Source organism: Onychostoma macrolepis, chromosome 25, assembly GCF_012432095.1.
Source record: "Onychostoma macrolepis isolate SWU-2019 chromosome 25, ASM1243209v1, whole genome shotgun sequence".
Taxonomy (NCBI): Eukaryota; Metazoa; Chordata; class Actinopteri; order Cypriniformes; family Cyprinidae; genus Onychostoma; species Onychostoma macrolepis.
The window spans coordinates 2,950,379-3,022,467 of NC_081179.1; the positions used below are offsets into that span (position 1 = coordinate 2,950,379).

At 35.9% G+C, this 72,089-nt stretch overlaps 1 protein-coding gene across 2 annotated transcripts; it reads right to left on the bottom strand.

The window, feature by feature from the left end:
* Positions 1–1,801: 1,801 nt before the first annotated feature.
* On the bottom strand, positions 1,802–50,338 carry wnt7bb (wingless-type MMTV integration site family, member 7Bb). Of its 2 annotated transcripts, none has more exons than XM_058767487.1 (4): positions 49,901–50,338; positions 38,537–38,763; positions 8,108–8,379; positions 1,802–3,114 (listed from the first exon to the last, which is right to left on the bottom strand). In XM_058767487.1, exons 1-4 carry the CDS (start codon positions 49,969–49,971, stop codon positions 2,635–2,637), a joined length of 1,050 nt encoding a protein of 349 aa, XP_058623470.1. In that variant the 5' UTR covers positions 49,972–50,338; the 3' UTR covers positions 1,802–2,634. The 2 variants fall into 2 exon arrangements, with proteins under 2 accessions (XP_058623470.1, XP_058623469.1); XM_058767486.1 differs by lacking the exon at positions 49,901–50,338 and adding an exon at positions 46,756–47,492.
* Positions 50,339–72,089: the final 21,751 nt, after the last annotated feature.

Consider the following 72,089-nt stretch of genomic DNA (forward strand, 5'->3'; position numbering starts at 1 on the left):
TTTTTTTTCCCCCAAAATTTTTATTGACTATTTAATTTAATATTGATTTTATTGATTTTTTAAAATTGTATAATTATACAATTCTGAGAACCGATTTTTCTCTGCAGTAACCCCAAATTTACCTAAAAAGTGGATTGTTTTCAGATTTTCCAGATAGTAATGTGTGTATATATGAGTGAAAAAGAAAAAAAAAAAATCATAAATGAAATCTATTTAATATCTCAAATGTTTTGCCTAGACAGTAATGACACAATATAGAGAACAAATGGAGACGTTTCTCCTCTAGTTTCAGAAGACTTCTCAACATTGTCTCAAACTGTGCTCCAATTTGCTTATATATATATATATATATATATATTTTTTTTTTTTTTGGTAATATTTTATTGCAATATATTTTAAATATATAGAATTTTTGTTTAATTCTTGTACAATTTTCTCTGTAAAAACATCCCAAATGTCAGTCTTAAATCCCAAAGTCTGCAATCAAACAGATCTCAATCATTTCTCATCAAATCCATATTCATTTTATAGCTCTAAGCTCTATACTTTTTCATTTTTCCTAAGGAATTTTAGTTAAAACATCTGAGACAAAGTCCCATGCACTGAAGCGCTATGAAAGAGCATAATATCTACCGCAGTACAAGAGCAAATCAACCTAAACCCTCTTGTTTTTTTCCCTTTAATTCCAAAGATAACTCCACACATGCCACAATCAAGCGAACGGACCACAAGATATTATAAACATGTGTTTTCCTCACAAACGTAAAGAAAGGCTGGATGGGCGAGCTGCTCGCTTGATTTAACTATGATATCTAATGATGTATGTTTCCTCCTCATGCCCTATTAAGATTAAGAGTGACTGGAACTGCGCAATACGGGCACAATTTCCGGCCTTTGGAAGCGCGGCCTCAAATATGAGTCACAGCGAATATCACTGCCTCGTTTTAGGCAACTTTCCCAAATGGGCTTCGAAGACATGGAAGTGGAAAGCTGTCCCTGACACGGCCAGGAAACAAGCATAAAAAGCCACCAGCACAATTCTTCTTGTCATTTATAATGGGGAAATGGCGACGAGTCTATTCTTTTCGGGTTTAACGATCATTATGTTGAGAGGTGATGTGTGTTTAATGGGTTTTCAGGCTTCTGAAATACAGGAAACGAGTTGGGATTCATACTGATGTCATGTGCGCTTGAAAACACCAATGTTTGGGATCAAACATAGTTTAAACCTTTTCATAAATGGACTTTTGCATAAAAAAACCCCCATTAATTTAGAAAGCAATCAACCAGCAGGAACAAAACAATGCTATAGTAAATGCAAAAAATAAAAAGCAATTCATCATATAACTGCATAATTAGGACAGAAAAGTCAATAGATTTGTTAACTTTTAAAATTGAGAAGAGAAACTACTTCCCAGATGTTTTGTATTTGATGTCCAAACTCTGTTATTGTAATGCAAATTACAGTTGTCTTACTTGTTAATACTAATATAAAACATTATGCAATATAATATATTTTATGTAATATTTATTATATATAAAAGGTTACATATTAAGAAATACTAATAAAATATTTTATATATATATATATATATATATATATATATATATATATATATATATAAAACATCAAATATATTAAATTATATAGATCAAAAATATATATAACATAATAAATACTGATATAAAATATTCTATAAATTTAAATCTAAAATATTACATATTGTCTTATATAACATGTTATGTAAAAGTTTTTATATAGTATACAATATATTATATAACATATGCGACCCAGATTCCCAAAGAGTTATTTTTCCCCTGCAAAAACATCCCAGATGTCAGTCAACTTGATATTTATTTTACTTTTAATTGCATCGTATCTGAATAGAAAAAATATCAGTGCAGCACTCTGTAACATATCCAGAAATATACTCGTTCCACATTTCATGAACTGAGGAAGGATCTTTGAATCGTAGAGACTGGTTTAGCAAAGTCGGAAAAAGAAAAGTGGCCCGAACGTCTATCGCATACCTTACTGAGAACTACAGCTAGATTACAGCAAAGATGAACCCATGTTTACATACGTTAGCTGACCAAAAAAAAAAAAAAAATCGACAGTGGTTTCGGAAGTCAACACATCATTAGCCATCAAACGTTCCTGTTGGAAAACACGGGCCTTTTTCCTTCCCTCTATAAGACGTTTTCAGTCACGAGCTTCTACAAAGTCTTTCTCTCGGTTTACACTTAGTACAAAAGAACACATTTCTACCCGTTAGCGCTTCGGTTCCTTAGGAGACTATGACATATAATATATAATAATTTATTTTCAGTGTTCAAACAGACAGATCCAGTGTGACTGGATAACTAACATACTCTACCAGGTTCCAGTTGGCATTTATACATCCTCGATTTGCACTGAGCTCCTTAAACACAACTCAACGAGTTCCTCCGTGGCGTTTTGAGACGATGCCGAGTCCCACACTACGAATCCCAGCATGCACGGCTGGCATCCTGCAGTCCTTTAGCGCGAGTCAGTGCACGTACCTCCGGGCTCGTACCTACCGATAGAGTTTAGTATTTTAACTCTGTGTTAAAGCAAATATACATTCTGCTGTGCAAAACGAGCCGAGCGATTCATTTGCAGGTGAACACCTCCGTCCTCTCGCTACAGGTGTTGCATTTCACAAAACAGCACCACTGGAATTTACAGTTGCATTGCCACACTTTGGTGTACTGATGCGTGTTGTAGCCCCGCCCACAGCACATGAGGTCACAACCGTCCGTGTGCGGCGATGTCCGGTTGCACAGCCGCCCCTGCGTCCCCACGCTGCCCGTTTTGGCGTCCTCTTCGCAGTAGTTGGGCGAGCGCTCGATGTAGACCAGGTCCGTTTCTAAGGGCTTCTGGTAACCGTGCGCCTTCTTCACCTTGAGGAAAGTGGGCTGCCGCAGGCGTGAGGCGCGGACCACCTCCACGTGCACCGCTTTGTTGTACTTGTCCTTCAGGACGTAGCCGATCTCGCGGAACTTGGGGAGCGTGGTCCAGCAGGTTTTGGTGGTGCAGGAGCCCGACACGCCGTGACACTTGCATTCCAGCTTCATCCGCTCCTCCAGAACCTGCGGGAAACAGTACGAGTCTCGTTAGAGTGCCATTTACATAAACTATATGTGACAATGGACCACAAAACCAGTCATAAGGGTCAGTTTCATTTTTTCATCATTCATAAGCTTTCCGTTGATGTATGGTTTGTTAGGATCGGACAATATTTGGCCGAGATACAACTATTTGAAAATCTGGAATCTGAGGGTGCAAAAAATATTGAGAAAATCGCCTTTAAAGTTGACCAAATGAAGTTCTTAGCAATGCATATTACTAATCAAAAATTAAGTTTTGATATATTTATGGTAGGAGATTTACAAAATATCTTCATGGAACATGATCTTTACTGAATATCCTAATGATTTTTGGCTATTGCTACAAATATACCTGTGCTGCTTATGACTGCTTTTGTGCTCCAGGGTCACACATGATTCAACTTCACATGTCACATAGCTTGCAGTCTGTAGTTACTACTTACTGTATAATGTTTCAAAAATTATATATCATAATATAAATAATTATAAGTAATTTATAGTGTAAGTAATATTTTATTATAAAATATATTTCATAGTATAATATTTATTACATCATATTAAATAATATAATATAATATAATGTAATATAATTGGATAAAAATTTCAGGCGTTTCATCAATGTCTTGTTCAATTTTATTTAGTTTAGTTTTTAATAACAAAATAGATATTAATATGTTAATATATTATATTAATTAATATAGCATATTAATTAAATTATTAATAGTTATTAAATAATTTAATACATATTTTATACAATACTAGCTTACTGCATGCTGCATTTTTAAGGTTCTATATACAGTAATATAATGTTTATTTATTACTTGTATATAGTATTTCATATATTAGCATACTAAATATTTATAATTAACGGAATATTTTATATATTTAAGTAATATCTTTAAATAAATACTTTTATATAATATTTTATATAATGTATAATACATTAAATATTTAGATTTAATATATTTGATCTATATCTGATAGTATAAAATATAATCCCCCGGTTTCACAGACAAGGCTTAAGCCTAGTCCCAGACTAAAATGTTAGTCTGAGCAGTTTCAACTGAAAGAAACTTGCACTGATTGATCTTAAAATATATCAGTGCCTTTGTTTTGTCTCGAGATGCACACCAGTAATGTTTTTTTCTAAGGCACGTTTATAAAAATGACTTAAATGGCCTAATTGAACTATGGCCTAATCCTGGTTTAGTCTAAGCCCTGTCTGTGAAACCGGGCCAATATGTATTATATGATCTCTGTTAATCAGTGTCATGTTATTTATTTGTGTTCGTTTTCTACAATTACAGTCCTATTGTACAATTATACAACTCTGGTGTGCTGTGTTGGTCACCACTTGATATCCAATATAAAGTACTAGCGTACAGTTTTTTGTTATTCTGTCTAATGTTTTAAAAATAGTATATTGCATAATGCATAATGTAATGGTAAATGTAGTAGTTCATTGTTGTCATATCTCTACGCAGAGTCACAGGACCTCATCACATTCCATGACAGGCACATCTCGAAAATAAACAATTCTTTTGCATTTTCAAATGCAAAACATCTCTACGGTCGACAGACAAATAATGCAACGTCAAAAATCACAGGTTAAATGATTATTAGTAACTCATCACACTGAAAAAGGACAAATAAGGTGGCCACATTGCTTTGCAGGACACAGTATCTGTCACAAACGATGCACGGTCAACATACTTCAGAAAGAGTACGCTATTCTGAACACTAAAACACAGCACATTCTAACGGCTTTCGGAAATCAGCCTTTTTATGGTTTGCACTGGGCTGTTTGGAAGACAAGCAACGTACATGCAGTGGAAAAACCATATGCTGGCGTAGAGACGATCTAATGTGCTACATTAATACTGCCGGAGACTTCAGACGCTCGCTGCTGATCCGCACCAGCAGCTCTCTGCCAGTTACCCATCAAACCTACTCTGTAATTCTCTCTACCTTCCTGCACACCACATCTATGAGCAGGAAAAATAAATATAAATCTCCTATAACCAAACACCATGATACTCCCAGTTAGAAGTGGATTATTGAGCTATTTAATGCATTGCAGATCTTTCACAGCAGTGAAGCTACCAAACGTCATCAAATGGAAAGAAAGCGGAAGAAACCTGCATTACAGATGAAGAAAGGGTTCAAATCATCAAGCACACATCTAGAGTGTACTGCAAAGAAAAGGAGATGCTTTATTTTTAGATTAACATTGGATATCAATACTGTATGAAATGCTGAAAGAATTTTTCCAGACCTTTTTCTCTGTCTGGCACAACTCCTCACCAAAAGCAATTATCATTTCCCTGGAAAACACATGTAAACTAATTGATCAATCCCACAAAACCGTCTTGACCCACGCGAGGCCATTGACAGTAAAAGTCGGTTGGGAGATCTCGATTTCAACAGGGTCTGTGCAATAACAAAAGAGGTCGGAAGGATTGTTCTGGCAAGACATTTATAAAAGTCTACAGTGAAGTTTTGTACTTCCTGGCCTTTTCCTATGACTCATATGAAGGCTGCCAGTTTTCCATTTTAATAAAAAAAAAAAAAAAAAAGGTTCCTAATTGGCCTCTAATTGAATTATGCTAAAAATGAACAGAATAAATATATTATTGCATTATAATTTTACATTTTAAAAATGTACTTGTTTTAAAACCTATTGAGCTGGCCAAATAAATGGCATTGTAAGATTGTAAGGCATCACACACACACACACACACACACACACAGAGAGAGACTGCATGCATTACAAGGCATAATACTTTTTTTAAAGACTGCATTGAGAGGCATAATGTCTATAAAAGTTTATGAAAAGTCCATGAAAAACATGCATTTGTAATATACATTTTTGCGTTGCATACATATATAGATGGTGTGTGTGTGTGTATAGTTTTATATTTTACATAAAATAAAATATTAATATTATTTTAAAATAAAGTAATAAAATAAAATAATTATATACTTCTTTTTCATATTACTTTATTTATATTTAGTATTATTTTTATTTTACTTTTAACATTATTTATTTAAAACATGCATTGTCAAAATAAAAAAATAAAAAACATTACATAGTATCTAAAGCTAGGCAGCTCACTAGGTTTTGAAACCATTAATGAAAAAAGACCTCTAACACTTCTTTTTATATTCAATCTAGCTGTTTTTTAATCTATTATATAATTAACAAAAACAAAAAAAAAACCTTGCTGCATGTACTGTGTTAGGCTAACTGAGACTTGTCATAGCTCTTGCTTATTATTGCTCTTTTGTTGATTCTGGTCGCTTTGGATAAAAGCGTCTGCTATATGACTAAATATAAATGTAATAACAAGTAGAATGTTTTAATTCTGCCATGCAGTAATCATATTTCATAAAATGTAAACTGGATTTTCAGCCATTACTTAACCAATTAACAAATTGTTCCCTTGTAAAACACTGATTATCTGAACACCCGTACGATGTTGAAATCAGTTCCACATGGCTTCAATGCATCAATGTTGATTTTGCAGAGAAATACATTCATGACTACCGTTGATTCAACATACAACGAGCTAGCGTATGCCCGCAGGCAATGGCGTTTCAAAATGAACGATGTGTTACTTCACAAGCCGTCCGAAGGCCCGCAGCGCTGTTTACATTTGCCTGGATACGCTTACATCCACAGCGCTAATGTGGACCAGTTTTGGCCCTCGGCTCGCTCCAACCACATACACGTATGATAGCAATTGAAATTCCAGAGCGGCAACTTCCATCTTCCCCCATCCAGAGTCATATGGTACGTCCCGTCCCCCCTTACCCTATGATGCTATGGCTCCACGAGTGCCATTGTGGGTCCTCTATAAAAGACAAGAAAAAAGCCTGACTCAATGGAGCGAGGGCTGTGTTTTCAGTGCTGCAGAAAGACTCGCAATAATATCCTGTTACAGGCTTTAGACTTGATGATTCCATGCAGCGGCCCGCGATGGGATTGGCCAGGCTCCAACTGGCAACCGCGATCCTGGGGCTCAGTCCCGACTCGGCTCAGGCTCGCTCACACCATAAAGCCCTGTGTTATTAATTAGATCCATTTGTCACCGGAGTGCATGCGGTTCTGCTGTTTCAGTGCATGTTGTTTTGTGTTCTTGGATGACTAACAGCTATCAAACAAACAAACATGGCCAGAGCGGCGAGCGGCCAAACCGAGCTTGAACCGGGATCAAGGCGGGAACCGAGAAAACACGCAGTAATTGGCTGAAGCGAAACGAGTTGCTGAAAACGACTGACTGTTGCGGAGTGATGAAGCTCGCTTTGGGTTGCTCGGTGGGGGAATCGTTTTAGATGCCACCTGAAACACCTGTTTTACATAGGAAGAACGAACTGTGCCACCCACAATATGGCAAACTGTTTTGGAGGACCATCAAGATGAGCCACACCGCACATCTTCGCAGTGCCAAACTCTGAAACGCTCTTTAAGCTGAAAAAAATGACATCGAAGTCTAAATGCATTTGTCTTTTCAGCATGAATTAATGGATACATTTCTGAAGAATTCGTTATTTGTTTCTTCAACTAAACGGCGGCCAAAAGGCGCTTCCAAGCTTCAACGTTTTAAAGCCTCTGACATCTAAAACAGATTAAGTAGCATTGTCTGGAAGATTTTCCCAACCGTGCAGTCAAACAAAATGGATAAATGTTTCTGCAAGATTGTCAAATTAAAATGCTCTTGAGAAATAACAAATGAATGCATAAGAACTTTTCCCCGAAGATTTTATTTGTTTCTTCAAGGCAAAAACTCTTCCAAGCTCCAAAGTTCTTCAAACAGCTTCTGAAGCCTAAACAGATTAAGAAGCATTGTCTGGATGCTTCTCCCAGCCGTGCAGTCAAACAAAACTTTTGGATGAATGGTCTGGCAGTCTTGCAGAAACAACGTTGCTAAATGTCGAATCTAAATTTTTTAGCTTGTGCAGAAAAAAGCCTCACCTTTCGGCCAGCTTCGTTGTTATGAAGATTCATCAGCCGTCGGGCATTTTTTTTAATCTCCCGGGCGTCCACGAACTTCCGGGAGAACTCGATGCCGTATTTGATGTCCGCGGAGCATCCGCCCCATTTCCAGCCCTCCTCCTGGTTGTAGTAGCCCTGTTTCTCCCTGTCGCAGCCGCAGTGGCTCATGTTGCCCTGGCTGCATGCGGCCGTCACGGCGTGGGCGACCCCAGCGGCGGTGATGGCGTAGGTGAATGCCGCCTCCCTGCTGCCTGGGGGGAAGAGGGAACAGGCTGTGACATCTGCTCAACAGAACTCGATCACCAACAAATTTGCATGCACAAACTAGCAAAATCAACATTTTGTGGTTGTGCTGTGTAGTAACTGATTACATGTAATCTGGAATCAGTAATCAGAATTAAAGGGTTAGTTCACCAAAAAATTAAAATTAGCCCATGTTTTACTCACCCTCAAAGCATCCTAGGTGTATATGACTTTCTTCTTTCAGACGAATCCAATCAGAGTTATATTAAAAATTACCCTGGCTCTTCTAAGTGTTAGAATGGGAGTAGGAGGGTGTTTTTGGTGTTTTTTTAAACAAACTCACGAGACTAGCATATCTCAGAGGCGCGCGCACGATGCATACGTCCTATGTCATCCGCCAGAATGGCTTCCGCGTACAGAAGTCAGCAGAAGTGAGAAAAAGTATTTATAACATTTTAAATATGGATATTTTTCTTACAAAAAGACATGGATTCGCTACAGGAGGCCTTTATTCACTCCCCGGGGCCGTCTGAGGCATGTTTTATTATGGATGCGCGCACTTTATTTGATTACTTTTGGACTGTTAAACAAAAACACCCGCCTACTCACATTCTAACACTTGGAAGAGCCAGAATAATTTTTAACATAACTCCCATTGGATTGATCTGAAAGAAGAAAGTAATGTACACCTAGGATGCTTTGAGGGTGAGTAAAACATGGGCTAATTATAATTTTTGGGTAAACTAACCCTTTAAGTACTTGTAATTAGATGATTATATTATGTTTTAAATGCTCATAATCAGATTACAGTTACTTGGATGGATTACATATTTACAGATTATTCACACAATGGTAGTAAATTATTCATAATTTATTGATTCTCTCTAATTCTTTTTTCTCTTTTTACATTTTTTATTCATGTGATGCAGAGATTCAAGTCAAGTCAAGTCACTATTATTTGTATAGCACTTTTAACAATGCAAATTGTGTCAAAGCAGCTTTACATCACCTTGATATAAAACTGGGTGGATTTCCAGAAATGCGATTTGAATAGGATTCCAAACCACATACGAATTTAGCTTCAAATGGATTTGCACAAATCGGATTTCATGTAGTTCGTTGCCGTTCAGACTATTTAAACATGATCGGATTTCAATCGGATTTGCACAAAAATCAGATTTGGGCTGACAGTCTGAACGAGGCTTTAGAAACTGCATAGCAACCAGCCAGAACACTCTAGCAAACACGCTGTGCTAAAAACAAATTAGTACGCCTTAACAACCAGCCAGAACACCCTGGAAACCACATAACAGCAACACCCTAGCAAGGACATTGTGCTAAAACAAATGAAGATATCTTAGCATCCAGCCAGAACACCCTGGCAAACACATCACATTGTGTTAAAAGAAAAATCACAACAACTTAGGAACTGCATAGCAACACTCTTACATAACATTATGCTAAAAACAAATTAGTACAACTTAGCAACTGCATGGTAACACCCTGGCAACCAGCCAGAACACCTAATATAATGGCAGCGACATTTGCATGTGCAAACAACACTGATGTTTTATTTTAAAAAAGAAGCAAAATTTGCTATCTACACTGTTAGACACTCATAAATAATATGAGCAACAAAATCAGTTGAGGTGTTCAGATACTCAATATCTTCAGGGAAAACATGATTTGGAATCTTTATATAATCATTAAAAATGAAAATGGAGTGGTATGGAATAATAGATATATTTTTTCTTTTTATTTTCTTTTTATTAGATTTTCAAAAGAACCACACACACACAAGTAAACCAGAGCCGAACGAAACAGAGATAATAAACAAATACTGTCAGCACTACCTACATATAAGTTGAATACTTCCATGATATAGTAATATAATAGTAATATTTTAATAAGCAATTTCAAATGAGAATGTATGATTAGTACAGATTTCTGTGAAGCTTCCGAAGATGAAAAATGTGCAATAAGCTGGTTTCATCCCAGCTGCTGAATAGTGTTTCTGTACACCTTTGGGGAAAAGGCTGCAGCTGTTAACCAGCGGCCGCAGATGTTTCTCAGAGTGTGAGAAAGAAAAGCCAAGGTGCTGTCCAAAGTGCTGAATTCTCCTGCCAGAGCACCTTACAAACCCACCACAAGAAACACAGTGAGGTACATCTGGCCCTCCGCTGCTGCTGCTGGAACGGCTAGCAGGTTCCGCTCACACACACATCTGGAGTTTTATTTAACGTGACACATGGAGCAAACGTAGGAGGACATTCACAGTACATCAGCTCAACAATCACGAGAAATAAACAAACTGATAACAGTGATCTCTGATGATCTCAGAAGAGCCAAACTCTCTTATCAAAAGCTGTCTTTCTAAAGAGGTGTGCTGTTACTTAAAGTGATCAAAACATTAGGCAAACCTAGAGATGCACTAATTGCAATTTTCTTGGCCGATTCCGATTTCTGATTTTTTTGTAAGTGTGACCTGCCGATACTGATTTTTGCAGATTCAGATTTTCATTTTAAATACTATAATTGACAGCATTTACAAAGAAAAATCTATACTTTTTTTTTAATGAAAAAATAAAATGATTTAAAATGATTAAACATTACAATTCCCCCAATATGGACAAAGTTACAGATGTTCTCTCACTTAAACAACTCTCAAAATAAAGTGCTCTGTGACTAGAAATAACAATTTCTATAACAAAACTGCAAGGAGTTGCTGTACACAACAAAACAGATGTCATTTCCCACTATGTTTCTTACATTGTAATTTTTTCACTAACCTTATTAAATGTGTCATCTTTCACATCAAATTCTTACATTGTTTCAATTAAGTCAGTTAGAATAATAAGAAACTATAGAGCTGTTACCATTCAAATAAAATCAGTATCAACAAACTCCTTTGCACTGCAGGAAACACAGAAGCTGCATCTGAAGTGGCATTAGCTGTATTTACACAGACTGTTTGATAAAGTTGAGATGCCATAAATGCATTTACAATGTAAAATTTTGAGTGCATGAAGAATTTTATAAGATTAATGTTTTAAATATTTTTTAAACATACAAATAAGAAATGTTGGGATGATAGTTTTAAATATGAAACCAAACCAGTAGGTGGCGGCAAATGATGTTTGAATGAGTGAGTCATTTAGTCCTTCATTCAACAGATTCGTTCAAACGGCTAATTCATTCAGAAGCGAGGCAAGTGACTACTGTCTTTATGAATGGGTTAATGAATCATTGACTCACTTGATTCGTTCAAAAACGTGGATTCATTCAGTAACGAAACACTGACATGTGTTGCGACACACAACGGTTCTGCTGTGGCTTTGATTGGAACTATTTTCATCTGCAAAATATTGTCAATATTGTGTCTAAAATGTAAGTAACTTAATTTTAACTTCTTGTTAATTGAAATACTATTGTAGGGCTGCAACTAACGATTATTTTAATAATCGATTAATCTGTCGATTATTTTTTCGATTAATCGATGAATCGGATAAAAAAAAAAAAAGCATTCATTTCCAACCCTTTATTCAAAAACAGAACTAAAATCTTTAGAAAGTGCACAAACATGTTGCTCCTTGAACATCCCTGAGCTGTTATAATAATAATAAAATAAAATAAAATGGACTAACACAAAAACATACACATGTATGCTTTACATCTGCCAAATATATAGACTTTGGGGAGTGCAAAAATTAAATAATTTAACAACACTGCGTCGTTAGCGTTGGTATTGTATCAGACACTTGCATTTAACATTATATGAAAATCAAGCTCAAATGGAGTTAATAATGTTTTTGACCAGAGAATGACGGAGATGGAGTGTTTTGTCTGTCATTAGAACGGCTGTAACTGTTATCTGAAGCAGCAAGTGCATTATGCTTTCATCAACTTTACAGGTTATATAACTTTGATTGTAGCTATATGAGCGCTTAGTTTTTTCTTGTTGTTTAATACACTTGGCCAAAATCTCAAATTAAGCGCTTATGCACATAATGCACAGGATATTTAAAACGTATATAGACGGCAAATAACTAATTCTTCTCCACTCTTCGAACACACAAAACATTATCCTTTACTGACATAGTGTTTGAGTAAAGAAAACGCTGTACTATTCAAACACCAATTATTTATTCACCCTTGCATTGCGAAAAAGCAGAGATCTCATCTTCTCCAGGCTGTGCGCGGCGCGTCAATCTGAACGGAGGCGGGGTGAAGGTACGAGGTCTCGCTGAGAGCTCGATGATCCAATGGCGTTACGAAGTTTTACTGACAAGTTATTTTAATGCTTATCATTGATTTACTACTTTTAAAACTCTCTGATTTAAAATAATAAAAACGAATTATAAGCGACTTGGATAATTTTTCACAGCACCTGACTGGGCTAGGGTATGGCAACTGCATACTCTGCCATACGCAAACGCCGCCCCTGCTCCCACACCTTGGATGACTTGGGTCGCACGGATTTCTCTGCCTCCGCCATATCTTTCCTCTACCTCCGCTCGTTTTTTTTTTATTTATGAGGCGCCAAACTCTGCTAGCATCCGTGCGCGAGAGAGACCGAGTGTGTTCACTCCGCTCCGCGCTCAACTAAAGTTTTTTTTTTTTTAAATAATCAAACGTCTCCGCGTCGCGCGACACAACGAATCGATTATGAAATTCGTTGCCAACGCTTTTAGTAATCGATTTTTATCGATTTAATCGATTCGTTGTTGCAGCCCTATACTATTGTATAAAATCGTGTTGAAACATTGTGGTCATTTTCTTTACTACCACAGTATGCATCTATAACTTTCTGTGTGCTGTTGTGTTCATATGTTTTGATTTCTGCACAAGTCTCTCTCTCACACTCACTCAGGCTGCGCAACCCTCTTCTGGCACAACATAAATACATTATCAGTCGCTGTAAGTGTGACCTCAAACTCGGCAGATTGAGCGGCGGTCACCGGTCCAGGCCGGTCATACAGAAAATCAGCTAATTCCGTCCCTGGCCAGTCGATCGGTGCATCTCTAGGCAAAACCAATCTTAACACCGTAGCAACTCCTAAGCAACCAGCTAAAACACCCTCGCAAGCACATTACATGCTTAAAAACCAATTAGAACACCTTAGCAACTTCATAGCAACACCCTACCAACCAGCCAAAACACACTAGCAGCCACACTGTGCTAAAACATGCATGGTTTTTACATGCTGGACAAAAAAACAAAAAAACAGCATAGCAACACCCAAGCAATCACATAACACTGGTAAAAATTATGAACACCTTAGTAACTCCTAGCAACCATCCAGAACACTCCAGCATCCAAAATGTGCTAAAAACAAATTAGAACACCTTAGCAACTTCATAGCAACACCCTAGAAACCACATAATATTGGGCAAAAACCAACCTTAAAACCTAAGCAACTCCCTAGCAACCAAAACATGCTAACTTTAGTAACACCCTAGCATCCACCCAGAACACTCTAGCAACCACACTGTTCTAAAAACAAATTAGAACATCTTAGCAACAACTTTGCAACCTGAACAGTCTGGGGAAATAAATTAATGAAAAAAATGAAACTCAAACTTTTTATGTTCTAAAAACCAATTATAACACCTTAGCAACTGCATAGCAACATCCTAACAACCAGACAAAAGACATTAGCAACCACATTGTGCTAAAACATGCATGGTTTTGGCATGCTGGACAAAAAACAGCATACCAATACCCTAACAACTAAATAACATTGGGCAAAAACAATCTACACACCTAAACAATTCTCTAGCAACCAGCTAAAACACCCAGGCAAGCTTGTTATGAGCTAAAAACCAATTATAACACCTTAGCAACTGAATAGCAACACCCTAGCAACCAGCCAAAACACACTAGCAGCCACACTGTGCTAAAACATGCATGGTTTTTACATGCTGGACAAAAAAAAACAAAAAAAAAAACAGCATAGCAACACCCAAGCAATCACATAACACTGGTAAAAATTATGAACACCTTAGTAACTCCCTAGCAACCATCCAGAACACTCCAGCATCCAAAATGTGCTAAAAACAAATTAGAACACCTTAGCAACTTCATAGCAACACCCTAGAAACCACATAATATTGGGCAAAAACCAACCTTAAAACCTAAGCAACTCCCTAGCAACCAAAACATGCTAACTTTAGTAACACCCTAGCATCCACCCAGAACACTCTAGCAACCACACTGTTCTAAAAACAAATTAGAACATCTTAGCAACAACTTTGCAACCTGAACAGTCTGGGGAAATAAATTAATGAAAAAAATGAAACTCAAACTTTTTATGTTCTAAAAACCAATTATAACACCTTAGCAACTGCATAGCAACATCCTAACAACCAGACAAAAGACATTAGCAACCACATTGTGCTAAAACATGCATGGTTTTGGCATGCTGGACAAAAAACAGCATACCAATACCCTAACAACTAAATAACATTGGGCAAAAACAATCTACACACCTAAACAATTCTCTAGCAACCAGCTAAAACACCCAGGCAAGCTTGTTATGAGCTAAAAACCAATTATAACACCTTAGCAACTGAATAGCAACACCCTAGCAACCAGACAAAACACACTAGCAACCACACTGTGCTAAAACATGCATGGTTTTGACATGCTGGACAAAAAACAGCATACCAACACCCAAGCAACCACATAACACTGGGCAAAACTCTAAACACCTTAGCAACTCTCTAGCAACCATCAATAACACTCTCGCATCCAAAATGTGCTTAAAATAAACACCTTGGCAACTGCATAGCAACACCCTAGAAACCACATAACATTGGACAAAAAACAACCTGAACACCTAAGCAACTCTCTAGCAACCAGCCAAAACACTCTAGCATCCAAAATGTGCTAAAACAAATTAGAACACCTTAGCAACTGCATAGCAACACCCTAGCAACCATCCAGAACACTCCAGCATCCAAAATGTGCTATAAACAAATTAGAACACCTTAGCAACTATATAGCAACACCCTAGCAACCACCCAGAACACTCTATGCGCGGCGCGTCAATCTGAACGGAGGCGGGGTGAAGGTACGAGGTCTCGCTGAGAGCTCGATGATCCAATGGCGTTACGAAGTTTTACTGACAAGTTATTTTAATGCTTATCATTGATTTACTACTTTTAAAACTCTCTGATTTAAAATAATAAAACGAATTATAAGCGACTTGGATAATTTTTCACAGCACCTGACTGGGCTAGGGTATGGCAACTGCATACTCTGCCATACGCAAACGCCGCCCCTGCTCCCACACCTTGGATGACTTGGGTCGCACGGATTTCTCTGCCTCCGCCATATCTTTCCTCTACCTCCGCTCGTTTTTTTTATTTATGAGGCGCCAAACTCTGCTAGCATCCGTGCGCGAGAGAGACCGAGTGTGTTCACTCCGCTCCGCGCTCAACTAAAGTTTTTTTTTTTTTAAATAATCAAACGTCTCCGCGTCGCGCGACACAACGAATCGATTATGAAATTCGTTGCCAACGCTTTTAGTAATCGATTTTTATCGATTTAATCGATTCGTTGTTGCAGCCCTATACTATTGTATAAAATCGTGTTGAAACATTGTGGTCATTTTCTTTACTACCACAGTATGCATCTATAACTTTCTGTGTGCTGTTGTGTTCATATGTTTTGATTTCTGCACAAGTCTCTCTCTCACACTCACTCAGGCTGCGCAACCCTCTTCTGGCACAACATAAATACATTATCAGTCGCTGTAAGTGTGACCTCAAACTCGGCAGATTGAGCGGCCGGTCACCGGTCCAGGCCGGTCATACAGAAAATCAGCTAATTCCGTCCCTGGCCAGTCGATCGGTGCATCTCTAGGCAAAACCAATCTTAACACCGTAGCAACTCCTAAGCAACCAGCTAAAACACCCTCGCAAGCACATTACATGCTTAAAAACCAATTAGAACACCTTAGCAACTTCATAGCAACACCCTACCAACCAGCCAAAACACACTAGCAGCCACACTGTGCTAAAACATGCATGGTTTTTACATGCTGGACAAAAAAAAACAAAAAAAAAACAGCATAGCAACACCCAAGCAATCACATAACACTGGTAAAAATTATGAACACCTTAGTAACTCCCTAGCAACCATCCAGAACACTCCAGCATCCAAAATGTGCTAAAAACAAATTAGAACACCTTAGCAACTTCATAGCAACACCCTAGAAACCACATAATATTGGGCAAAAACCAACCTTAAAACCTAAGCAACTCCCTAGCAACCAAAACATGCTAACTTTAGTAACACCCTAGCATCCACCCAGAACACTCTAGCAACCACACTGTTCTAAAAACAAATTAGAACATCTTAGCAACAACTTTGCAACCTGAACAGTCTGGGGAAATAAATTAATGAAAAAAATGAAACTCAAACTTTTTATGTTCTAAAAACCAATTATAACACCTTAGCAACTGCATAGCAACATCCTAACAACCAGACAAAAGACATTAGCAACCACATTGTGCTAAAACATGCATGGTTTTGGCATGCTGGACAAAAAACAGCATACCAATACCCTAACAACTAAATAACATTGGGCAAAACAATCTACACACCTAAACAATTCTCTAGCAACCAGCTAAAACACCCAGGCAAGCTTGTTATGAGCTAAAAACCAATTATAACACCTTAGCAACTGAATAGCAACACCCTAGCAACCAGCCAAAACACACTAGCAGCCACACTGTGCTAAAACATGCATGGTTTTTACATGCTGGACAAAAAAACAAAAAAAAACAGCATAGCAACACCCAAGCAATCACATAACACTGGTAAAAATTATGAACACCTTAGTAACTCCCTAGCAACCATCCAGAACACTCCAGCATCCAAAATGTGCTAAAAACAAATTAGAACACCTTAGCAACTTCATAGCAACACCCTAGAAACCACATAATATTGGGCAAAACCAACCTTAAAACCTAAGCAACTCCTAGCAACCAAAACATGCTAACTTTAGTAACACCCTAGCATCCACCCAGAACACTCTAGCAACCACACTGTTCTAAAAACAAATTAGAACATCTTAGCAACAACTTTGCAACCTGAACAGTCTGGGGAAATAAATTAATGAAAAAAATGAAACTCAAACTTTTTATGTTCTAAAAACCAATTATAACACCTTAGCAACTGCATAGCAACATCCTAACAACCAGACAAAAGACATTAGCAACCACATTGTGCTAAAACATGCATGGTTTTGGCATGCTGGACAAAAAACAGCATACCAATACCCTAACAACTAAATAACATTGGGCAAAAACAATCTACACACCTAAACAATTCTCTAGCAACCAGCTAAAACACCCAGGCAAGCTTGTTATGAGCTAAAAACCAATTATAACACCTTAGCAACTGAATAGCAACACCCTAGCAACCAGACAAAACACACTAGCAACCACACTGTGCTAAAACATGCATGGTTTTGACATGCTGGACAAAAAACAGCATACCAACACCCAAGCAACCACATAACACTGGGCAAAACTCTAAACACCTTAGCAACTCTCTAGCAACCATCAATAACACTCTCGCATCCAAAATGTGCTTAAAATAAACACCTTGGCAACTGCATAGCAACACCCTAGAAACCACATAACATTGGACAAAAAACAACCTGAACACCTAAGCAACTCTCTAGCAACCAGCCAAAACACTCTAGCAAACAAAATATGCTAAAAACAAATGAGAAGATCTTAGCAACTGCATAGCAACACCCTAGCAACCATCCAGAACACTCCAGCATCCAAAATGTGCTATAAACAAATTAGAACACCTTAGCAACTATATAGCAACACCCTAGCAACCACCCAGAACACTCTAGCGAACACACTGTGCTAAAACAAATTAAAACATCTTAGCACCACCTTAGCAACCTAAACAGTCTGGGTAAATAAATTAATGATAAAACTGCAACACTTGTTGCATCATACCAAAAAGATGCTGTAAAGGTGCTTCAACTAAGTACTGAGTTAAGGGTATGAATACTTATGTAATGGAATCATTTCAGTTTTTCATTTCTAATAAATTTGCACAGTTGTTACAAATCTGTTTTGTGCTTTGTCATTATGGTGTATGGAGTGTAGATTAATGTGTGGGAAAAAAGTAATTTACAGCAGTTTAAAATAAGGCTGCTTCATGTTTCAAAACGTGAAAAAAATGAAGGGTTATGAATACTTTCGCAAGACACTGTAATTGCTTATTTGTATTAATGGACATTTATGGCTTCATGAAATTTACCCTTCAAAATCTGTTTGTCCAAAATGTTACAAGTAGAAATACTGAGACCATAATAATCAACCAGTCAAACTTGTGACAGCAGAGAAGACTTTCACTCCTCACACACACTGGCAAGTCTTTGACTCAAACACACACATACACACAGTGCTAATGTAATGGCAAAAGCAGGAAAAAAAGATTAGTGCCAATATAAAGGCAAAAGCACGGACCAGCGTTTGGCTCCCACACACATGCACACACACACGCGCACACACAGACTTTAGGGAAATGAAGGGGTGTTGATGGACTGTCACCCCCTGTTGTGTCTGGATCTACGACGGCTGCTAATGAGACCAAATTATACAGAGAAACTGAGAGAGCAGATGCAGAGTCTCTCTTTGAGGCCAGTCAGTTCTATGTTCAGAATAACATTAACATACTTCTCTTACTATTTATGAAGCATACAGTCTATATGCAGTTTTTGTGCAGTAAACAACAGGGCACAGTGGATAAAATAATCTACTTTATTTTTCAGTGTAATTACAGACACAGTGTTTTCATCTATTTTTTTACTTTGATTGGCCAAAAGTTCAATCTAATTGACCATGCAAAATATTTTCCAAAATGTTATTTCTTTCTTTTTTATGATTTATTTTTGTTTTGTCTTTTTGCCTTTCAGGGCTCCAGACTAACTAATAGAAGCACTGTAGCCCCTGTAAATCTTTATGAGCACAAGCAGAAAGTTTAGGGGCACACCTTAAATCAGCCTGCAATGCAATCGTTCACATATTTTCCCCATTTTAACTGCATTACCAACAAATGCTTTGATAATAAATAGACAATGTGCAGTATTCCTTTAATTTCAGAGAGATATGAAAAATATATATATGATATGATAAAATTACTATTGTTTTGCATTAATAAGTGCAGTTACTAATAATATTACATGTTCATTTCTTGTTTATTTCATGTTTATACACATTTGACAGTAAATCACTAAGCTTGAGTTGGGAAGCTTACAAATGTATTTTATTAACAACAGTAATGTGCAAAATCTAATTTTTATTTAGAAAAGATATATATTGTACTCTTATTAAATCTACCATTATTCTTCTATAGTCTTATATGAAACTGACCAACAACTTCAGTGATTGTGTGATTTAGTTGCAAATTGAAGAAAAGTTTGTTTTTCAAAGCACTCTGTGATGTTTTTACTTCATAAACAAAAAAGAGCTAAACTGACAAAATCTGATTTCTTGATGATTTTATATTTTATAATAGTGATTTTATAATTGTTATTTTATAATTTCAAAATATAAAGGAAAAAGTACAAATGAATGACTAATAAGCCAATAAGTGCTCATCTGATGCCATCTACCGTTTATAATGGTGATTTGATGTATTTTTTTAATTTTACATAAGTGTTTGTTCACCACAGTATATTTTGGTCATCCCATTGAAAATAACATTCAAATTGGATCATTTAGGAGCTTTAAAGTGCTGGAAACAGTTGTGTGAAATGCTTGTAAGTCACTGAAAATTGCTTGAATTTCTCTCTCAAAAGGCTGTACAAACCCTGAAATGAATAATGTAATAAAATATGACTCTTTCTGCCACAACACCATGGTTACACTCTAAAAAAAAATGGTGCTATATAGCACTAAAAGTGGTTCTTGGCTCGTAATCATAGGGGAACCACTTTTGGTGCTATATAGCACCATATCTTTAAAGGTGCTATACAGCACCTTTATCAAGTGGTGCTATTTAGAACCATAAGAGGTGCCATATTGCATTGTAGTTCTTCAACAAAAATGGTGCTAAACAGCACCAACAGTGGTTCTTTGGCTCGCAAAGGACCTTTAAAGAGGCTTAACAGGTTTTTTGCACGGCAGTGGTGCTATAGCACCTTAATCACCCCAAAGAACCACTGTAGAACTGCTGAAGAACCATACAGGAGCTTAACAGGTTCTGTATACGGTAGCAGTGCTATATAGCCCCTCAGTCATGCCAAAGAACCACTGAAGCACCAAGATTTGGTGCTATACAGCACCAAAAGTGGTTCCCCTATGATTACAAGCCAAAGAACCAATTTTAGTGCTATATAGCACCATTTTTTTTTAAAGTGTACAGTTAGCGTTACTGCTTCTGGTTTTCTATGTCAGCGCTGTTTGATCTGTTTATAACAGAGATTTCTCTGCAGAATTTGAATGCTTCTCACTGGATCTTGCAGCGCTGTGCTGTACCAGTGTTGCGAAATCAACTTTGGTTCTCGAGTAAAGCTATTCTGAGCTCGGACTAGTTTGTTTGCATCGCGGTCCGAGCTGATGAACGGTCCGCGCGGTGCTGCTCAAACGAGTAGCAGGATTTTGTTACGCTTTTGTTTCGTTTGCCATTTGATGCTTCTCATATGCGACATAAATGGCAGCACGAGTTGAACAGCGCTGCGATCGCGCCAGTGCGACCGCGCACAAAATTTACTCGCACCGGCAGGAAAAATGGTTGCAAAATGCAACCATGTGGTCGCACTCTGGAGCCCTGCCTTTATTGCGATAGGACAGTTAGTTGACAAGAAGCGAAGTGAGAGAAAGAGAGGGGGGATGGGATCTGGAAAGGTCCAAGAGCCGGGATTCGAACTTGGGACGCCCAAAGCATAACGACGCTATACCAAAATGACAATAACAAAAATGTTATTGCTAGGGTTGGCCACCCTACTCACAACTGCTGCTTCTGTCTCTTTTTTCTTGACAAGAATTTTGTTTATTTAGACGCAGAACGACACATCAAATGGGAGACTTCAGATGCATACTCCACTTCACACCAGGCGCTAGTTAAACAAGCGCAGAAACAGTACCGGTGACGAGGAGCTTCAGTAGAATAACAGTGAACTGCAGTCAGATGAGATGTTGTCAGGCCGTATGTCAGTAAAAATTAATTTTCCTGTCCTGTCAGCCATTACACTGTGTTCGGAGTGCTCGCTCTTCAATTGCACGCACAAATACAGTGACACGCTGTAGCCTGTATCAATTTCAGCTTAAATTCATATTAATGCATGTTCAGCAGCAGCAGCTCTTAAAGCAATAGCAGCCAAATAAGCTAATAACCCAGCTGCTCTGATGTCTAATCAAAGAACAAAAGAAAAAAAAAGAGGAAATCAATAACTTTTGTAGCTTTAAGGATTCATCTATATTCAACTTGGAATATAGTGTTTTATTTAATTTCTGTATATTTCCTACTTACTGAAGGGCACAGGTAAATATGACATTTATTATAATGGATTTATGTGAATATTGTTTTAAGTTCACTTAAATTAGAAGTTGTTTTTGAAGTCTCATAAATGTAAAATCAATAACTCTCAATTATACTGTAATGTTGAATAGCTATAGTCAATGTTTAAATATTAGGAAAGAAAGAACGATTTTCTAGAGACATCAGTAGGATTGTTATCGGTAAAACTCACCTTCATTCATAAAAAGATGCCACTAAACAAATATTAAAAATATGTTGTTTCTACATTAATTTGAAGATTGAATGTGAAATTATTGCAATATATAAGTATATTTAAAAACTTTAATATTAGGTGGGATTAATCACGATTAAAGTAAAAAAATGTAATCGGTTGACAGCACACATATACGTATGCATATATATACATATACATATATATGTTGAAAGTTTATTTTATTATCATTTATATATATATATTAGCATATGTTTTAGTTAGCATATATATTTTGTATTTTCAATGTGACGTGAAAAACACCACTTGCTACTTTCAAAAGCAAAAAATGAAAAACAAAAATGAATACAAGCTCACAAACAAAACGTTCCAATTCCAGTTTCCAAGATTTTCTAAAAATACAGTCTTCCCCAGCCTCGCAATCTTTCCTATCCATCGCGCAGGCGGTGCCCAATCAGGCTGCTGTCCACATCGGGTTAACGGTACGAGAGGGCCGTACTCACAAACGCCAAAGTGAATAAAGCACATCAGAGGAGGCCAGACCCAAAGCCCTGACTCGACTCCAGCTAGAAGCACCCTGGGATAGCCTCGAACCCTGCCAGTGGAAAACTGGACTGACCAGAAAACCCTCAAAGAACTTGGAAGGGAAGAAGAGAGGAATATTAAAACAGATGTCTAATAGAGTTTAGTGGCAAGTGTCTGCGACAGAATCCAAGATCGCTGTGGAAGAGTAACGCTCTGTCTCTGTTTACCCTCGCTTTACGTATATATATATATATATATATATATATATATATCCTCGTCACCTTACGTAGAGAAGGTGGGTGGACGAATGCGTCCGTCATGCCGGCTGACCGCTTTGGCTCAAACAGACTGAGAGCGAACCACTAAACAAATCACGTTTGACACGGCTGAGGAGATTTACAACCTCAGAGAGAACAAACAATCCCGTTGAACCCTACGATGGCCTGGGCAGCTCCAAATGCTCCATTCATGCTGCCGAACGGACGTAGCGCGCTTGAGGGACGCTACGCCCACCTGGAGGGCACTTTGAGGCTGGAGAACATGGCCAAGAGCTCCTAAATCTGCCTTTTCTGCAACATCCGAGGTCAGCGAGAGCATCGAGAAGAGTTACGATGAAGCTACAGTCATCAAATGAGAGGAGAGACAGTCGCTGGCTCTGCGCTGCACACTCATTAGTGAAGTCGAGCATCTTAAAGGGATTGGTCACCCAAAAAGTACAACTCTGTCAAGAGTCACAAACGACAGGAAGAGACTGTGTGTTCTATAAGCTTTACAACAACCAAAATGAGCAGATCCTGTTCAATAAAACATAAGCGTCTCTGAGCAGCCAGAATCTCATCTGCACTGTGTGCTGTGATGCATGCTAGATTCTAGATACTAGATGCAATGTCAATTATTTAAAAAATTAAAAATTTTTGCTTTTTACACACACACACACACACACACACACACACAAATAATATTTCTTTAAATGTTTAAATATATTCAATATTTAAAAAATATATAAACATAAAATATATTTTAAGTAAATATTAATAGTGAATATATATATATATATATAAACACACACTACATATATAAATACATATACAGCCTATGTATTAATAAATAACAATAAAAGTATATATATATATATATATAAAAGTATATTGGCTATCTACTTGCCAATAGTTATTGGGTGAAATTATTGATGCTCTGATTAAATAATAATCACCTTTTTTAACCTTTTCTGAGCAAGTACATATGAAAAATTCAGACATGAAATATTGTGAAAAGGCTGAGTGTGTTCTTATGTTCAGAAATGACCTGCGGCATAAATGCAAACAGAAACGCAAGATGCGGCATCTGTAAAACTGCGCACATGAGGGAAGAGTTTCCTTTACAAGAAAAACAAGTTGACAAACGTTGTGTAATCCAGCACTGAGGGAGTTTTGTGACTCACAGCATTTCTAGATCATTCTTGTTCAATGTCAAGCAGCTCTTTAATCACGACTCCATCCAGATAAGCTTTAATGAAGCACGCTACTGCTCTATTGTTCACAAGCGCTCACATTTGAATGCTTTTTAAGATCTGAGATCAAAGAACCACAACAGATCACTTATCACATATGCTTATCATACATGAAAATACACAGCTATTTATATTTAAAGTGTCCATGATAAGGGTTAAAGTCCATCCACCTGTCTAGTTCAGGACAGAGAGATGATCTGATTGTGACAGACGCAGCTTTCATCCTCCTCACATCCTGTTTCTATCATGCATCCATCCACCCACACAGGAGGGGCTTGCTGAATCAGCACTGTCTCCTATTCACAAACACATACTCCGGCCCTGCACCATTTCAATACACACTCACTTGCACAAAAAAATAACAGCTGCAACAGTAATAATAATAATAATAATAATAATAATAAATTCTATTAAAATATTTAAAACAAACAAATAAACTAAACGAAATAATGCAAAATAAAAATTTACATAAAAATGTAATACATTTATATACATTTAAATTATGTATACCATTTATTTTATTTTTGTACAATTTTTTTTCATACAATACACTTAAATTAACATTTAAATTAGTATACATTTAAATATATTATAATTACTAAAATTATTATTACATTTAAAAATCAAAAATTAAAAGCAAATGTATAAATAATATACATAAAATAAATCTATAATAAATATTTAAAACATTTAAATTGCTAAAATAAAAAATATTTTTTATTATTATTATTAAATAAAAGATAAAAGTATAAACCGTTGTAGATACAAATTATATATGTATATTTACAACTCGAATTCTGGAAATGTTGGGACGTTTTTTAAATTTGAAAAAACTGAAAACTAAAAGAATTTCAAATCACATGAGGCATTATTTTATTCACAATAGAACATAGAGAACATAACAAATGTTTAAACTGAGAAATTTTACAAATTTATTCACAAAATGAGCTCATTTCAAATTTGATTCCTGCTACAGGTCTCAAAATAGTTGGGACAGGGGCAATGTTTACCATGGTGTAGCATCTCCTCTTCTTTTCAAAACAGTTTGAAGACGTCTGGGCATCGAGGTTATGAGTTTCTGGAGTTTTGGTGTTAGAATTTGGTCCCATTCTTGCCTGACATAGGTTTCCAAATGCTGAAGAGTTAGTGGTCGTCTTTGATGTATTTTTCGTTTAATGATGCACCAAATGTTCTCTATAGGTGAAAGATCTGGACTGCAGGCAGGCCAATTCAGCACCCGGACTATTCTACTACAAAGCCATGCTGTTGGAATAGCTGCAGTATGTGGTTTTGCATTGTCCTGCTGAAATACATGTCGTCTGGAGGGGAGCATATGTTGCTCTAAAACCTTTATATACCTTTCAGCATTCATAGTGCCTTCCAAAACATGCAAGCCGCCCATACCGTATGCACTTATGCACCCCCATACCATCAAAGATGCTGGCTTTTGAACTGAACGCTGATAACACGCTGGAAGGTCTCCCGTCCGTGATTTCCAACAAGAATATCAAATTTGGACTCGTCTGACCATAGAACACTTTTCCACTTTGAAACAGTCCATTTTAAATGAGCCTTGGCCCACAGAACACTTCTGGACCATGTTCACATATGGCTTCCGTTTTGCATGATAGAGCTTTAGTTGGCATCTGCAGATGGCACGGTGGATTGTGTTTACCGACAGTGGTTTCTGGAAGTATTCCTGGGCCCATTTAGTAATGTCAATGACAGAATCATGCCATCCAACAAAGGTCTTCGGCCTTGTCCCTTACACACAGAGATTGCTCCAGTTTCTCTGAAACTTTTGATGATGTTATGCACTGTAGGTGATGAGATTTGGAAAGCCTTTGCAATTTGACGTTGAGGAACATTGTTTTTAAAGTATTCCACAATCTTTTTTATGCACTCTTTCACAGATTGGAGAGCCTCTGCCCATCTTTACTTCTGAGAGACTCTGCCTCTCTAAGACATCCCTTTTATAGCTAATCATGTTACAGACCTGAAGTCAATTAACTTAATTATTTGCTAGATGTTCTCCCAGCTGAATCTTTTCAAAATGTCTACTTTTTCAGCCCTTTGTTGCCCCCGTGCCAACTTTTATGAGACCTGTAGCAGGCATCAAATTTGAAATGAGCTCATTTAGTGGATAAAAGTGTAAAATTTCTTCGTTTAAACATTTGTTATGTTCTCTATGTTCTATTGTGAATAAAATATTGGCTCACGTGATTTGAAAGTCTTTTAGTTTGTACATTGTATTCAAATGTAAAAAAACGTCCCAACATTTCCGGAATTCGGGTTATATGAAGAGTTAATTTGCAAAAACCAATAACTCCATTTTTTTTTTTTTCCAGAAATCACTTCTTTTTTTTCTTTCTTTTTTTTGCGCATTCCGAGTAATATCAATCAAATTGCAGTTGGATTGTTTTGATTAAGTAATAATAACTTAAACATAGACAGGTAATTTACAAAATTAAGGTTAATGTGAAAGTATGTTTTTTTTACATATTAAAAGTTTGTTTTATAGCAAAAGCAGTTTTTTTTTTGGCAAAAGCAGAAAACTCCACATTTCATGTTTTAGAATTTAAAAAAATACTCGTTTAATCTTTGTAATCTCCTCAGATGACAATGTAGATGCCTGACAAACGTTGTTGTTGTTGTTGTGATCATAAACTGTATGGATGTGAATACACTCAATATACGGACCTTTTCCCTCACCATTGTAACGCGCTGCTTTTGCAAGGCTCCGTGAAAACGTTTCAGCTTTTATTTTCAGATAGATATCTGAATCTGAATATCTGATACCCAGAAGATATCACAGGTTCATCAAGTTCGTCGAAATTATCCATCCTCGATCACTTTTAGTCAGCTTTGACGAAACTCCTCTCAGCTAGAGCATCTTTTCAAAGTGAAAGTAGCCTTGTCACCTGACCTGAATACAGTGCGCTGATTCGCTAAAATGGACTTATCGTCTTGTGTTCAAAAACAACAAGGGTGCTTGTCAGCTTCTGCAGTAAAACGTGAACTCGCGATGCCTTGAAAGTGGGCAATACCGGCTTTTTTGACAAAACGTGTTTAGGGTTCAGATCACACTATATGCAGAGAATAATGCAAATTTTTTTAAAGTGGCGTTTATCGGTTTTTGCAAATGAACACTTCATATATATATATATATATATACACACACACACACACACTGTATTGTCTTTAATTAAATGAATCTTTTGAATCTATTTTGAATCTAGAGAATGATTATTGCTCTAATTAAAACGAAAATTAAAAAAAAAATATATATATATATATATATATATATATATATATATATATATTTTTTTTTTTTTTTTTTTTCGTTTTAATTAAAGCAATAGTTATATTATTTTAATTAGAGCAATATTATTTATATATATATAAATAAGAAAATATATAAAAATGTCTCTCCTAAAACACTCTGTCTCTGCTTCACTTTCCAGTCAAAATAAAGGAAAATCTGAAGAAAAAGAATGTATCAATTTCTACCTAAAATGTCCATTTGTCAACTACTCGTATTAATAAAAAAATAAAATAAAATTGATTTCAAAAGTTACAGCACAACAGAAGTGGCCTCTTATCTCTTGCTCATTTTCCTACTTTTCTTCCTCTCCATTTCATTTCTGTTCCGTTTCAGTTCTTAATCCCTGATGAGAACATCTAATCCTTGACCTGCACTAAACAGACACATTTCCATACGGATACACTCGACTCACGCTCAGTGATTGATTGAACAGGAATACCTCCAGAGGAGATTCAGATCTGCTTCCTGTGGCTGCAGGGTTATTTGACTAATCTGCACTTTATCAGTGACAGACGGCCAATGTCAAAGTGTCAGTACCTGCCGAGACAGCGCTCTGACCCTCGCTGCATGCAGGAAAATGCAAATGCTTGGCTGCAACTCAAACATGTTTGATGATTTAATCCAAGCTTCTAATTCCAAGTAGCTCCTGACATTAAATTCCACGTAAGTAGTTGGATTTCACGCTTCAGTGCATGAGTTTGAGATTTCCTCCTGATAACTGCAACGTCACTTTGAAGAAAACTTCCTTCTCATTCTGTTACTTGCAGAATTGTCTTGAGGTGCTGATGCAATGAAACAAAGCTGAGATGTGACAGAATGAAGCTTGTTTCTACTGTGACTCTCATAGTTCAGTTCGAAAATTTTAGTCCAGTTTATATCTTACGATTGTAAACACAACTGTAAGTTTACATCTCGCAATTAACCAATTCTCACAATTAGGGTTCTGCGTTTAAATGTCATAATTCTGAGTTCATATCTCACAATTCTGTTTATATCTCACAATCCTGAGTTTATATCTCGCAATCCTGTGTTTATATCTTGCCATTCCGTTTATATCTCGCAGTTCTGACTTTATCTCTCACAATCCTGAGTTTATATCTCGCAATTCTGAGTTTATGTCACAATCCTGAGTTTATATCGCGCAGTTCTGAGTTTATCTCTCACAATCCTGAGTTTATGTCACAATCCTGAGTTTATATCGCGCAGTTCTGAGTTTATCTCTCACAATCCTGAGTTTATATCTCGCAATTCTGAGTTTATGTCACAATCCTGAGTTTATATCGCGCAGTTCTGAGTTTATCTCTCACAATCCTGAGTTTATATCTCGCAATTCTGAGTTTATGTCACAATCCTGAGTTTATATCGCGCAGTTCTGAGTTTATCGCAATCTTGGGTTTATATATCGCAATCCTGAGTTTATATTTCGCAATTCTGTTTGTATCTTGTAATTCTGAGTTTGTATTTTACAATTTAGAGTTTATATTTTGCAATTCTGTTTATTTCTCACAATTCTGCATTTGTATCTCGCAATTCTGAGTTTATATCTGATCTGTGAGTTATAAACTTAGAATTACATGAAAAATGTCTGAAATGTGAGAAAGTCTCAATTACTTTTTTTTTTTTTTTTTTAATCCTGTGGCCGGAAACAAGCTTCCATACAACATCGACTACTTGAGGTCTACATTACATTTTGTGCGCTGTTGCGTGAACTCAAATTGCATTCTACAAAATATTGCATTTGATTAACTTAGTTTGGTCAAAAATTAGACCTCAAGGTTTGCTTTTCTGTATATAAGACCGTCTCGGTATATTGTTAGGCTTCACTGGAGAGTAATTTGCAATTAGGTTTGCACAATTCTGCCTTGTGCGTTCCAGGAGGGTTTGATTTCACCACAAATGAAGAGAGAGAAAGACGTCCGTTTATCTTAAACTAAAACTGGTCTTATGAAAAGAACAACAAGCAACCCGAGAAACATCTAATATAGAGCTTTATACTCTAAACACGATGAGTGGAGTGATTCATGAAGGATCTCAGTAATGTGTCTTCATTACTTCATTATGAGTTTACTTTGGAAACACACACAGAGACCATCCAAAACAACTTTGATTTCTTTTTCTGTGGTCTGACATTTGATACCAAAATTCTGGCAAATTAGAAAAAAAAGAATGCTGTTGCCTGAAATTTTTTAGATGAACCTTAACAAGCATATAAAATAGAGTAAAACAATTGCACACGTCTAATTCATGAGACCGAGATGGATGACCATATAATCCAATTCAGCCTCAACTCCTGGACGTTTGTGTTGTTTGCAAACATTTACACCGCAATCATGTGACGTTGTTTAGTAAAACATCTAAACCTCTTTAAAACAAGATACATTTTCTCAACAAAGTCTCAAACTGTGCTCGATACCACAGTCGAGTCAAAAGTCAAAGATCTCAATATGAACAAATATCTAATTTTACACATTCATTTTATAGCTATATAATCTTGATTTAACTTTTTTGGTTTATTGATTATTTATTTTAGCTATTATTTTATTACATTTTTATTTTAAATATAATATTTTTATATTTAGAAATATAATTTATGATATAAAATTTATTTCAGTTTTTATATCAATTAAATTATATATAGAATTATATAAAAATTAATTTAGAGAAAATAAAAGAAATAAAAGAATAAATAGTACAAATTAAAATATCTTGAATGCATTTGAATTGATTAAATAAAATGTAATTAATTAATGTAATCAAATATATATTAATGTAATTTAATAAATAAATAAAACTAATAATTAAAATAGCATATTGATTAAATAAAATGTATTAAATTAAATAGAAATTATAATAATTCAAAATATATAAATGTATATATGAATATATAAAATGTAAATAAATATTATAATAATTTAAAAGCATAAATAGTATAAAGTTAAATATATATATATATATTCAACCAAATATATCAATTTCAACCTATAAAGTCCACTTGATGACAATGATTGACTCATTTGAGTCTGTTTATAAAGAAACATCTGAGACAACATAAATACTTCAATGAAACGTAACTGAGAACTCCATAAAGAGCGAACTTCTGAGTCATAAAAGTTTCTTGGTTCCCTCTGTGACCTGCAGCGGCTCGAATGCAGAAGAAGAAAGCAAGTGTAAATCATCTGCTGCCATCAGCACGCACTCCGGCAGCCGTATTAATCTACTCCAGGGCTTTTAGTGCGGTTTGGGGAATGATTGGGAATTCTTCATGCGGTTAAGAGGCTCACCTGCCCCACAGCAAAGTGTCTTGTGAAACGAGGAAGGGCAGGAGAGGTTGAACTCTGCTAATATTTCTCTGAAACTGGTGACAAACTCCTTTCACACGAGTGCCATGAATCACCTGGATGACACACAAGGTGTGTAAGCGACAAGCACTTCATTCTGTCAGCACCTTCACACACACACACACACACACACAGTCTGGTATATGTGGTTTACGGGGAGTCTCCATAGGCGTAATGGTTTTTATACAGGGACACAGGAAGTGTCCTCATAAACCATGTTTACGTTGTAGTACCCATGTTATTATACACATTTGTGTCCTCATAAACCATATATACCAGTACACACACACACACACACACACACACACACACTAAACATACCCTTAATCCCACTCAAAACTAACAGATAGTATCAGTTTTTCCATTCAAAACAACTGTTGTGATCTTAGATTAGATCAATTCAGACCATTAAAGAAACAGTTTGTTATAAACCAGTGTGACTTTCTGAACAAAATCATCTCTAAATCGGATCTTTAATTTAATGGCTGTCCTAAAACCTAGTGAGCTGCCTTGCTGTCTGTTGTCTACATGGGTGACATGTAAATAGTGAGGATAACAAAATAAAATAAACTGTGACATATTATAACCAAACATTTATCATACAGTGGACTACCAGTAAAATTGATAAAAATTTTGGGGCCAAAAATTATTCAGACACTTTGACCTGATCATGTTTTGCTTAAGTGTTGTTTCTTTAATTGCTAATGCAACCTTTTTACACCACAGACTGAACACAATTAAGCATTGCTTGGTAATTGGTTGAGCTAAACTGGTTTCATCTAATTGTGTGCTTAAATTTAACAGCTGACAGCTACTCAACCCAATTCATTACATACCTACATATCAAAGCTATCTGACATTATCAAGATCAATTTGTTCTGACACAGTTTAACTCTGAATTCTTGTCATATTTTATTACTATAATAGTTTATATTTTCTAAACTATAGCGAATAAACTGTGATAATGTGAGAAATGTCTGAATAAATTTTGGTTTGACTAAATCTTTGATATCAAGCAAATGACAGAATAGTCTAATTAAAACAAAAAATGCAAATAACAGCTAAAATACTCTGAGTTATTGAGACTTTTTGGTACTGAAGGAAATATATTCATATGTTCACATTCAAATTAAATCTATAAAAATTATAAAATAAGAAATACATAATATAATTATTAATACTTTTGGTATTGAATGAAATATATTTATACTTTAATTATTAGAATGATGCAATTATACAATATATATTATAATTACCAATATTTTGGTTTTAAATTAAATATAAAATCTATTCTAAATTATTACAGAAATAAATAAATAAATAAAATATATAATAACAATTATTGCTATTAGTTATTGAAATATAATATATATATATATATATACACATATACACACACACACACACAGTTCTGTTAATAACGAATTACTATTGAATTTAAAAATGTTATTTTTACATTTTATAATATTACTATAAATTATAAAATTATATCTAATTAGTGATACTTTTGAAAGCATTAAATAAAATAAACACTAAAAATAAATTACAAAAATATAAATGATAAAAGTAACTAATCCAATAAAATTATGTTTTCTAAACTATAATTCTGAGCATGTTGCAATGCATTCTGGGATTGTCATCTCTATTAATACTGCATTAGAATTGGACTAAAATTCAATGTCTTCTACTTTTTGACCTCTTTTCACTTTGGGCTGTGATGCCTATGTAGTCAGCTCACTATGTTTTGGACCAGAGCTCATTTCTGTCATTCTCAGTATCCATTGCACTGGCAGATTTAAGATCAGCCCTTTCTGTGCATATTTATTTACAGACCGTTTCTGAAATTGAGGATCCACTTTGGCCCTTTTCTTCAGACTGAAACCGAACGCTTCCTCGAATCAATTCTTCAGGGACTCAGAAATACTCAATAACCCAGCTATTAATGTGCGCCGCAGAGAACAGCCAAACGCATCCAAACTGAAAGAGAATTAACTCTGCGGTCTGTTGATCATCATCTCTTCGAAAACAACGGAGTCTAGTGGCCGCCCCGATCGCTTGTAGACGGGCTCCTTACGAGCAGGAACAATTTAGTGGTTACAATCTGGAGGATTTACAATTAGAAAAAATCCTGGAGTCTGAGCATGAGGCGTTTCATACAGTCCATTATGAATGGATTGAGATATTCCTGGAATAGACTTCATTCTCAGACGCAGCTTCTAAAGAGCGACTCAAACAACGGTTTTAACATCAAGACCACACAAAATCAACTCTCAAATCGCCAAACGCTCCGCTTCAATATCGAAAAACCATCCAAGAGCACGGTCAACGTCAAGATAGCCACCGAAACTGTTTTCGTTTTCATTTCTGGCTGAGCTATTCCTTTGACGGCAACACAAAAGGACATTTCGCATGCTTCTCGTACAGAACAACATGTTTTGCAGGGAATGAGTCAGTGAATCTGTGCGTATCTGCGTTTATGCTGGTTTTTGGCGACTTCTGCAGTTACTTTCACCATCGTCAAAGTGGCACGTTCACTTATCGTCAACCATACTGAAATGGAGTCAGATATGAATAACAATAATAAACTTAACAGAATAAACTTCTGTTAGTTCAGAGATGCTCTTAAAAAAAAAAAAACGAATTCAAGATTTGTGCAGCACTTGAGCTTTCTGTACAGGGTTTTGCTGTACGGTTATTTGAGGATTAAAAGGTTATTCATATTTGTTATAGGTTCATCAGATCAGGATATTGGTTTCCCGGGTTCATTAAAACACTAGAACAAAGATGGTTTTCTTGAGAAGAGGTTTTCAAACTGGGGTCCATGGAAAATTTGAGAAAAAATGCAAAGATTTAACTAAATAAATTGATTAAAATAAAAGATAAAAACATTCAAATAAAAATATAAAACAAATAAAAATTATTCAAAAAAAATATATATATATATATATATATATATATATATATATATATATATATATATATATATATATATATATATATATATTTTTTTTTTTTTTTAATAAATAAATGGATTGCCATAAAATGTATATGATAAAATAAATAGAAAATGATAAAAATATATCTAGTAAATTAATGTATGTGTGTGTATGTGTGTGTGTGTATATATATATATATATATATATATATATATATATACTATACTACTACTATATTAATACTAAATACTATATTACTAATAATAAAATAAATAATAGTACCGAAAACTATTTTTAAGTTAATAAATTGATTACCATAAAAAATTAATACCATTAGTAAATATGAGTAAATATTACCATCAATAAAAATCACCATAAAATAAATAAATGTACATAATAATAATAATAATAATATGATAACACATTTTTAAATAAATAAATTGATACAGTATAAAAACAATATAAAGTATAAAAACATTCAAATAAATTATATTATAATAATAACAATTTTAAATAAATACACATAAGAGTACAGAACTACAGTGTGTAGGGAAAAAAGTAATAATGTAGCATAATAGAAACTAAATATTTGCCAAATAATGTTTTACACGTATTTATAATATTATTTTTTCACAGTATAAATTTGAATTAAAAAACTGATTTAATTAAAGTTTAGGAATATATCAACTAATTTATCGTTACATGCACAACTGCTTTAGACAACAGGACACAGTGAGAAATCCAATAAAAGGAAAGGAAGTGACGTGTGGCCAAGTACTTGGAATTTGTGTTCTGCATCTAACCCAAGTGCACACAGCAGTGAGTAGTGATCACACACACACAAACACCAATGCAGTGACGCTCGGGGGGTTCAGTTGGGGGTTCGGTGCCTTGCTCAAGGGTCTCACCTCAGTCGTGGTATTGAAGGTGGAGAGAGTGCTGGATATTTACTCCCCCTGCCTACAATCCCTGCGCAGACCTGAGATTCGAACCCGTGACCTTCGGGTTACAAGTCTGACTCTCTATCCATTAGGCCACGACTGCCCTATCCCCATCAGTCCGTATTTTAGGTGACAGTAAACAAAGTTCAAAGATTCACCGCAAGAGTGTAGAATTTCAAAGGAACTGCGATGCGTTTTGTGGGGCTGAAGTGATGGGAGTTTACAGAGCGTTTGACCGCAGTTTAACAGCAACAAAACACTTCTAAATGAGGGGAAATGTATAAATGACAGCGTGAAAGAGCAAAGCGCCCTGCAACCCGCTCAGGAATGCCTCTTCACACAAAAGCCATGAAAATGTAAATGTTTGCCCGCTTGTAGCTCATTTCGACAATATAAATAGCATGAGAGAGAGAGAGAATGAAAAAGACAGAACAGAGCGATTGTGGCAGGCTCTTCAATATGTTTTAGTGGCGTTTCCCAAAGAAAAGCATCAAAATGCTTATTGCTCACTAAGTATTAAACTCATTCTGCAGTGTTTGATTCCTCAAATCATGTGTGCGCTGTTTCTTTACTAAGTGATCAGATGCACCATTTTCACCTGCTGGACCAGAAAACAGGTGAAAAAAATTGCACATTTTAGGAGGAAGACTTGAGGAAGGCTCTTCATGCCAGACAGGAAGAAATCACCTAGCAACCACTAAAAAATACCCTAGCAACCACATTCTAACATCCACTAAGAACGCACAGCAAGCAACACCCTGTCAAACAATAATGCAATAAATGACTTTTCTAGTAAAAAATGATCAAAATTAAGTCAGTTTTTGATGAAAACAAGGAAAATATCTGCCAATAAGGTCAGAAAAATGAATTAAGCTTTATTTTTTTTCTTAAAACATTGGCAGATAGTTTTTTCTTGTTTTAACCATACACTCACTTAATTTTGGTATTTTTTCCAGAAAACAAGACTTGATAACTTTGTTTTGTTTTCCAGAAGAAATATTGAAACAAAATCAAGATGCATTCACTTGAGAAGCAAATATATTTTTTTCTGAAAAAAAAAGATCAAAATCAAGTGTTTTTGCTGAAAATAAGAAAAAATATCTGCTAATGGGGAAAGAATAAACTAGTTTTCCCTTCGAATTATTTTTATTTTTCTGACCCCAACAGCAGATATTTTTTCCTTGTACTAAGCATAAACTCACTTAATTTTGATTTATTTTTCAGAAAACAAAACTTGTTTTCTAGTACTAATCAAAAACATTCTTAAATCAAGACACAGATGCCAAATGACGTAAGATATTAAGTCTTGTTTTCTGAATGAATGAATAAATAAATAAACAAACAAAAGATACATACAAAATAAATAAACAAAATCTGCCACTGGGGTCAGAAAAATAAACTTGTTTTCCCTTTGAATTAAGTTTGTTTTTTATAACAGCCAAAAACTCACTTAATTTGATTAATTTGAGTCTTGTTTTCTGAAAGAAATAAAAATCTAAATTAAGTACATTTTGCTAAAAATTTTCTTAAATATTTTTGAAAAAATACCTGCCAGTGGGGTTAAATTAAGAAATAGTTTTTCTTTTTCTTTTAGGTCACTTAGCATCTCAAGTAAATGTTTAAATATTTATACCAGAAAAAGATGTATAAGATGTATAATATGTATAATGCCTATCATTTTTAAATTCGTAAGTGAAACAGTAGGAATTATGCAATGATGGCCATCATCTTAGAAATAAATATGCCTATTTTATATATATTTTTTATTTAATTTAGTTTGAAAATATGTAACTTTTAGCCTTTTGATCATTTAATCAATCAAATTAGAGATGGTTAAACTCATGGGTGATTTTACCTGCGCTTCATTCATCACACAGAGAACAGAAGGTCAAAGCCGAGCGCATTGCATTGTAAGATAAAGCACTCTTTGCTAGCCTGTGCATGCACAGAATTCAGTAAAAACTGCATATTATACATACTAGACCTATATATACTATACATACTCCATACTGCAGAAATAGCTAGTATGCTGTTCCAATCATAATTGTAGCGCAGTAAGTCATAACTGATAGCATCTTTGTAGCCTATAGTGTGTATGAGTACGGTAAATGTGTAATCAAACGAACAGAGGTGAATCCAGTTCCACTTAATCAGCACTATATTAATCACACCAACACAAACATGCTTTCGCAAGCCTTTGAGGGTCAAGTGTGTGCACGTACAGCGCGGCGTGTGTAACCAGGGTTTGCCCACAGCACAAAGACTGCCTTCTTTCATAACACCACATTTGCCCGTTCAGGAGCTTTTGTCACAGTAAACGACTGGATCCCGTCTAATCAAAGCAGCATTTATACGCTTATCTTCACAGCATTGTTTCTACTTGTGTTCGTGCAGAACTGAAGTCAGAAAACGTGCTTGCATCATTGCTACAGGCTTCCCAAAAGACCTGAACAACAACCACATGGACATCAATTAGATTAAAACCTTTCAATATTCAACCCAAAATCAAAAGAAAGACAGTTTTGTATAAAGAAAATAAAGCCTGTTTTTAGGACCATTACGATTTTTTTTTTTTTTTTTTGGCAGTTCATCACAATTAAGCACATTTTTCCCAACTGGAATGTATTTCATAATGTATTTTCCTACACCTTACTGTAAGTATTACAGATCGCCATTTAGTATTATATTGTATTGAAAAGTATTATGGTATTAAAATACAAAACACAAAAGAGAAAACATCTGATGAATGATGAATGAATAATAATGAGAATTTGAAAATGAAAATAATGTAAAAATGCTAAGAGCCAGTTTTACTAACAGCTTGTGCCAGCGCAAACCGTCTTTCGGCATTAAAATAGTACGGTCAGGTTTTACTAAAGACGCGCAGTGAAGAATTAGCGCTGAAAAGGCGTGGACAGTTATTTTTGCGCCTGAACTTATTGAACATGCATTTTTAGGAGTTCCCCTTTCAGATGCAAAATTTATGGGAGGAGAGTATTCAAATGAATCACGCAACGCGTTTTACTAACGTTTGCGCTCATCAGATTACTCGCATTTGCGCCATTTTCCAACACCCAAAAAAAGCATGTCTTAAACTGTTTTGCGATTGAAATGGCTGCAATTATTGTTGCTAGGAGGAGGCACAGCAGAGAACAGACAGCGCGTGGTAGAAGGGAGAGGATTTTTTCCACACATATTAATTTATTTGGAAAGAACACATTATCCGAACATCATTTGGCAAGCCATGTTATTTTTAATTTGCTTCAGGAAATAAAAGAGGACTTGGAACCCTCAACTAGGAGTCACGCAATACCAGCTCTATCAAAACCTCTTGCAACCCTTCATTTTTTGGCCTCCAGTTCTTTTCAACGTACTGTGGCTTATTTATTTCTTTATTCTTTATTCACGACTACGCTAATTTGCGCTGCGTTTGGTATATTGCATTGGTTGATATGTAAATAAGATGTTGCATCTGTGTTCTTTAATTTGCACATTGTTAGTAAATCACCCGCAGAAATTTCCACACCCATCGGCGTTGTTTTGGAATTGTGCTATTTTGCCCTGTTTAGTAAAACTGGCCCAAAATATCTTACTGGTCCAAAACATGGGCTTTATTGTCTTTATGCAAAATAATATTTATTATTTTTCCTCTTGATTTTAGATGAATTATCCACAGGTATTTTGACAGATTCACAAGACTACAGGTTCAGGATCAACCTGAGGTTAAAGAAACTGCCATTGAGATGAATGGGACTACAGAGTTATTTGCAAGTGTTTCGATCAACAACCCAGTGGTAATAGTGTTTGAATCCATCCTGAAAACAAACCAAGTGCGCTAAAGACCCTTGACAAGCACTGACCTACTCGCAGCTCCTGTCCGAAGACGGTGCGTTCACCCAGCGCCGAGCAGTTCCAGCGGCCGTATCTGAACTGGTACTGGCATTCGTTGATGCCCAGCTGTGCCCCCTCTCCGATCACGATGATGGCGTCCGGCCGGCTCTGGCAGATGGCGCGCTGGCGGGGTGCGAGGCCGGGGATCTTATTGCAGATGATGTTCGCACCAAGGGCCACCACAGAGGAAAGAGCCCTGTGGGACAGAAGAGACAAACACAACTAGTAAAGATGAACATTACTTGCATCATAGCATACGGAGGATAGTTTATGACCTTAAACACACATCAGAATTAAGCAGTTAAGTGTTTGAAGTGCATTTTGTAACAAAGCAAATAACACCTGCACCAAAGAACTATCACAAATGAGATCTCTATAGTATCTCATAAGCACTACTTGAAATGGGTGAACATTTCTACCTCTCAAATTAAAACTTGCACATTTCCCAATGCATTTTTATTGCTTAACAAATGTGATTCACCCACAGTAGTGCAAGTAAAAAGATAGTAAAGATCTGACCAATGCAGAGGATAGAATATATTAGAATAGAACAGAACACCAGAGTATAATAGAATGATAATAAATAAAATAGACTTGAAAAACATAATTGAAGAGTAATGCATAAAAAGAATAGAACAGCATAACTGAACATGACATAGAATAAAAGTGAGAAGAATGTAACTAAACAGAACAGAATTGAATAGAAATGAAGAGGCCAATACACAACTGTAAGAACAGAAATCAATAGAATAGAGCAGAATAGAATAGAATAGAAATGAATAATTCAAGACATAATGTAGAGCAGAATAGAACCAAAACAAAGAGTAGACAAGAAAAACAATGTAAATATATAAAATAGAATAGAAATGAATAAACTAGAACAGCATAACTCGACATGATATAGTATAAGGGTGAGTAGAATATAAATGAACAAAACAGAATAGATTTGAACAGAAGTGAATAGGCCAATATACAACATAATAAAGAATAGAATCAACAGGATATATTACAATAGAATAGACCAAGACATGAATGTAGAACAGAATAAGTAAAAAACAAAAAACAGAGTAGAAAAGAAAAACATGCCTGAACATGAAAGAATAAAATAAAATAGAACTGAATAGACCAGAACAACATACGTAAGCAGAATAGAACTGAACAGAAGTGAATAAGCCAATGCATAACTGTAATATGGGATATAATCAATAGAATATAATAGACCAGGACATTACTTTAGAGCAGAATAGGGCAAAATCGAATAGAATAGAAAAACAAAACTGAACAAACATAAATGAAAATGAACGAAAACAGAAGAAAACTGATCAGAATATAACTGAACAGAAGTGAATAGGCCAACTCATAATTGTAATATGGAATAGAATCAATAGAATAGACCAAGTCATACATGAAGAGTATAGAAGAAGAAAAAATTGAAAAGGAAAGTAAAACATTACTAAACTTGAATGAATAAAATAGAATTTAATATAATTGAACAGACCAGGTCAGCATAATTGAACAGGATATATAATAAAAAATAAGCAGAATGTAACTGAACAAAAGAGAATAGAATTGAACAGACATGAATAGGCCAACACATAACTGTAATATAGAACAGAATCAACAGTACAGAATAGAATTGAACAGATCAAGATATAACTGTAGAGCAGAACAGAATAAAAACAAAAAGAACAGAAAAGAAAAAAACAACTATAGAATAGACCAAGACATACATTTACAGCAGAACAGAACAAAAACAAATAGAATAGAAAAAGAAAAACATAACTCAACATAAAATATGAAAAGAGTAAAACTGAATAGACCAGAACAGCATAACTAAAGAAAACATAGAATAAAATTGACCAGAATATGATTAAATAAAATAGAATTTATCAAAAGTGAATAGGCCAACGCATTACTGTAATATAGAATAGAATAATCCAAGACATAACTGTAGAGCAGAATAGGATGAAAACAAATAGAATAGAAAAGAAAAACAATGAATGAGTAAAAATAGAAAAGAACTGAAAGAACCAGAACAACATAAACAAACATGAAACAAAAGACCAAAACTGAACAGAATAGAACTGAACAAGCCAATGCATAACTGTAAAATAGAACTGAATACAACCAATAGAATATATACTAAAATGCCACCAATTAACATGATATAGCAGAATAAAGAATAATAGAATAGAATACCACCACTTAACATGACTGAACAGACTAAAACAGAACTGAATAGAACACAAGAGAACAATATACACGACAGAACAGAACAGAACAGAACAATGTGTTACTGGTTATAAAGATCATATTTTTCATGCCCCTTTTTTGATTCAACTCATATTTTCATGCAACTGTGACCACACAAAGTGGGTCATGTTCCAAACGCACACATCTCTGTCATCATACAGCTTCTCGTGTTGATACAGCCCTCGACAGCGCTCTTAATATGCGCGCTGAGTATTTTCGGCGCTCTGTGTTTGCACAAACCCGTGCAGCTAAACAAGCGGGCTTCTGTGTTTACGAGCATTGAACCCGTTCAGATATGTGCCTTTCAAACATGTCAGAGACGAGGGCTGTAAAAACTCGGCAAGACACATGCCAACTTTGAAGACTGACGTCACCGGCTGCCGAGGACTGCACCGCAAGCTCGGCGAGTTGCAACAAGCAATGCGTGTGTCAGCAGAAACAGCACGCAGGGGTGGACAGGCCGGTGTCGCTGCTGGGAGAATAGCTGCGACTTATGGATTCCCCTTCAAAATAGATCAAACGGCGCAGAACAAAGATGCGGAATGTTCATTGGAAATCGGATACGGCTGGTTTGCTTCTTTTCTGGTCGTGTTTCCATGTCCACAAAGGCTTAAGAATTACTCTTAAATACAAAACCACATGTGGGATGCAGTCGAGGGACCCCTCTCTCGCTCTGTGTTTAAGAAACATCTCCTGTTTCTGCATATAATGGAGTCGCGATGGGCGAGCAGCTAAAAGTGTATGTTTATTTAAACCCTTCAGCGAACACAAACTAACACTCGACCACACGTTAATATAGCGGCGCAATGCAGTGCCTCCAAAGCCATCCAAACCAGTGTGTTTGGGCATTAGGTGGGCCGCTGTGAGGACTATGAAGTTTTGCTGCCAAATCTGTAGATCTGTTCCAAACCTTGTGTGGTGCCTACCTAGAGAGCATCATAAGCACCTTCAAAAAAGCAATGTGGCCAGATTCTAAAGGCAGCATCCCATGTAGCCTATCTTTGGTAATCCCAGAATACAATGCAAAATGAGATAAATATTATTTGTAAATATGGTTACCTACAGAAATCTTTATTCAGCATCAGCAAGATTCATTAAATTGATCAAAAGCGACAGTTTATAATGTTATAAAACATTTATATTTCAAGTAAATGCAGTTTTGAACTTTCTGTTCTTCAAATAATCCCGACATTTTTTTTTTTCATGGTTTCCACAAAAATATGAAGCAGCACAACTGTTTTCAACATTGATGATAATCAGAAATTTTTCTTTAGCAGCAAATCAGCACATTAGAATGACTTCTGAAGGATCACGTGACACTGAAGACTGGAGTGAATTCAGCTTTGCATCACGGGAATAAATTACATATTAACATGTATTCAAAGAGAAAACAGTCATTTTGAATTGTAAAAATATTTAGCTGTTTTTACTGTATTTTTGATTAAATAAATGCAGCGTAGGTGAGCAGAAGAGACTTCTTTCAAAAACATTTTTTAAAAAATCTCAATCTTTTTCTATCAAAATGTATCATTAAAAATGGTTCAACCACATAACGAGCTACAAAACATCTTAGCAACTGCATAGCATCACCCTGACAACCACATAACAAGCTACAAAGCTTAAAAAAAAAAAAAAACTTGTCAAGTGCATACCAACACTCTGGCAACCACATAACGAGCAGCAAAACATTGTAAAACACCTTAGTAACTGCATAGCAACACCCTGCTACAAAACATTCAAAGCACCTTAGCAACTGCATAGCAAGACCCTGCCAACCACATAACGAGCTAAAAAATATTCAAAACACCTTAGTAACTGCATAGCAACACCCCGCTACAAATCATTCCAAACACCTCAGAACCTGCATAACAACAACCTGGCAACCACATAACAAGCTTCATAAAAACATTTTTTTTTTAAATTAATTAACAACAGCATAGCAACAACCTGCATATACAACAAGCTACAAACTGGCAACTGCATAATGAGAAACAAAAAATTTGAAACACCATAGTAACTACATAACACCCTGGCAACTATTATATATAGCCTATATTAAACAAGTTGAATATAGACTGGATATATATATATATATATATATATAATGTGTGTGCGTGTGCGTGTTTTGCATGACAAGACTACAGGATTTGCGAAACTAATCATATGATATAGTCATCACATAGTTTCATCTGCAAATGTTTTTTCCCATAGCTACATAAATCAGATTGTGGGCCACAGAACATGCTGCTCTAGAAACAAATGAAACACTCCACCCTCTTTTCTTTAATTTATTTGGCTTTCATTTAAAACCTCTTATTATGGCTGTCCTGCTCATCCACAGTCATAAAGTACCGACTGACGTTGTTTCTGGTTAAACAAGTGATGTCTTCGGTTAAACAAGTTGAATATAGACTGGATCCTTCAGAGCAGGTTATTGTGATGTAAAACGCAAAGCAGTGAGCCTCAGGAATATGCGCGTCACACTCTGAGACTTAATATCTCAATTTTATTCTCCCAGACATCAATAAGAATGTGTTTTTGCTTAAATCTTACATTTCTCAGATATTTCATAGAAAAGATCAGGTCTCAGAACTCATCGAACTCTTCTTAAAAACCAATCTGAGCTTTTACACATTTTCACATTAACATTGTACACGACAGTATGACTCATTTTTTAAAGAATTTGACATCTGAGATGAAGATAATTAAAGAAAATCAATATTAAGATCCACATCAATTTAAAGGCTACTTAACTAGTCCTCAAGTTTACAGGTAACGCTGGACATTTTTAACTCCTACAAAACACACACGGTATTTTCCCATCTGAAAATAACCATGTTTTTACCAACCGACTCTACATTTAAATAGCCCCGACTGTAAGTTTAATTGTGGTCCATATAAAATATGACAAAATAAATCATTTCTGTCTCATGAGGAAGATTTCAAACATGAATAGGATTTCCTGGTAAATGAGGAATAAATAATCCACAGGATGAGTAAATGCACTCTACTTTTAAACACAAGAAAATAAATGTTCCCTGTGCGCTTGGCTCCAGCTATCACCCAGTCCATTCTACTTAAAACAAATCCTGCTAAAACAAACTCTAAACTACCAACATGGATGAAGTGGCACCGGAAAACTTTCAAACCTCAGACTGTACATCTTTAAGCATTGAGAAAAAGAGCAAATGTGACTTTTACAGGCCTATTTATGTCTAAAACTGCAATTTATTAAGACTATGTCTCTTTCAGAATAGCAGAGCAGGCTTCATACTAATGGGACATAGTGAAATGAATAAGTTGTTTTATCATCTGGGATTAAATAGTTATGCTGCTATGATGGCGGGAGTTTTCAATGCATAGGCTTTGCATGAAAACACATTGTGATAACATCAGCCAATGTTTCATTTGATATTTTATTTTAAGTATGCAACCATGCATGTAGAATTGGAGGGGACCAAATGTAAAAGTTTGAGAAGTTTTTGATTGGAAATCAACCACTATACTAAATATCAACATGTATGGTGTTAGAAACCTTACAAAACTCGTGTGAAATAGACAAGTGTATTAAAAATCGATTCCCTGATTCCCGACTTCCTAAAAAACTCAAACATTCCCATAAATATTAGCGAGAAAAAAAGCACCGACCACAAACTTCCTTTTAACCTTCCTTTAAAAGCCATTAATTCCACAAAATGTATCAAATTTTGCAATGTGCCGAATTAAGATGGTTTAAAACGCAAAAGCAATTTGTGATGTGCAAACCAATGCTATACATAGACTTACTCACTTAAAGTGCCAGCAAAAACCCACATCTATTTTGAAAATTGAGTTTGGGGTCTCCAGCTGCTAAATTAGGACCATGGTCTGGAGGTCATTTGACAAAGAGACGCAACAAGGGTTTGGGAAGAAATTATAGGAAAAAGAATTTACAGACCAGCTTGGAGACCAAATGCATCGCTGTCAGTCAAAAGCGCTGTTCAGAAGTTCACTTGGACACGATGCAAATACAATGAACTTGTAAACGTTTATAATATGAATGTAAATCTAGGGGAGACTGGGGCAAGTTGTCACACAGAGTAGTTGCCATAAGGACTTAAACTCAACAGCTATAAAGCTTTAAGTCAAATCTCTCTAGCAATGCTTTTTCCTAGTCGTCCATCAAATTTTTAAAATTCACATTTTCATAAGAATTCTTAAAAGTCAGGTCGGGGCAATGCAGTTTATTCAGTTTCATTTAATATTAATCGTAACTTATTATTAACTTATTAAATTTTTATTTTTTTGCACGTATGTTCTATATTTTTGTTGTTTCATTTTCATTGTTTACATTATGCTGAAAAGCCTTAAAATGGCCTGTGATATAAATAGATTACCTAATATATAGTGACAACGTGTCAATTTCTTAAGCAATAATAGGGGTAAAGTTCAACTGCTTTAAGTTTTGTGTCTGTGCAGAAATAAACAGTAAATGAGAAATATTCCGTGTGACAACTTGCCCCACTGTCCTCTACTTCATTAGTATTATTGCGATCAAATGCATTTACATGCAAAACTTGTTTGTGTCGGTGTTTATAGCAGGTGAACCGAGGAACCGTCTGTCTGTAAAACCAAAGTGACTCATAATTGAACACACACACTTTATATATGAATCTTACTGAACTTCTCTGCCACTCAGTGGCCAAATGAAATTCTCTTCTATTCAGCTTCAACACTGAACACTTACATTTACCAACCCAAACCAGAATTTTCACTTTAATACCCTCTTCTACACTGTAACAAGTAGAAATCTTCAGTTGTTGTTACATTACAGTGGTATTTCCATCTATCCTGACCCTAAAAATGATTTAGATGATTCAGTCATATTAAATAATCAGAATAAAACCACCACGCCACATTTTTCATGGTCACCTGACAGAACATTCCTTACATTGTAAATTCATGGACTTCCCTTTAAAGTTTCAGATTACATGAGAATAAAACGGATCTTGTGAAATTAGATTAAACTGAATCTTGCATTTTAACACAAGTCTCATTAACAGCATCATTCATGAAGCTTATCTAAATTAAATATTAACTACTGTATTTACTCAACGCGTCACAAGTTCATTCAGAAAAACCAGTCCAGATGCAGGAATCTCCCTGGATCGATGCTAAACGTTAATGTTTTATTAATCCATCCTCGAACATGAGCAGTCAAAGATTTAGACACATCTACTCGCTCTTTATTTTCAACATTATAGAGTGTAGCAATCAACATATGTCATGCAAATGAAATCTATCCTATATCTGAGCTTCTTCTTTGTCTAGATTCCAGCTCTACTCACTTTGGACATTCATCAACTAAATTTATAGTAAAAAAAAAAAATAATAATAATAATTCTGAAGAATTAATATTGGAATCTGTCATAATAAGCAATTCGAAAGGATCCCAGCATGCATTTTCTTGAATTTTTCAAACATAAAATAAAAACTAGATCTTTCAAAACCTAATTCCCAACAAAGCTATGACAATTCTCAGTAAAACTGGACATCACAAACTCCTAGCAACTTTATTTGTCCTGTATTCCACGTACAAATAAGTCAAAAAATGGATTCATCCCAACAGGGACTTAAATTAGATCCATATTACTATGATAGAAATTCCAGCAGGAATCCTGTACATGTTCCTTTGGCATAATTGTGAAGGATGTGGGATGTTTCTCAAACATCTCAGACACTTGTTAGGTGAGTTTCCATCACCTGTCCAACTAACGCATTTCAAAACATGCATTTAAATGTTCGTTTTGTAAAGCAATAGTGTACACACTGTACACATTCACTAAAAAATGTAAGCCATCGTCAGAACGAAATTCTAGTCAAGTGCGTCCAAACTTTTGACTTGCATCGCACGAACCCGAAATCAACAGATTTAGTTACAAGTTTGTAAACTTACAGGTAGCTCCCGCTGGTGAGGATGAGGAAGATCTGCGGATAATAGACAGACAGCAGCACACTGCGCGAGCAGAAGAGGATCATGGTGACATACGGACGCTTTTCTGACGGACTGAGAGAAAGAAACACGTTTAGTTCCAGTTGCACGTCTGTGATGTTCGCGAACGGAGCTTCTTTGAGGCTGCGCGTAACTCCCAGACGCGTGTGTGTGAGAAGGAGACGCGCTGTGTCATCGCGCGGTTCGTTCAGTCGGAGCGGGCTGATGGGTTTTTGGGGGATTTGGGGATGGAAACAGAAGTGGCTCTCTCCTCTCCGGAGACTCCGGGCTGCCATTGGGCAGAGGACGGCACCATCACACCACCATCCGCCCACTTTTGGATAAAGGGGCCACTAGGGGCCACACTGACAGCGCGCCCGTGCCCGCTGGAGAGGTAACCGACGATCCCTACAGCTTCACATATTGACCCAGAAGTCCCACATATACGTATTCCACTTTAAATATTCGCTTCGTTTACTCGTAATCAGCGTGCGAGTCACTTCCTGGGCTCCATTTTATCACGGAATTTTCTGTGGCTAGCTAACTTTAGGCGCGAATCTCTTGGGCAAAGCTGTGTTTTAGCGCCAAAACGTAATTTTAAGAGACTTTCAAAACAAAACATTATGTTGTTGGGTTATGAAAATCTATAGTAGTCTGATAAACAATGACATTATCAATATTTCATTCAGTAATAATCCTGAGGAGATCGTGCTAGCGGTTGCTATGGTTACCTATTCAGCGCTTGCTTTCGTGAGCATTTATTTACTGCTACGTGAAAATACGTGTCCTGACTATTTTTTATTTTTTTAATTAATTAATTAATTTATTTATTTATTTTGTGGTCACTCAGCCATTATAAAACTGTTAAATGGCAATATACCAAAATAAGTGTAGTCTATTTTCAAGTGGCAGTAAATAGACGCTAACGAACATCACTGCAGGAGTCACCATAACAACAGTAGACTTTAGCATTTTCTAATTTTAGATCTTTGAATTGACAGAACATAAATACTAATTACTATATGCTTCATCAATATTTCATCCAATGATGATCCTGATGGAAAGCGTGCGAGCGGTTGCTATGGTTACCTGTTCAGCGACTTGAGTTCGTGAGTATTTATTTACTACAAAGTGAAAATACACTCCCTGACTAACTTCCTTGAAGTCACTCAACCTTGTTAAAACGGTGTTAAATGCCTATACTTGTACGCAAAATATAGCCTATGCATTTTGATGTGGCAGCAAATAGACGCTCGCAAATAGAAATTGCGGTCGCCTGCGGAAGTCACAGCGATTTCTATTAGAATCTTTGAATTTACAGAACATAAATACTGTCATTACTTTCAACTTTGTTCACTTTATTTCACTATATATCAAGGCTTGTAGCAACAACAGAGCCCTATTTGGCACTTACTAAATAGTCTTAATATTTTTTTTTTCAGCTTCAAATACTAGGCTATTTATAGGTTCTAAATTGTACTTTAAGGAATTTTTTTAGAAGATAAAACATGAGGACGCTGGTCCAAAAGACAACCCATAAATCTATAGGCCAGCTTTATTAATGCGCTGAGTGAAATGCAATGCTTGTACCTGCATGTGCTGTATATCATCATAGTGAAAGAGGGTAAAGGGGGTATAGTGACAGATATCAAGCCTCAGGGGTGACAAAACAGGTTTGACCTGACGAGACCCCACATTATCTAGAGATCTCAAAGCATGCTTTCAGTCATATGAGGTCTTGTGAGCCACCTTATGTCTTCTCAAGATTGCATGATTAATCTCAGAGCTTTGACATAATGACAAATGTGCGTCCAAAAATAAGAAAAAAAAAAAAGTGACTCATGAGGTGCTTTTCTATTTTATAAGTTGCTCTAAGCTGTATAATCACCTGTTTCGGATAAATAACAGCGGCATGAATGGATTTCCACTTCAAAAGGTGGATAAACTATGATATGTTTGTGCATGCAAAGGCATACGCAGATCTAGATATGATATCCTAATTCCATTTTGCATTGCTGAGAGTGTAATTTCTCAAACGGCAGTGCATGTGCGCAGAATAAAAACAAATAAGCGAGAGCAAAGAGTTAAATATATCAAGTAAATCATGAATAGACTAGATGACAGGCGACCCTCTCTTGGAATACGAACAAATCCCTCAAGAATTCAGGTGAGGTCTTGCAAAACTGGAGGGTGAAGGAATGTGGAAATACAACTCGGCATGCTGTTATTACTGAGGGTATAGAGAGGTGAAAGCGAGAGAAAACCACAGCATGGATCTTCCTTTAAACTAGTTAACTGAGAAAAACATGGACCAAATGCAGTGGAAAATAGATCCAATTCACTCACGTGAAGACCAATCTGTAAGCAGGTGTACAGATCTAAATATCACTTTTAGTACATCCCGATCAACTGCATGTTATTTATAATCGCAATAAATGCAATGCAAACTTTTAGATTAGAAAGCTGCCAACCCAAACTAAATGCAGAACAAAATGCCTTTAAATGCTATTTTATTCAACAAATGTGGCATTTCGAACTCCAAAATGAATTGAAATGTTAAATTTAGGGTTAGTTTTTATGATAACCTTAGAGTGCAGATTACTTTTTTTCCTTTAGTAAAGTTGGTTTAGAAAAGTTGACAAGTTCTGTGGTGTGAAATGCCACAATCCATCAAAAACTATTTTATACTACAGCATTTTTAATGCATCTTTTAATTAAAAATGATGCAATCACCTAATATATAAATATATATACATTTATTTTTAGAATATTGTATTATTTTAATATTTTGTTTTAAATTTAAATGAAAAGTTTTAGTAATTGTGTTGTGTTTTTAGAAGCAGTTTTAGTTATATTAGTACATCAAGTTAAACTAAATGAAAATGAGAAATGTTGCATTGGCAACTAGATGAAGTTTAATATATGTTTTTAAATATTTGATTTCAGTTAATGTTTATTTCAAGTAAAGAATGTTTTTTATGGTTTTGGTTTGTTAACTATAATAACCCTGCGCTGACATGAGTTTATGTGTCACCTACCCAAACGTAAACATCAAATGCATTGCGTTTAAAGCACATAATACGTTGCATAAAGTAGATCCTCCGCTTACCCAAGTCGAGAATAAATGATGCCGAAACACAGGAGCACGTTAAAGATCCACAAGCGTAGGGGTCTGACCATGGTGTCCGATCAGTGCAGAAATCCAGCTCACATCGGCCACTCCGTTCCACCTGCGCAGGTAAACACGCTCTTTCTGTCTCTCCGACGTGTCTTTCTGATTCCCTGTGAAGTTAGAAACCTGAGAGCCATAGTCAGGGTTCAGCTCACGCTCTGGGATGCTTTGCCGTCTCGTTCTTGAGTCTGAAGGCGATATTGAGGCTTACAAACGCTGCGTTTTCAAGGAGGAGCGAGTCAAATGTTTTCAGGTGAACCTGCCGTGCGCGTCGAGTTCCTCCTCCTCTCTCTCGGGGGGAATGCCGACGGTTTTATGTTCCAGGCTCATCGACTTGCTGCTGCTGCTGCTGCTGGTTTGTTAAATTCTTTCCATTTCTCCGCAGGTGAAAGTCTAGGGCAGGTAACACAAGCCTTTATCCACGCCCCTTCAGCTTTACGCTCACAGATGAGAGCATTTTACAGGCATGAAGCACGTGCTTTGGCTGCACGGACCGCAAATGAAAGGCATCGAGGCTCAGCCCTCCCTTTTCATAATGAAATTGGCTGCAAGTCCATTGCACAATCATCCAACAAAGTGATCGTTCCATGCATACATGTCTCATGGCTGATATTTCATGAATCAGGCTACAGGGGGAGGGACGAGAGAGAGTTTTTTGCACAAGTCCTGACTGCGTGATTCTGTGCCTTTACACATTCAAAATAGTTTTTTGGGGTCCAAACAATACATTAAGCAAGGCATTCGAATCAGTGGTTTGTTTACTAAAAGATTTGCATGCAATGTACCACCATAAAAACATGTTTTTTGGGTCTAAAACATTATAGGTAATGCATTTGAACTAGTAGTTGGTTTTCTAACAGATTCGGATACAATGTCCCATCATAAAAACAAGTTTTGTGGATGCATGCATTATATTTAACAATGCAGGAGTACACATTCAGAATAGTTTTCTTTGGGTCCAAACAATATAATAAGCAATGCATTTGAATCAGTGGTTTGTTTACTAATATATTTGCATGCAATGTACCACCATAAAAAAAAAAAAAGTTTTTGGGTCTAAAACAATATATTAGGCAATGCATTTGAATCAGTAGTTGGCTTTCTAACAGATTTGGATGCAATGCACCACCATAAAAAATGTGTGGATGCAAATATTATATTTAGCAATGCATTACATATTCAAAAATGTTTTTGAGTCCAAACAATATATTAAATCAATGCATTCGAATCAGTGGTTGGTTTACTAACAGAGTAGGATGCAATGCACCACCATACAAACATGTTTTGTTGTATATCTTGTATATAGCAATGCATTGCATATTCAAAATTGTTTTGTGTGTATGTATATATGTGTGTGTGTGTGTGTGTGTGTGTGTGTGTGTGTGTCAAACAAGATCAGTGGTTAGTTTAACAGATTTGTTTAGTTTTGTGGATGCAAACATTATATTTAGCAATGCATTTGAATCAGTGGTTGTTGTTTTTTTAGGATTAATTTCCATAAGACGTTTAATATCTCAATGGTTTCCATTTCAGAATAAATGGGGAGCAAAGAGACTTGGGTGTTTCTTTTCCGAAAACCCTGGTAATCTCATATGTTTCTCCGCTAGAGCTTCGAAAGAGATCTCAACAATGTTCTCAATTTCACAAAATCAAAAAGTCTTCAAAACTCAAAATGAACCCAAACACATCTCATCAAATTGGGCAGAAACAATTATTTGAGCTATTTTATCAGCATAGATTTTATAGCTCTGTATGTCAACAACTGACTTGATTCAACTGATGCGTGTCTATTTTTCTCGGAACGTTTAGGAGAAAAATCACCAAATCTGCTTATAAGAAGCTGATAAGAGGTTTAAAAAGATGCATATTTGCATGAAACTATCTAAAACAGTACATTTTAAAATAAGTGAACCGCAAAAAAAGCTAAATAATTTTAAGATAAATAACTTTATGCCCAAATAAATTGCCTTTATTTGACAGCTTTTACATAGACAATTGCAGATTGAATTTTTACATTTTTTTTTATTTCAAAGCCACTTCTTTGTTTTAATTGAGTGTTGCAGTGATTAACAAATATTTTTTGTTGATTTTTTGCACCCAGGTATATGCATGCAGTTTCTGTCCAGGTTCAGAAAAAGACCTTGTGTATCTGCGTAATGAGAAAACAACACTCCCCCTTGTGGTGAAAAGCAAACACCTCACTGCAACCGCCCAGGATTACACATATGATTTCACTGGATTATATGGAGTACATTTAATAAGCATATTCTGAGAAGCTAATACTTTAAAGCTTAGAATTAATACTCAGCATTCTTAGAAGAAAAACGTTGTCGTGGCAACACAAGAAATATACCATTGTACATGCGTGCAAACTGGTTGTGGGTGGTACTCTGTGTGTGTTTGCGGTATGGCAGTCTCTGTCAGTGGTTAATAGAAGCTGGCATGCCTACAACTCCTGATAACCAACAATTCAAGTAGTTAACAGGAGTTTTTAGATTTATGACTTAGTTTAATTTTAGGGACTAGCGGTAATGCAGCAATTCAAGCAATGCAGAGAATGTCTAGTCTAGAGTTTTCTTTGAGGTTGCCATCTTAAATAAAATGACATTAATAATTCAGCCTGAAAATACCTTAAATAACGGTTCAACAATATGCAAAATGAAATTTTAAAATGAAAATGAAAATAAAAATTCATACAAAAATAAAAATGTAAAAAATCGAATTAACTGCAATTGTGTACATAATATCCCTCAAATAAAGGCAATTCAAAGACATTATAGCATAGTATTAGACAAAAAAGCAGCCTGAATTAAATTTGAAATTAAATGTAAAAATTACAATCAATTAATTAAAAAAAATATAAACAGAATATTTCAAAGACACTGCAAATGACTTTCAAATTAAATCAAAATTCAAATGAAAAAATGTAATTAATTTAAAAAAAATTAAATTAAAAAAATGCAACAAAATTAATTGCAATTGTCCATTTAAAAGACCTTAAATAAAGGCAATTGAAAATCATTACAGATGTGAACAGCACTAAATTAGACAAACAAGTGGCTTTTAAATTATATATATATATATATATATACACACACACAGTATCTCACAGGAGTACACCCCTCACATTTTTGTAAATATGTTATTATATCTTTTCATGTGACAACACTGAAGAAATGACACTTTGCTACAATGTAAAGTAGTGAGTGTACAGCTTGTATAACAGTGTAAATTTGCTGTCCCCTCAAAATAACTCAACACACAGCCATTAATGTCTAAACCGCTGGCCACAAAAGTGAGTACACCCCTAAGTGAAAATGTCCAAATTGGGCCCAAAGTGTCAATATTTTGTGTGGCCACCATTATTTTCCAGCACTGCCTTAACCCTCTTGGGCATGGAGTTCACCAGAGCTTCACAGGTTGCCACTGGAGTCCTCTTCCACTCCTCCATGACAACATCACGGAGCTGATGGATGTTAGAGACCTTGCGCTCCTCCACCGTCTGTTTGAGGATGCCCCACAGATGCTCAATAGAGTTTAGGTTTGGAGACATGCTTGGCCAGTCCATCACCTTTACCCTCAGCTTCTTTAGCAAGGCAGTGGTCGTCTTGGAGGTGTGTTTGGGGTCATTATCATGTTGGAATACTGCCCTGCGGCCCAGTCTCCGAAGGGAGGGGATCATGCTCTGCTTCAGTATGTCACAGTACATGTTGGCATTCTTGGTTCCCTCAATGAACTGTAGCTCCCCAGTGCTGGCAGCACTCATGCAGCCCCAGACCATGACACTCCCACCACCATGCTTGATTGACTGTAGGCAAGACACACTTGTCTTTGTACTCACCTGGTTGCTGCCACACACACTTGACACCATCTGAACCAAATAAGTTTATCTTGGTCTCATCAGACCACAGGACATGGTTCCAGTAATCCATGTCCTTAGTCTGCTTGTCTTCAGCAAACTGTTTGCGGGCTTTCTTGTGCATCATCTTTAGAAGAGGCTTCCTTCTGGGACGACAGCCATGCAGGCCAATTTGATGCAGTGTGCGGCGTATGGTCTGAGCACTGACAGGCTGACCCCCCACCCCTTCAACCTCTGCAGCAATGCTGCCAGCACTCATACGTCTATTTCCCAAACATAACCTCTGGATATGATACTGAGCACGTGCACTCAACTTCTTTGGCCGACCATGGCAAGGCCTGTTCTGAGTGGAACCTGTCCTGTTAAACCACTGTATGGTCTTGGCCACCGTGCAGCTCAGTTTCAGGGTCTTGGCAATCTTCTTATAGCCTACGCCATCATTACGTAGAGCAACAATTCCTTTTTTCAGAGTTCTTTTCCATGAGGTGCCATGTTGAACTTCCAGTGACCAGTATGAGAGAGTGAGAGCGATAACACCACATTTAACACACCTGCTCCCCATTCACACCTGAAATCTTGTAACACTAACGAGTCACATGACACCGGGGAGAGAAAATGGCTAATTGGGCCCAATTTGGACATTTTCACTTAGGGGTGTACTCACTTTTGTGGCCAGACATTAGACATTGTCTAGACATTAATGGCTGTGTTTTGAGTTATTTTGAGGGGACAGCAAATTTACACTGTTATACAACTCACTACTTTACATTGTAGCAAAGTGTCATTTCTTCAGTGTTGTCGCATTAAAAGATATAATAAAACATTTACAAAAATATTTACTTCTGTGAGATACTGTATATTTAAAATCAAATTAATTGCAATTGTCTATATGTTATATTATATGTGTACTGTCCAGCTTATGTTAAATGAGGAGAAACATCTGATTTTCAAAGGAAAATGATCTGACTTGAGCAAACGTCTCCATTTGCACCCCAACAACTGAGATGTTAAGAGATCATCTGTGATTTTTCTTCCCATCGGGACAAAAAGGGAGGCCTTCAGTAGGGATTTTTTACAAATGTAAACGTGGCACAGATGGACGCACACACACACACACACACACACACTTATGAAGTAATGATTCTTCAGTACTTCCTGTTAATGGCACTAGTATGTCACTCATCTGTTCAGATGGTTCATTTTTGTTGACAGAGAAACCCAACAAACCACAGAAATGCTTTGTTCCTTGACATCCTTTCTTTTACAGTTTTAAGAGCGCACTTCAAAACAAGCTCACTGTTACACCAGATGGGCGCTTGATGGATTGAGCCTCAATATAAAGTTGCTCAGGGGGTGATTGTTGCGGCGTGGCGGTGTTTGAAGCGTCCGCATAAAACGATGGTCTTGTTTGTCACCATGGCTGTAATTTTTTGATTTAGCTTCATTAAAATCTTTAAAGGACTACCAATCTGCTGCTTTTATGGAGTCCAATTGTCAGGACGGCATGTGTCACTGCATTTTCACGCCACATGAAAAACGCGTCACACATGTTGGTGTGCGTGCAGACAGTTTTGCGCTTTATTCGAGGCAAATGTGTTTCCAAGAGCACTTCAAAAAAGACAAAAGGATGATGTCATATAAAGACAAACAGGTCGAATGCACACAGATTGCTTCTCCATGAGGTATAAAAACAATGGCTAGCTTACCATAAATGTGACAAGCATTTTTTTTTTTTTGACGTTTTACATATATCTATTTCTATATCTTTCTCTCAATCATATACAGTATATAATTTATTTAATGAATTGCATCATATATTATGATTAAATGCATTAATAATAAATAAATAAATAGGTCCAGTAATAGTAAATATTAATAATAATTTATAATTTATTTTATTCATGAATTCTATTTTTTATTTTATTTTAGATTAATATTTCCTTTAATTTCTTTGTTTACATTATTTTATTTATTAATTCTATTTTTAATTTATATTTATTATTATTATTTCTATTTAAATATGTATTTATATGTTTAACAGATACAGTATGTATATATATATATATATATATATAAAATAAAATTATAGAAGATATAATTCATCAAAACATTACAGATATTGAATCATAAAAAGAACCGCAGTAGGTTCTAAACTCTTGTTGCGAGATGTGAAATTCGTTTAAGCAACATAAACAGCTATTAAAAACACAAACACGGTTAACTAGACGTTAGTGTAAATGCACTCATACATTGGCTGTGTTCCAAAACCTAGTGCCATTTAAAGTACGCTCTGGTTCAGTTTTCCCAGTGTTGCATTTTTGTGCTTATTAGAATATGCATCATAATGCTTTCAGTATGCCAATACCAAACGTAGGTTGTAAATAACTTTTGTTATCAGACCTGAAATAAGTCCCCCAAAACTAATAATTTTCTGAAAATGTACTCACCCTCAGGCCATCCAAGATTAGGATGAGTTTGTTTCTTCATCAGATTTGGAGAAATGTAGCATTGCATCACTTGCTCAGCAATGGATCCTCTGCAGTGAATGGGTGCCGTCAGAATGAGAGTCCAAACAGCTGATAAAAACACCACAATAATCCACAAGTAATCCACACCACTCCAGTCCATCAGTTAATGTCTTGAGAAGTGAAAAACTGAGCCAAATCCATAATTAATATTTTAACTTTAAACTATTGCTTCCAACTAAAATATGAGTCCATAATCCATAATATTTTGTGAAAAAGTGGTCTGGTCTGAATCAGGAGAGAAATATGCACTGATCAAGCACCGTTTACAAGCCAAAACAGTTCAAAATAAATATGTGGGTGGATTTTAATGTGAGAGCACAACAGGAGATAGACTTTTTCACTGCAAGGAGCATTATTATGGATTATGGACTCGTATTTTAGCCAGAAGCTGCGGTTTAAAGTTAAAACCTTGAACGAAACCATGTCTCGTCATGAACAAATTAACAAACACGAAAATTGCAGTGCAGTTAGAGCTTCGACGCATTTAAAAAAATAACAGCATGCACGATTTGAGGAATCATTCATGTTTCTAACACAAACAGCACAGGACCAATTATGCACTAAAGTTACTTAATGTTAGAGTAATAAACGACAAGGTGAATAAAAACTGTCCTGAATACCAAACCGTGCGAGTCAGTGAAATGATCAACCTCTATTTACTGTAAATGCTAATAGCTGAGTTTACACAAATGTCCTGTGGAAAACCACACTTTGACTCATTTCATTTGTCTGAGTTAATTTATGCGCTTCACAGGCAGATGACACAACCGAATTGAGCAAACCAGAGGAGTAAAGATGGTGATTTACCCCAGACTGTGATTTGGTCAGGGTTTGGCCGGTTAACATGTTCCAGTTAGCCTCAGCATGTATATGTGGTTGTTTTGCAATTACACAGATGCTTCACCAGTGACCCAACAACTGCCATTAGGATGAATGGCAATGCTAATGGATACTTTCTCCAGAACTACTTGAGTTAAATGTACTGTATATCCTATAATGGGGTTTGTCATCATAATCCAACGCAGGCCTTAAAATACTATACAGTGCCGTTCAAAAGTTTGGGATCAGTAAGATGTTTTATGTTTTTTTAAAGATGTTTCTTATGCTCATCAAGGCTGTATCTAGTTGATCAAAAATACAAAAAAAATAATAATTTTGTGAAATATTATTGCAATTTAAAATAACAGTTTTCTATTTTAATATATTTTAAAATAGCATTTGTTTCTCTGAAGCAAAGCTTAATTTCCAGCATCATTACTCCAGTCTTCAGTGTCACATGATCCTTCAGAAATCATTCTAATATGCTGATTTATAATCAATGTTGGAAACAGTTGTGCTACTTAATATTTTTTGGGACCTGTGATACTTTTTTTCAGGATTCTTTGATAAATAAAAAGTTAAAAAGAACAGTGTTTGTTCAAAACAGAAATTACAATATACACTACTATTCAAAAGTTTGTGGTCAGTGATTTTTTTATTTTATTTTATTTCTTTTTTTTTTAAAGAAATTAATACTTTTATTTAGCAAGGATGTGTTAAAAGTGATAGTAAAGACTTGCATTGTTAGAAAATATTTCTATTTTGAATAAAATGCTGTTCTTTTTAACTTTTTATTCATCAAAGAAAAAAGTATCACAGGTTCCAAACAAAAATTAAGCAGCATAACAGTTTCAACACTGATAATAAATCAGCATATTAGATTGATTTCTGAAGGATCATGTGACACTGAAGACTGGAGTAATGGCTGATGAAAATTCAGCGCTGCGTCACAGAAATAAATTCTATTTTAAAGTATATATAAAGTATACCGTTTTTTTCAGAATTTTTGCTCAAATAAATACAGCCTTGATGAGCATAAGAGACTCCATTAAAAAAAAATCTTACTGATCTCAAACGTATGAATGACAGTGTATATGTATTGGATTTCTGTCATTGCCAGTAACTTTTTGACCACTAGATGGCCATCTAGTCGTAATTCTCGTCCTCCTTATGAGCTTGTCATGCCAACCCGAAAGATCCCAACAGAATCTGTTTCCTTGGATTTCACTCATTCTCTGCTGGAGGACAGAGAAGCAAATTGACCTTTTTCTGTTTTGGCAAAGGAACGTCTTTCTGTCTCTTTAAATACTATTAAGTACTCTTGACCAATGGCTAAATAAAATCAGCCAGTGGGCAAGGTTGTGTTTGTGTAGGAGCTGGTTCAGCTGGAAGCCCCTTTCCCGGCCAGGGAAATAGATTTAACCGGCTTGCCAAACCCGAGAGAGGCGTCTAGGTTTGCCACATCTGCATTCACACACAGCCTCTGGTTGTCCACGGCTCGAGCCCCTACAGGCCTCCAACAGCAGGACACACGCAGTTACTGACGGGGGTACTGCGAACAACTGCAGCAAAAACTGATTGATTTGGTTAAATCGTCACGTATTAATACTGGTATTTGCCAAGCCAAGCATCACTATTGATAATTTTCATATTGAGGACTAGAGAATGTCACATGAATGAAACCCACTTACTTTTAGTCATCATCTAGTACAGGGGTCACTAAACTTGGTCCTGGACGGCCGATGTCCTGCAGAGTTTAGCTCCAACTTGCCTCAATACACCTGCCTGTAAGTTTCAAGTATGCCTAGTAAGACCTTGATTAGCTGGTTCAGGTGTGTTTGATTAGGGTTGGAGCTAAACTTTGCTGGACACTGGCCCTGCAGGACAAAGAACTGAGGCAGTCATGGCCTAATGGTTAGAGAGTCGGACTTGTAACCCAAAGGTCGTGGGTTCGAGTATCAGGTCTGGCAGGGATTGTAGGTGGGGGAGTGAATGACCAGCACTCTCTTCCACCAACCATCTAGGGTTGCAAGGGTATTGCTAGGTGGTTGCTATGGTGTTCTATGTAGTTGCTAGGCTAGGGTGTACTTGGTGGTGTTTTTGGTGGTTGCTAAGGAATTGCTACATAGGTGTTAGGGTGTTCTAAGTGGTTGCTAGGAAATTGCTAGATGGATGCTAGCGTGTTATATGAGGTTGCTAGGTTATTGCCAGATAGTTGCTAGGGTGTTCTAGGTAGTTGCTAGGCTTGGTTCAGCCAGGGTGTTCTAGGTGAATTCTAGGCAATTCCCTAGCAACCACTTAGAATGCCCTAGCAATTTTCTTCAGAAAATATGGAAATCTAGTTGAGACCTTCGCTAGTTGTACAAACAGCAGCGCTAATGTTAGTTTTGCTGTAGAGTCGCCTTTGACAATGAAGGCTATTGTAATGGAAACCATTCGACCTCAAATTGGACCATCCAGATGACCTTTACCAGAGCCACCGATTTACATGACATAAAAACAACAACTTGGACCGACATAAATCTCCAACACTCCGCCATTCAGGCTCAGATTGGAATGGATAATGAATGCCGAGTCATGAGCGTTTTCGATCCTGGACTCGTGAGGCAGGAGCGTATGCAGATACACTGGGCCGAACCCGCCGTCTGGCTTCTGTTCTCAGCGTGATTACTGAGAGTCTGAATGTTGGGACATGTCTGGAGTGGAAAGCAGGGCTTTTTTGAGGTTGTGCTGCTGGACGCCAAAACCTGAATGCCACATTTTGAGAGCTTGGATAAGTATCCGAGAGAAGTCAAAAAGAAGTTATGTTCCCCTCATGTAGAAACCTTCAGAAGCTAATTTTCTGTTTGCAGATGAGGTTCACTTTGCATCAAGGACTGACTCCAAAAGCCTGAACTGCCTCATTTCTTTTTTTTTTTTTTTTTAAGTTAAATTTATGAGCTTTTTAAATGCCTTTAATACGACAGGACAGTACATAGGTGACAGGAAAGCATTGGGAGGAGAGAGGGGAATTATATGTCAGCGCACTAACCACAAGGCAATCAGTGTCGACTAAACTGCCTCATTTCTGATCAGGGACTACAATAGCTGTTTCCATCCACCGATTTTTATGCACTTTTTGGGACATCACAGAAAAAATTAAAACGCTTAATGGAAAAGCCAAGTTGCGCATAAATTCTAAAAATGCTAAATTCCAAAACTATAGGGATGCAACGATTATAGATTTTGTTGGTATGATTACAGTCTGAAGAATAATCACAGTTTCATGATTATTACGATTATTATGCATTTATTCATTTCACAACATTACTAATGTATAAAATCACATGAACACTCAGATATTAAAGTGTTATTTATTGCTGCCTTTTAAAACAGAGATAACACAGCAACCAATAATACAGCACAAAATAATAATAATAATAATAATAAAGACTCTCCCAATGTAATTAAAAAAGGTGACCTCTGCTCTGTAAACTTATTTTCTTTTTGAAAATAACAAATGGAAAAAAAATCACTAAAGTATTTAGTGTTTTCAGTTTGTACATTATTTACATTTCTTTTGGACCTGAGGTAAAGAACATGGAAACATGGTTTAAAAAAAAAAAATCTTTTTGGTTTTTCACTTATGAATAATACTATAATGGAGATAATAAATAACAATGGTATTAATATAAGACTAATATTAACTTTATTTATCCCAAAGGGGAAACTGTTACTAATGACAGGAATAAATTTAACTATTATTGTAATCAACTGCCATCCATACGTATTCATTTTAATATTTTTTATAATAATTAATTTATGATTTTACATGTGGCTTGAGAAAATCATGTCTATTATTTTGGTTTGTGAGATCGGAGTCGGAGATCGCGCTGCGCACACATAGGCCTACAAACATTCAGGAGGACACAAACTTCTTGTGAACACTGCCCCTCGACTTTTATTAATAAAATAGCTTTGATACTGAATCGCTACATTTTGAGAGAGAGAGAGAATGTATTGACTTCAGTGATTTCTCTTGTGGAAATAAAGCTTTAAAAGCTTTAAATAAAGCAGTTTGGTCCCTCTGTCATAGTTAATCTAGTGTGTGTAGTAGCCTCCATGCCTCTGATACACAAGGCATTTAAGCTGGTGCACCGCTATTGTAACTTTGTTTTCATTTTGCACAAGTTCCAACAGTTCTGTTCCATGCAACAAAAAAAACACTCGTGTAGCGGAGCCTTACGATCAATTAACCATGACTTTTTAAAGTTAGAAACTGAGTTGGATACATTTTCATCCGATAAGAAAACATGCACATAAATATTGATTTAAATATTTAAACAGTAGACCGATCTCCCCTAGCAACTAACAATGTCATTATGGGATAGCGCATAAAAAAAAAAGAAAATGCTAAATTGGTAATGCCAAGATGCGCATAAATTCTAAAAATGCGCATAAACTATTTTTTGCCCTCAACTGAGTCAGATACAATTTTTGTCTGATAAAACATGCACATAAACTACAATGGAAATGTATTTATTTTCCGAATAAATTCCTCAATGCGCTTCAAAAAGTCATGTGACTGTGCGATTGGATGGCATAACTCTACTAACAATGGACTGATGTTGTTGCAGAGTGTCACGAATCCGGTCCATGCACTTCCGTTTGTTCACCACCAGATGTCGTCTTCTCTTTACATTGACTCTTACACCACACAGAATTTTATGTCACTCCAGACTACAGTTCCCATCATCCATTGCACTGATCACACAGCTGTCACCAATCACACGCTCACCTGAGAGCTATTACACACTCTATTTATAACACATTCAGATCCTGCTCTAGTTGCCGAGTATTGTATAGCGTTTATCACTCTCCTAGCGATAGCTACTCTACGGAGCCCACTTAGTTGTCATAGTCTTGTCTTGCCAGTTTTCTTGTGTTTTGATTCTTGACCGTGTTTCCTGGATTAACCCTTTGCCTTGCCGTTCGGACTCTGTCTGCACCTCGCTTGAACTATTGCTCGTGTACCTGGATTATCTCTCTGCCTTGCCCTGTTGGATATTGTTCGTCGATCGAAGACCCACGCTTGCCCTAGGATTACTCTTTGTCTTGCCTATGTTGTACCTGTTTGCCTTTGCATGAACCTTGCTTGTTTTGTGACCACGTCCCTGAATAAAAGCCTTGCAAATGTATCAGCACGCCTCTCGTCTCGTCGGCTCCATAACACAGAGCATCTGAAATGTTTTGGTCATTTTGAAATGCCTGAGTCAAAGTCTGTCGTCAAAGTGGTTCAGTGTAATTACCAGCAACCCCTAATAACCATCTAACAATGCCATTTTGGGATATAGCATAAAAAAGCTAAATGGAAACACCAAGATGCACATCAATTTAAAAAACGTGCACTAAAAACTTGTGCGCTCAACTGAGTCTGACTGATCTAATTACCTCGCAAAAACTGCATTTCGTTTTATTATATTCAATTTATTATATACGAAAAAAGATCCACAATGGCTTCTCCTATTGCACCTTTTTCTAAGTGATATTTGGCACCAGTTTATCACTAAGTGACAATTATGTTGTTTTCGTCTCTCTGGTTGGAAACTGCTTTATTCGCAAATGTTTTATGCGATATTCCAATTTTTCGCATAAGTTACAACTTTGAATGGAAACATAGCTCGTGTCTGTATCAATTTATGGCCCTCAAGCAGGATTGATAGCCTCTAGCCAAACCTCACTCAGATAATTTGATTAAAACAATTCTGTGGTCAAAACAAGTAAAATAATCTAACTTAGAAATGTACTTCCTCTTTTTTTATCTCAGAACAAGAGAAGATCTTCATCATTGCGATTGGGCCAACATTGTGGTGACAGGAGCTCAGACCAAGAGCCAAAATTCACTGCAAATATGACATTCCTCCTCAGTATTGCTGTCTTGTTTTCCAGTACACATATCTAAACATTCTTAAATCAAGATCAATATCCTTAAGGAGCCAAATCACTCAAATCTTGTTTTCAGAAAAATGAATAAAAATGAAGTGAGTTTTCTTGAAAACAAGAAGAAAAAAAATCTGCCAGTGGGGTTAGAAAAAAAAAAAAGTTTTCCCTTTTCTGGTTGCAAGTGTTTTTTTTTTTTTTCTTTCTTTTTTCATTTAAGTATAGTGTCAATCAATTTGATGACTTCATTTTTTTTTTTCTCTCGTTTTCCAATACAAATCTAAAACATTCTTAGATCAGGATACATTTACTTGAGAAGCAAAACTGCTTAAAATAGTAGTTAGGGATTTGCTGGAATCTAGATGGTTGCTAAAGAATTGCTAGATAGTTGCTAAAGTGTTGTAGGTAGTTTCTAAGTTTGTTCTAATTTGTTGTTAGGGCGTTCTAAGGCCCAATCCCATTTCTACCCCTTACCCCTACCCCTCCGTTTAGCACGATCACGTGAAGGGGTAGGAGTGTCTCGATTCTCTTTTGGTTGGAGGAGTAGGGGGAAGGGGGAAGGGCCAGATAGCCCTTCAAATGAAGATTTTTTGGGACCACACTTCAAACGAAGGGGTATGAGAATTATCAGCATAAACCAGATACAGTGGCAACATGGCTGCCCAAGCGAACAAAAAGACCCATACATGTAAGCATTTTTGGCATTAATCAAGATTTTAATGAAAAGTAATCATTTGTTTTATTTACATTCAATCATATGTTCATAATTACGGTCATGTTATTCAAACAAATGTTTGCAAAAAATTGCTAACGTTTGCTAACGATAAATCATTACTGACTGCACAATAGTGCCACAACATATTTTCATGTCTGATCAGGGCTGTAACCACCATAGACATTGAGGGGGGCTAGTCCCCCCAATAATTAGAAATTGCTAAACCTTTTTCTCAAATATGGCCAATTTGAGAGAGAGAGAGAGAGAGAGAGAGAGGGAGAGAGAGATGGAAGTTAAAGGGATATTTCACCCAAAAATTGAAAATTCTGTCATTAATTACTCACCCTCATGTCGTTCCAAACCCGTAAGACCTTCGTTCATCTACGGAACACAAATTAATATATTTTTGATGGAATCTGAGAGCTCTCTGACCCTCCATAGACAGCAAGTGTCCGTACACGATCAAAGCTCATAAACGTAGCAAGGTCATCGTTAAAATAATCCATGTGACATCAGGGGTTCAACCGTAATTTTACAAAGCTATGAGAATACTTTTTGTGCACAAAGAAAACAAAAATAACGACTTTATTCAACAATTGTGACCCTGGATGACAAAACCAGTCTTAAGTGTCAATTTTTTCGAAATTGAGATTTATACATCATCTGAAAGCTGAATAAATAAGCTTTCCATTGATGTATGGTTTGGTAGGATCGGACAATATTTGAGATACAGCTATTTGAAAATCTGGAATCTGAGGGTGCAAAAAAATCTAAATATTGAGAAAATCGCCTTTAAAGTTGTCCAAATGAAGTTCTTAGCAATGCATATTACTAATCAAAAATTACGTTTTCATACATTTACGGTAAGAAATTTCCAAAATATCTTCATGGAACATGATCTTTACTTAATATCCTAATGATTTTTGGCATAAAAGAAAAATCTATAATTTTGACCCATACACTGTATTTTTGGCTATTGCTACAAAGATACCCCAGCGACTTAAGACTGGTTTTGTGCTCCAGCGTCACAATTGAATTGAATTGAATTTTTTTGCAGTCTGGCAAAGGAAGCAAGAGATAAGATCCGTTGAGTTTCAGTCTCTGACTTTGATGAAATCACATCGACAAAAGCATCCGCATCTGAAGAATGATTCTTGCGAAGGAAAAGCAAACTCTTGATTACACACAGCATGCAGCCGGACCCAACAATACAGCTGCCAAATGGGCCATAACAGGAATGCGGTCTGAACTCCTGCTTGAAATACGATGTGGAGTGTAGAGTAGTTTTACATACTGCTGCTGTCGTTGTAAGTGAATATTGATTGATCACCTCTCCCGTAATTCCCCATTATCTAGTGTATAATTACAGTGTGGTGTCACGCACCTGTTTATGAAATCATTTGTCTTGGTACAATTCTGGAAAACCCTAGTTAAAGCTGTCGGATCAAATCAATGCAATTTATATCAGTTGGGGATTTGCTGCACACTGCAAAAAGGCTTTTCTTACTTAGTATTTTTGTCTTGTTTTGCAGTAGAAATATCTACACATTCCTAAACCAAGATGTATTTACTGGAAATGTATAAAATGTATTAAAATTAACTTCGTTTCTGCTTAAAACAAGAAGAAAATATCTGTGAATGTGGTAAGAAAAATGTAAACTTAATTCAAAGGGAAAACAAATTTCATTTTGACCCGATTGGCAGATATTTTTATTGTTTTCAGCACAAACACAAAATTAAAAATAAAACAAAAATGCAGAGTAAGAAGATCATTTTTTTCAGTGTAGTATTGTACAAATGCAAAAAAAAACTTTGATAAAAAATTTAAATAAATTAAATAAAACTGAATTAAAAAGTTACTTGAATTATGAATTAATTAATAAAATAAAATAAACATAAACTGAAATTATATATAATCTTATTTTATTTATATTCAGTTAGTTGCCAAAGTTTATAAGTTTCATTTAATTTAACTTGATCTAAAAACTATATAGACATATTTAAACAATATTTACAAAAAGCAATAAAAATAAAATGTAAAATACAAAATTAAAAACTAATTTAAAATTGAATTAAAAACTATAATTAAAAAATATATTCTCAATTAAATGGTTAACGGTTGACATTTTAAGATTGTATTTTACTAAAAATGGCTAAAATGAAAACAAAATAAAGTTTTCAATATACAAGTTCATGAGAAACACAAAAAGTGGCCATTTTCCAGAATGATCCTGCTAGTTTTTTGTGCATTACTTTGCAACCAAGTGCATGTTAAACTATATTTCTCTTTCAAACATGATAAAGATCAAGCCTGTTCCCACTCCTGAGCCGTCCAGTATTGAAGAGATCCTGCATGTCTGGTAACCCTACAGGCCCGATATTTTACAAGTTAGCAGTGAGAATGTGTTGAAAAATCAATAAGCGTATGCGTGAGATCTTAAAATAAGAAAAGTACTAAACAGAACTGAAGTTATGAGGGCCAGTTAAATCATAGCTGAAATACATCAGGCAAAAATAAAATTCAATAAATCTACTGAATGTTTTATGCATGCTGTCTACCGTCAGCAGATGTTTAAGAAGACAGTGGATTTAATAAATGTTGGGTGTGGTGTGCATTTACAAATGCAAAACATGCATACACACAGTACTCTTTTTCTTTTTCTAAAGCTCAATCAGACAACAGTTTTACATCCCAGTTCACTAAAAGATTGTGTATTAATGTGTGTTAAAGCTAAAATTGGCATGAAATGAAAACTCAAGGCATTCAAATGAAAATAGCACCCCTGGTGGCAATAATAAGAATGCAATAAGCATTAATGATCTGACAGTTCACAAAATGTACATTTTTATGTAATTTTAAGGGGCTAGTCTGTAGATTATTTTGAAATTCAAATCAAGAAGGCCCCCCCCCCAACCCCACCCCACCCCACCACCTGCATAAAAAATTCCCTGTTTTTTGACAAACACCAAGGTTGTGTGATAATTTAATTGCCATCTGTACCATTAATTATTGCCATTTTGTAAATCTTTTTTGATCACTGTCAAGCACTGCACAGTAACACCGGTCATGCTTTGAGGTAATGTTAATGCATTTTAAATATGGACAATTTTATTTCTGAAATGCTAGAAACTGTTTACAAAAATAATACTAGATCACCGCTTCACTATAGTTGGTGAAAATTTGACATTTCTAAAAATATTTATTAAAATATTTGCAAAAACATTCTCATTTATTAATGGTTTACCTTATGTAAATATAACTTATTTCTGCTCATTTTCACATTCTTAAATTGACTTCTATCATTTTGAAAGATAAAATGCAAAAGACAAAAAAAAAAAAATTGTCATCTTGTTTTCCAGTATATCTAGACCTCAAGATGCATTTGCTTGAGAAGCAGAATGATATGAAGCCTTGTTTTATGAACTGAGTTTTGATAAATAGGGTTAGAAAAATAATCTGGTTTTCCCTTTGAATTAGGCCTAGTTTATTTTTCTGACCACACTGGCAGATATTATTTCTTGTTTCAAGCACAAATTCACTTCATTTTGAAACATTTTCAGACTTCATAGCATATATGTGACCCTGGAGCACAAAACCAGTCTTAAGTCGCTGGGGTATATTTGTAGCAATAGCCAAAAATACACTGTATGGGTCAAAATTATCAATTTTTCTTTTATGCTAAAAATCATTAGGATATTAAGTAAAGATCATGTTCCATGAAGATATTTTGTAAATTTCTTACTGTAAATACCCTCAGATTCCAGATTTTCAAATAGTTGTATCTTGGACAAATATTGTCTGATCCTATCAAACCATACATCAATGGAAAGCTTATTTATTCAGCTTTCAGATGATGTATACAATTTTTGGTCCAGGGTTACATAATCATATAAGTAATGGATAATTAACGGTTTGCCGTGCATTAAAGGATGGACTATTTTGACGATGTATTTCATACTTTTCTGGGCCTTGACAGTGTTATTTATTTGGCAGTCAATGGGACAGTCACAAGCCTCCCAGTTTTCATCCAAAATATCTTTAATTGTGTTCTGAAGATGAACGAAGCTTTTACGGGTTTGTGATTAATGACAAAATTTTCATTAACCCTTTAAGTCATTATGCTTCTCAAGTTAATGTATCTTGATTTAATAACGTTTAGATATTTGTACTCGAAAACAAGACAGAAATACAGAGTAAAAATTTACTAGCTCGCCAGTTTTCCTATTTTTAAACAGGATATTTAAATAATCAAATAATTAATACTATATTATTTTCCTATTATTAAATATGAATGCATTAATTGTCAAAGCAATTGTCATTTTATTGAAGATAACATTGCTAAATTTACATTAAATTATAATGTAATAAATGAATTAAATTATTTTTCTCTTTCATAAACTGAATAAAAACAAAGCAAAACACTCCTGATGCACATTAATTAATCATTCTGCAAAACTTTTGCTGAATTTTTTTTTTTTTAGAATATGTACACCACCATCTTACTTCGACCAAAGTGACTTGAACGAAACTGATGTCGCAATTACGACTTCCCAACTCACACCAACAGAACTTGTTCCTCCACCGTGAATAAACTGCCATCCGAATGCATGAGTTTTATCACTGAGGTCCCATGCTAATGTATTTGTTTCAGACATCCCAATGAGAAACAATCACCATCCGAATAGGGCTTAATAGTGACTCTGAACTTCTAACTGGCATACGAGAAAGTATTTTAACACAAAAATGATGACATACTTCACCAGTACTGCTCTCACGAATGCCATTGTTTGCTCAGATGTCTATCCACGTTATTGAAATCAGTCTTACAACACATGCACACTTCATTACTCATTATTGTTTATACAATATTAGATTTTCGCTTTACATTCAGCAGAAATCTGCTGTAAACGTAGACGTGTGTATTAAATTGTGGCTTGGAGTTCTTGGCGATCACACAGATTTCTTTCACACAGAATCAAAACACGGTACAACGGTTGGTCAGCCTTCGGCCTGGCAGCTAATGCGATATGTGTGGATGTTTTTGAAGATTGATACGCCACGAAGAACGTGAAACTTCATCGTTCACCTTAGGTCATTCATCATTAAGGGCGAGAAAAGCGGCGATGCAACATTTTCAGCGGCCTTGTGGGATTATTCGCACCCCTGTGTTTGGGTTAGCTTGGCGTGCAGGCTTTAAACTGAAGCTAGCGCTCCTTGTCAAAGAAAATATAATCATTTGTGACTTTTCCATTATCACATGAAGGACTCATGCAATCAATCAAGTTGTTTACATTAAACTGGCTACTGTGTGACATCTTAATAACATGATCGCTCTTCAGATAATGACAGCTTACCTGGCCAATCCCTGCCTCAGTTAGCCTAGCTTGTAGCGTTAGCCTCATTTTCTGAGTGTGCTAATATCTCTCTTTTTTCCCCAAGAAAAATCATGTTTATTTATACACCAGAGCTGGTGAAATTGCATTTAACCTGCTAAATAAACTTTTTAAGGATAGTTTGGTTTCCTAGATGTTCAAATCAGGCTAGGCTAGTCTGTTTTGATGGGTTTAGAGTGGTTTTGTGGCTTTTGTCACACAGTCAGGCTCGGAGGCCAGCCAGCTAACTAGCAAAACACCAGCTTGGCCATTAAAGGAGACCAATTTAAGCCAGCAAACCACCATAGTCTGATTTAAGTTGGATTTTAATACAGGACTGATTCCATTAACTCCTCAGCTAGGCAGCTAACATCTAATAATGTGTTCAAGTCATGACGGATAGATCATATTTACGAGTTGTACGCACATGAACGCCACCACAAAGTCGTTATTGCGAGTGGGAAACACAAAATTTTCTTTAAACCCCGAGTTGGGGGCGTGTCAGTGAAAAAACATGTTGGATGCAATGGACGCAGACAAAGACTATAGATATTGACAGTAAATGTGTTCAAATTAAAATTATTGTTTTTGTAATATACAATAAAACTATATAAATTACATATACAAAATATTATATTATTGTATAATTACCATAGAATATATAATGATTCAGTTTACATAACCTTCATAAATTGAATAAAAACAGAAAAAAGCAAAAACACAATAGTGCACATTCTTTATTCATTTTGTAGATGTAGAGTTAAAAAAAAATATTGAATTTTATGTAGAAATTGCTAGTTATTAAATTAATAGCCCAGCCTGTAGTGTTTGCCTCATTTCTGTGTGAGCTAATACAATCTGTCTCTTTTTTTTTTCCAAGAAAAAAATAATAATCTTTCTTTATCCACCAAAGCTGGTGAAATTGAATTTTGCTTGCTAAAATAAAGGTAGTTTGTTGTTTTCCTAGCCTTTCAAAGCAGGCTAGGCTAGTCTGTTCTAATGGTTTTAGAGACGTTTTGTGGTTCTTATCACATGGCTAACTAGCTAAACACCAGCTTTACCACAAAACAAGACCCATTTAAACCAATTAAGACCTGAAAACCACTTTAGTCTGGTTTAAGATTGTTGTTAAGATTGCAGGACTCACTTCCACAAACTCATTAGCGCCATAATTTCAAAACATGCTACTTTGCTGTCTACTCACTAACTAGGAAGCTAACTTCTAAGAGAGCATCTTAAATATCATGAAACCTCAGAAGTGACTCATTTGGAATCCACTAGGTGTAGGGAACAACTACCCTAGGGAAGTTAAGTTGTTTTATAACAGTTCAAATAAGGCTAGGCTAGTCTGTTTTGATGGTCTTAAGAGTGGTTTTGTGGTTCTTGTCACATGGCTAACTAGCTATGCACCGGCTTTACCACAAAAGGAGACCAATTTAAACCAATTATGACCTGAAAACCACTTCAGTCTGGTTTAAGATGGTCTTTATAGCAGGACTCACTTCCACAACTCATTAGTGCTGTTTTAAAACATGCTACTTTGCTGTTCACTCATTAACTAGCAAGCACATTTCTAAGACAACATCCTAGATGTTATGAAACCACAGAAGTGACTGATCTGGAATCCACTAAATAGGGAACATCTAGCCTATTAGTTTGTCGGTTTCCTTGCAGTTCGAATCAGGCAATTTTGGTCAGTTTGATGGTTTTAGAGATGTTTTATGGCCCGTCACATGGCCAAATATCTAAACCAGCTAAATACTAGCTTAACCACAAAACATGACCAATTTAAACCAGTTAGGAGCTGTTTTAAAGCATGCTACTTTGCCGTTTACCCACTAACTAGGAAACAAACTGCTAAGACAGCATCTTAAATGTCATGAAACCTCAGAGGTGACTGATGTGGAATTCACTAGATAGGCAACAACTAGACTAGGGTAGTTTGTTGGTTTCCTAGCCATGTTTTGATGGTTTTAGGGAGGTTTTGTGGCTCTTGTCAAATGGCTGACTAGCTAAACCAGCTAAACATCGGCTTTACCACAAAACAAGACCAATTTAAACCAGCTACAACCTGCAAACCACTCTAGTTTAAGATGGTTTCTAATGCAGGGTTGATTTCCACAAACACATTAGTGTTGCTGTTTACTCACTAACTAGAAAGCCAACTTCTAAGACAGCATCTTAAATGTCATAAAACACTGATCTGGAATCCACTAGATAGGGAACAACTCTGTACACAACATGAGGACACCGAACACTCAACTCACAACTGATACTAACAGAGTTTGGTGTTACCCTTACCAAAAAGTAATATACTTCAAGTTTATTTTATTAAGTATACTTAAGTAAAGTTCAAGTATATTTTTAAGTATACTTTATGTAGTAAGTATACAAATATCAGTGTAGTAGTAGTATACTCGTAAGTGTACTATTTCAATACTCCTTGGGACTAAATTGGCACACTTTCTAGTATATAAAATATACTTTTAAGTATACTTTAAGTATACCAGTAGTAAACTTTGAGTAAACAACTAGTTAACCTCAAAGTTTTTAGCTTGTACTGCAACTATACTAAAGGTGAACTTATAGGTATACTGATAGTTTACTAATTACCGTATTGACCCGAATATAAGACAATGTTTTTTTCTTGGAAATACATCTGAAAAAACGCAGCCGTCTTATATTCGGGGTCTAGACTTTAACATGTCAATAATACACCCACAACAATAGGTGGCGCCAAAAACGCATAAAACGAGTGTGCCATGAAATATGTAATGCAATGTGTGTTGTAAAGATCGCGAGTGAAAACAAAAGAAAAAGAAAAGCTTACAGCGGCACGAGTCGTGACTGTCATGTTAGCCTGATGGGAACAAACTTCCTGTGTAAGTTATTTTAAAACATAAGACAGTACCC

Coding starts and splice junctions, on each gene's coding strand:
- wnt7bb (XM_058767486.1), bottom strand. CDS start 47,087: ATGGCAGCCCGGAGTCTCCGGAGAGGAGAGAGCCACTTCTGTTTCCAT. Junction 38,764..46,755: donor CTCACCAGCGGGAGCTACCT/GTAAGTTTACAA, acceptor TCTGTCCCACAG/GGCTCTTTCCTCTGTGGTGG. Junction 3,115..8,107: donor ACAACGAAGCTGGCCGAAAG/GTGAGGCTTTTT, acceptor TGTTTCCCGCAG/GTTCTGGAGGAGCGGATGAA.